Raw genomic sequence first — 60,773 nt, 5'->3', positions numbered from 1 at the left:
TCTTTGTCCTGTATGGTATTGGCAGACCTAGCTGTTCTCAATAAGTTATCCAATTCCTTAGTGTATTAATTGGTAGGGTCCAGTACCAGTCTTTCATAGACAGTAACATCCCCAAGGATTCTGTCCGCTTCCTTAGTGTATAGGGCAATGCTGTCCAACCTTTTGATATCATACATACAACATGTATGGTGGCCTGACTGTATTTGCTGCATAATGAAAGAAGATGTAAATCCATATCCAATATATATTACAGTTTGTTATTTGTACATGTACTGCACATTATACTGAAAGCAGCATTTGTTTATCCTGTTCCTTGGTTCTGACAATGTAGTAGACCCTGGCTTCTGCTATATTGTTTCAGGAGTCAGAACCAGAAGTTCAGGTAATGCAAACAGACAGCCACTGCTTTCATCGCAATTAGAATTACACATACAAATAACTTTAAAATCATTGCAAATGTTTAATCTATAATGTAATATTGCTAAGAATTACTCTTGTGACTTTTGTGACCCAAGGGTACTGTTGAAGGGAGCTGCGTGCCACCATGTTGCTTCTGGTCTCTATGATCCTTCCTGCTGCTCTGGGTTGTAGGTATGTGCAACAGAGCAAAAACTTTAATTTCTAACTTCCAAGTTTTGTTGCACATGTGCACTGTCCAGGGCAAAAATGATGCTTGTAGTGACCAGAAGCAAAATGGTGGCATGGGGCACCCTACAATAATACCCCACAAGTGCATTTTCCAGCAAGATTAGCAATTCTAATCACTGGGGAGCGCCAAACAATTTGGAACCCCTAGTAGTTAAGCCTTCTCTTTCCAACCATTGGAAAAGTTTAATTAATGTGTATTCACCTTTAATAAAGTACAGTAGATTTGGTCATTTTAGGTTTGAGTTATTAAAACAATTAAAGGGGACCTGTCACCCTAAGAAATAACTCCAAATTCTTTTCTATCATGTTAGTTGAGCAAAATAAACTTCATTTACACTACATGCATAGTATAAATCTTGTTTCCTTCAGTCTTGGAACTAATCAATCACAGCAAGCAGGCAGCTGCCATTTTGCTTTGCATCACCCCAAAATCTTGTTGAAGGACCAGATGCCCATACACATGCACTGGCTACATAATTAGGTGATGGGGATGGAGGGGAAAAGTGAGAAGTGCAGTGACAACTAGGAAGTGCTGAATGGAAGGCATGCCCCGCCTAAGGCATAGAGGCGGGGCAGGCAATATATGATTGACAGCTGGGATTTTTAAATGCCTTTATAATGGGTTTGGATGTGCTATTAAAAAAATAAATTTAGGTTTCATGTTTAACTTGAAAAGGACTTTTATTATTCAGCTTTTTATATCTGGGTGATAGACACAGACAATAATGTAACAGTATATTATGGGCCATGAACCACTTACTGTAATTTCTCAATACTTTCATTGTTATAATTCATGAGTATGTACTATATTGAATATATATTGGGCTGCTGTTTAATTTAATAACAGTCTGCATGTTACAAGAATGTTACGTGTGGCATCACAAATGTTGGAAAAATATTAATGGGACATTATAAGCATTTTACATCTGTTCGTGTATAACAGTCATCTTACAGGTATTGTCTTCACTGACATCAGGTGCGTCCTTCAAGACAGCTTGATTGTGCTCATTGTAGGATAAGTATTGTCCACTACCATCCGCACATTGAAACAAGTATGAACCATCCCCAGCAGCAAACTTGCTCATGTGAAATATATAGGGACAGATTGTACCTTCAATTTTATCAGGTAACTCTCCTTCCTGAGAAGAAATAAAAATGTTAAATGACAACAGGAACATTTATTCTTCCATGTTTCTTGCAGAAATTTCCAATATGAATTATCTACAAACGCTGGGCTTTTTCTGTGTGTGCTCTAGTCAAGAGGGTTCTTTTTATTTATTTTTTTACCTTCCCCTAAACCAACCAGATGTCTGGCAAGATTCACATGGATAAAAGGTTGTTCTTGAAGGACATGAGCAGTGGCATGCCAAGCAGTCTCTAGACCCCCCCATGCAAAATAATCTTCCAAGACAAGCTGGCGCAGTTCTATAGAGGTCAATAGGAATAGTTTCAAGCAATTATATGTATTATAGTATATATATCTATTATCAGCTAATTTGCATGCATATTACATAATACATTTCCATTTGTTTGCTAATCATTTGAATTAATAATGGTATCCACAGATACTAGATGGGATTGTGCTGCCCAACTGAGCAGAAATATATATTATCATATATTTATTTGCATCACTCTTACATGAATAAACATATCAAGCAAGGGGGTTAGAATAAATGCTGGTATTATCTTTGGGATTAGTATAACTGTTAAAATCAAGATCAAGGGACACTATTTGAAAAACAGCTTTGTTGGACTTAATTTTACTTGTTCTTACTACAAAAAAGTAGACTAATGATGAGCAAAATTTTTCACCATGCATTGACCGGCAGCGAAATTCCACATTTTGCCACCAGTGAATTTTTGCCACAAAAAAAACTTGGCACTCATTAACTCCAATGTATTGTATGCAAAATAAGTTGAGCGAAAAAATAGGCATTGACTTCAGTTCATCTTGTGTGGTAGAAACCCAGCAAATAAAATCCCAAAACCCCCCCAAAAAAATGTCAAGAAAAAGCTGCCGTGGTTCTACAGAAGTCAATAGGAATAGTCTCAAGCAATTATATTTATTATTATTATGTTTTTTAGCCTCACTGAGAAGGAATGGAACAACGTGCTTGCCACTAGTGTGGGACTATTTTTGTACATTTTTCAGTGAAGCAAAATTGGACAGATTTACTCACCGCTACTAGAGGTACTGTTTTATTATAACAGAGAAAAAGGAAATTATTATAAACAATTTTAATTATTTAATAAAAATGGAGTCTATTGGAGATAGCCTTCCTGTAATTTGAGGCTTTCTGCATAATGGGTATTCAATTATATTCCTATAAAGAAACTTTACAGCTTTCACTTCTCCCCCATCTAAAGAGGTAAACTCCCCGTCTGAATGAAATATGGTGTGTACGGCTGCTTTAAAACCTCTCTCTAAAGTAAGGACATTAGAAAATGAAAAATATCTGTGTATCCATTCACATCCATGTCTATAATAACTAGTGCATATGATTACACAAGTAATTTTACATATCAGTACATTCAGTACATTTATGCCTAAAAAATGAAAACCAGAGGATTTTATTTTTTTTTACAGAATAGACACAATACATGTTAAACACATCCTATTTGTTATGTTCATGTTTAGGAAAGGTGAATTTAGGTATATACTGCCCTAAATAAATGTAACAAAGGGTAGCTAGAATCTCAGCCATAAAATAAGGGAAGAGAGAATAAACCAGTTTAATACAATGTAGGCTTATCTTATATCAATACATGTCCTACTTCCATTATTGAATGGGTCTGCCTGCACCTGATAGGCTCTTTGTATTCAACTGTAATAGCAGCATCTGTTCTGTAGACACCAAAATGACACTGTAGAGAGTGCAGAGACGTGCAACTAAACTGGTAATGGGGATGGAAGATTTAAACTATGAGGTTAGACTGTCTGTCTCTGGAAAAGAGGCGCTTGCGATAGGACATGATTACTCTGTACAAGTACATTAGAGGGGATTATAGGCAGATAGGGGGTGTACTTTTTTCCCATAAAAATGATCAGTCCACCAGTAAGATTAAAGGAACAGAACTTTCATTTGAAGCAGCTAGGTGGTTTTTCACAGTAAGGGCAGTGAGGTTGTGGAATGTATCCAAGGCTATTGTGATACTTAGATACATAGGGGGCGATTCACTAAAGTGCGATAAAACCGTACGGTAAAAATTTTATCGCGTCTTAATTTTCGCGACTTTTCGCACGATTCACTATAAGCATACTTGCGCTATTTTACGCGCGATATTGCATGCGTTATTTAACTCGCGATGACTATTTTCAAGCAGTATTTGACGGTACATGCGCTAAATAACGCACACGAATAGTCGCCGCATATGAATAGTAGCTTAGAAATAGTGTATATAAATTGTCGCCACATATAAATGGTGTATATAAATATTAGCCACATATAAATGGTAGCATATAAATAGTAGATGCTTATAAATAGTAGCCATTAGTGATGAGCAAATGTGTTCTGGTTATCTTTGGTGAAAAATTAGCAAATCTTTCTAAAGATCCACGAAACGGCAAAAATGTTGTGCGGGCAAAAAAATTGTTGCCCACGACTATTATTTTTTGACGCCTGTGTAAATTTTTGGACGTGCGGTGAATTTTTGCGTGGCAAATTTTTTCGTGCGTTTTGCCATTGGCAGATTGTTTTGCGAAATGCATGAAAAAATTTGCCGCGGAAAAATTCACCGCACGTCCAAAAATTCGCTGCAAATCCATGCCTGGCAAAACATTTCATCACTTGTAGCTGCATATAAATAGTCGTGCACACCATGTTAGCCATACACGCCAATACTTGCAGAAAATTACTGTATTAAAAATGACCATTTCCCTGCAAACTGGCGGCTGCATCACTCTAGGGGAAACACATACTTGAATAAATAACACTGCAAAGTCGATATTTTATTGCCAAAAGCTCATTTACTGTACTTTTCTATAATTATTATACCTAGTAATGTATTTTGTGCAACTAAATATTTACCGCTACAGTACTGTATATTATCGCGACTAAATATTTACTGCTATAGTACTGTATATTATCGCGACTAAATATTTACCGCTATAGTACTGTATAATATCGCGACTAAATATTTACCGCTACAGTACTGTATATTATGGCGACTAAATATTTACCGCTATAGTACAGGTATAGGACCCATTATCCAGAATGCTCGGGACCAAGGGTATTCCGGATAAGGGGTCTTTCCGTAATTTGGATCTCCATACCTTAAGTCTACTAAAAAATTAATAAAACATTAATTAAACCCAATAGGATTGTTTTGCATCCAATAAGGATTGTTTATATCTTAGTTGGGATCAATTACAAGGTTCTGTTTTATTTCTACATAAAAAAAGGAAATCAGTTTTAAAATTCAGAATTATTTGCTTATAATGGAGTCTATGGGAGACGGGCTTTCCGTAATTCAGAGCTTTCTGGATAATGGGTTTCCGGATAAGGGGTCCGATACCTGTACTGTATATTATCACGACTAAATATTTACCGCTATAAAACTGTATATTATGGCAACTAAATATTTACCGCTATAGTACTGTATATTTGTTGAACTGAAGAAGCTGCTCGGATGAGTAGTGAAACATCTTCAATGATTACTAAACAAGTCCAGTTGCTTCAAATTTATTTATACTAGAAGTACTGTATATTAGTAGCGAAATTCCATACATGCCAAGACTTTAGTAAAATTGAGTAAAAAGACACATACTTGAATAAATAACACTGTAAGTCCATATTTTATTGCCAAAAACTCATTTACTGTACTTTTCTATAATTTTTCACCTGCCTGTAGTAGGTGTTAATTTTCGCATAGGCCAATGCGATATTTAGCGCGCCTAAGTGTTTGTGAATCATGCCATCGTATTCTTTTCAGCGCAGAAATTAACGCATGCGTTAAAACTAGCGCATGCGGTCGCGCGAAAAATAACGCATGTGATATGGCGACTTAACGCACGCGATAATACTATGGTGAATCGCGCGCTAATTATCGCATCTATTTTAACGCAAAAAAGCGTGCAATAAATTTTATCGCAATTTAGTGAATCAGGCCCATAGTGTTACTTAGTATTGATGTTGGTATATATGATTTATGTATGTGAGTGCATTCACATTTCCTCACTAGTGATGAGCAAATCTTTCCTGCTTTGCCAAAAAATTAGCAAAAGTGCGTTTCTTTTTTGATGCAACCCTGCCTATTGTGCCACGATCGAGCCCTTTTGGATGTGACCACACCACTTTTAAAGTGGTGGCACCTTTTTTGACGTTACCGTGTCTTTTTTTGACACCACAACAAATTTTCACTGAGAAATTGAGCAGAACTTTTGTAAGTTCTGCTCAATTAAGGGACTAAAGGCAGGGCCGGATTTGTGATTAGGGCACCCTGAGGCCACCCCCCCCCTCGTGCATGCGCATCACAACTCATACGGAGCATTGGGGAGAGGACGCACAAAAGTTTATGCGTATCCTCTCCCCATTGCTCTGTATGCGGGCAAAATTTTCTGGTGCGGAAGGGTGTCATGCCGCTCCTAAATTTCTGCCGTTCTAGGCCTGGGCCTTTGTGGCCTTGACACAAATCCGGGCCTGACTAAAGGTTTCAAAGGAACCACGCGCACAGCAAAACATTTTCAGCTTCTGTGTTTGTGACAAAAAGTCACATGATTTTAAGGATACAGATTCGGTTCAGCCAGGACCACAAATTCGTCTGAATCCAAATCCTGCTGAAAAAGGCAGCATCTTGGCCGAATCCCGAACCAAATCTTGGGTTAGGTGCATCCCTAGTATGAATGATGCAAAAGCTATGGGGCATTCACCACCTAAGAATACAGCACTGGTGAATGCAGGCAGCAGCACTCTATTCAACCATTTTTCAAGGCTTTTTTTGTGTCCATTTTGAGAGCTCAAATAGCTGTGCCTTTGGGTGAACACACAGGGCAGGGTGCACAATAAAGCATGGTGTTTTGCCTGTTTTTTTTTTTTTTTGCAATTTTCACTCTGCCCTGTGCATAGTAAATCTAATACATGAAGACATGCCTACAAAAAGCTTACATATACTACAGACAGACACAGATACCTGGAAGATAGCAGGGTTCCCTTTTGGCTATAACATTGCCTATTGGGCCCAAGCCAAAATGCATGTGCACAAACACAATAAAGTGCTTTTTTTAATGATGTTTTTAAAATGTCAAATATTATACTTGGTAATTATAAACATATACATACTCAGCATAATAAACATATACATATGTATTTTTAAAATCTGCCCTATACTGCTGATTAATTGTACATTCTGTGCACATCACATTATTATGTAAAAATGACTTAGTGGAGACACATAGCTGGTTAAGCCTCTTTTTGCACTTTGCATCAAACATTACACTCTAACCAACATACCAAAAGGGATGCCATTAATAGCAACTGTGACCGGAGTGACAGCTGACAACAGGGACATTGCTAATGTTTTTTTCTCAAATATGTAGAGGCTGATTTAGAAATGCTTGAACCTTCAGGTACTAAAACCCTGCAAGAGTTTACAAATTGCCATGTGGTTTCTTCATTCATATACCATGATTTTTAAGGGATTATTAAAGACATTTTTTGTTATATAATTTATCTTGAATTTTCTTTTTCCTTTTTTATACCTTGAAACCACAAAAGGGGGTTGTCTTTTTTCCTCGTTGTATTGTGAAGGACTTGCCTGCATCACAGTCTTACCATTAATCCAAGACTTCCATCCCCTTGAGAGCACAGTGTATATGTTTTCCTAAGTACACTCCTGAAAGTGATGGCTACAGACAGAGGTGAGTCTTCAGTGTTGTTGTACTTTGTAAAAGTATAGTCACAATAACCTGTAGAAGATTATATGATCAGCACTCCAAAGACACAGTTGGTTGTATGGGAAAGTTAATTGTGCTTAAACAGTTCTTTCGTTCAATGTATACATTGTACTCAAATAAAAATACCATGTGTGACCACCAGTCTATAAAGGTACAGTTATTCCACAATACAAGGACAGTATACACTTACCATATTATGGCACAGTAAATCCTAGTATGTTAAGGCGCAGTTATTCCACACAGCAAGACAAAGGAATCTTAGTACATAAAGGAACAGCATTCCCAGAACACGACGATACAGTTTTCAAGAGCATATAACACAAGCCTGAGTATATAATGGCACAATGGATCCCAGAATGTATAACACACTCCCCTCAATATATAATGATAAAGTGACCCCCAGTTTCACCAGCAACCAGATAGATAACCTGTTTGCTGACACATGCACACTGAACAAAATTTAAATACAAACATCCTGTCCTATTAACCTACCCCTAATGGGTGAGGAAAGGCACCCTTCTTTGTAGTCTGGCTGGTCGGGCCCTAATTCAATGCCCTGTTCTGGAATATATCCCTAGATATGTTCTGGGATTTTCCTGGAGAAACTAATAAAGGAAGGTGAGACATTTAGCTAAATTTACATTGACGGGATCATATCATCCTCAGAGCAATATTGGGCCTGGAAAGCGCTGTAATAAATAATGAAAGGGCAGAAGTATGGAGTATTAAAGGAAAAGGAAGGTAAAAACTAAGTAAGCTTTATCAGAAAGGTCTATGTAAATACAGCCATAAGCACTCACCGAAAAGCTGCACTGAGTCCTCTATCAAAAGAAACACAGGATTTCTTGTTTTCTTTTTTGTGAACATGTTCTTTGGGATCAGACTTCCTCTTTTTTAGGGCTCAGTTCAGCGCCGGATTTATCTTCCGGGCGCCCCTACACCACGCTCCTCCGAACTTCCAGACACCCACCCCCGGGCCTTTGTGGCCTCTCCACAAATCCAGGCCAAGTCTCTCCTCTCTCCCTCTCCCATTCCCTCTCCTGCTCCCCCCCCCCATAAGAATGCATAAGAGCTCATTCCCCCCCTCCCTTAGGAATGTGTGATCTGAGCTTCCAATGGCTATAACTGCAGCAGGAAGCTACCAGGACCAAGCTAAAATAGCAGCTGCTAGGGTTCTTTACTCAGGTATAGTAAAGCTTTCTGCAGAATAAATATAGCGTTCTAGGTGTCACTAATGTGGCAAATATATTGGCTAGAGATGAGCGAATTTTTTTGTCAGGCATGGATTCGTATCAAATTTCCGCATTTCGTCATTGGCGAATTGTTATGCGAAACGTCAGTGAAAATTTGCATGGAATTTTTTTTGTCACGCGTCAAATTGGGCGTGGTCACATAAAAAAAAGTCATCGGCGTAAAAAAACCATTGCACGACAAATTCGTTTCGCGAGTTTTTCACCGCAAATTTTCTTGCTGTTTCGTGAATTTTATGGCCAAGCGAAATGGGACAGATTCGCTCATTATTAATATTGGCAGTAAAATGCCAAAATGACTTTCCTTCTCCTTTAAAATTGCTGTGCACAATTCCTCACCCAGCTCTCCAGCCTTTGCCCGCATACTGGAAAGAAATTCCAGGCTCCCCTCCCCTTCTTAAGCCTGTTCTATGCTGAATCTCCTTTCTACTGCTGTTCTGTGTCCCAGCAGCATCCCCTCTCCCTCCCCCCCCCCCCCTCAGGGTTTCCTATTCTGGCTTGCCTGTAATTTTCAGTAAAGTGAAGGATTGGTTTAAAATATATGTATAACAAAATCATATTCATTAAAAAAAAAAAATATATATATATATATATCTGCAATAATTATAATGATTCAGGATGTTCTAATAAAGTTGGGGCCGACCTTTAGCCAAATAACTCTTTACATGACCCAGGCATCATCCACCGCATCCTCACGCTAGACTCTCTACCCAATAAAATGCGTGACACTATCATCTTTGGAATGATACTGGCCACAGCTTTATTAGCTTTATTAGTTTTCAACATTACAATCCAAACATAACAATTTAATGATATACAATGTCCATATTCACATTACATCATTTTAATATCAAACATGTTAAACCTTGTAAATATTGCGTAAACATATAAAACATATAACTTATAACAATATAACATGAACCCCTGTCAGTCTGCCCTTCCTTACCTGAAGCACTATCCTCCGGCCGTAAAGCATCCTAGCCCAGAGGATAGGCCGCCAAGCTGCACTTACAAAAGAGACTCCGCCATACCTGGAGCCCCCCGCCATCACCTTTTAATATCTTCCCCTGTAATGCCTCCGCAATAATGGCCACCCACCTTAGGGGTTAAACCATCCCACCAAGATAAACCACTCTTACCAGCCCAAATATTTTCCCGGCAGACTGACAAGGGCCCGCCATTCGCTGTGACAAATATCCTTCAAAGTCTGGCCTTTCACATTTTTTTTTTTTTTTGTATTTTATTCCCCCTAACTAGCAAGAAACTTGTGTACCCCAGCCCTCATTGGCCACATTTGTGGCAACTAAGAAAACAACCATTACAATCTTGTATACCGCCCCCATCTAGGGAGGGCGGGTGGGGACTTTGCTTTCTTACTTGCTACCACAAAATGGTGGCAAGCTAACCTCTCCTCACGCTAATATGGCCACCTACTCCTCCCCCCAGTATCACCCTTCCCATTCAATTAAACCCACCTATTGGGCTCCGTCATGGGCTGAGCCTGGGTCATGCTGCCCCTCCTCCAAGCTGGGCTGCTATCCGTGGCTTACTGCTTTGGAGTCAACAAAAAAGGGGAGAGATTTTAGTCTCAACAGTATTACTAGAGCCTTGTCTACACAGGCTGTGATATGGTGTGGTGTGATATTTTCTCCTAAAGGTAGCCATACATGTTAAGATTTTTAAAAGATCTTTTCATTTTTATAAGACCAAACTTATCCTGAAACAAGTACAATTTGTCCATCAACAAAAATTACCATTTCAAGCAATATTGTTTAGTTGAAGCTAGGAATATAGTGGACAGCTGCCTGCTTGGCCCTGCATACAACTGGACAATGAATACATTGCATTAACAATGAAAATCTTCAAACCTGCCCAACTGATTTTCTGACTGATGAGGGATTAAAAAATTGCTAGATGTACGATCACTTGATGCCCACTAACCTTATTATAATTTGACAGATTTGTCGGATTGCTCTGGAATTGGTCATTAGGGAGAGAAAACTCTTAACGTGTATGGCCAGCTTAAGTCTCAGACTCAGCACCATCAACCCGCAGGCAGTCTCTCGTGTGATTGAAAGATGGAGAGAAAATGGGAAGGTGGGAAGGGTGTCATTTCATTGCTTATTGGATTGGTCAGACACAAAATCCCTAATATGAATAACGTTCTGAAATGTACATAATAACAATAAATTGATTATAAAATATTAAATCCAATATATATTATCTAAGCTGTATAGAGCAGGAAAGCATTATTCATATTTTCCCTTACCTGGGTCAATTCCAGTTATTCCTTTAAAACATACTTCAGAGTCACTGGGATAGCTGGTCAGATGTTGTTCATTGATATTTTGAATTCCTACATTTTCTATTTTTCCATCAGGGTTCCAAGTTCCTTTGTCTGTGTGAAAAGAAGAAACAGATGGACATATGATGATAGCTAGCTAGCTAGATAGATGGATATATCGATGCTGCATACATTTTGTGACATTATATAAATGTACTTTATACTTGTCTTAAAGAGCAAGGAAAGGCTTCTACTAAAGCCCTTAAAGGAGAAGGAAAGGCTAAGTCACTTGGGGTGCCAAAATGTTAGGCACCCCCAAGTGATTTAGATCGCTCACCTCATACCCCGGGCTGGTGCCCCTGTATGGAGAAAACAGCACCAGCCTGGGGTAGCAGCGATCGCTTCCTCCTTCCTGTAGCGCCGCGCGTGCATGCGCAGTAGAGTGAAAAGCCGAACTTAAAAAACAAAGTCGGCTTTTCACTCTACTGCGCATGCGCCGGCCGACGGATTTCGCCTGGAGAAGAGAGAGGAAGGAGGAAGCGCTTCCTACAGCTACCCCGGGCTGGTGCTTTTTTCTCCTAACAGGGGCACCAGCCCAGGGTACAAGGTAAGCGATCTAAGTCACTTGGGGGTGCTTAACATTTTTGCACCCCCAAGTGACTTAGCCTTTCCTTCTCCTTTAATATATTGTAGAGCCCCCTTGCCTGTAGCAGATCGGCAACTTTTTTTTAAAAAAAAAATAATCCTCCCTTCTCCCAAAATGTGCCTTCTAACTTTCCTCTCTTTGCACTCTGTGGTGGCCGCCATGTTGGATTTCCCCCCGGCTCCCCCAGCATCGTCCCTGCAGCAACCCAAAACACCCCCACGCTTGCACTCTACCCACCCCATGGGTGTTAGACAATTAAATTGGGACTGTGTCACTGTTGCTAAAGGCAGTTGTAGTTTACAGATGGAGGGATGTGGCACATTGTGGTTTTAGGGAGAAAATAAATGTCCCTGCGGAAACCCAAAGACACCCCCCCCCGCTCGCACTCGCACCCCCGCCCCCGCGGCGACCTAACACCCCCAACCTGCAGCGCCACACTTTCAAATCCCCCACCACCCCCTTGCTCCCCACAGCGCTCGCCTGGTCGCTCGGCTCGTTCTGTGTCCTCTGATTAGGGGAGGGGAGCGCGCCTGCTTCTCTCACTGAAAACAGCAATGCGCATGTGCCGCCTACAGTGTCCCGGTCCCATAGTCCGTGCAGGAGCGATGCATTCTGGGAATCTCCTTTACCCAGCTCAGCGTTTTTTCTTCCTGTTTGGCTTCAGATCTTCTGAACAGGTGAAATATGGGGAGACTTAAGGGCACTATTGAGACAACTGAAGGTACGCCTGCATTTTGAGATTAACTCTTTATTAGCCTTTCCTTCTCCTTTAGGCAGGTGTTAATTCCAGGGCTCCCTTTGCATTCTGTGGCAACAGGCACTTTAACTTGAAATGCAACCTAGTGATTGTACATGCTCTGGCACATTCACTTTAAGAATGCCAAAAGTATCACCACATTTTCTGAATATGGATACATTTTTTGCACTGTATTATGGGTAAAAATCTGATTTTCACCAATATATTGCACTGCTTTTGTAAATGCACACTATATTGTTTTTCTTACCCTTTATTAAACAAGATTTATGCCTGTGCAAAAAAAAAAACAAAACAGTAATCAGTATATCATTCCTTTATAGTAATAGGTGATATTTAAACATGTAAATTATGTTTGGTCTGGGGAATCATAAAAATGGTTTTGGGGGGTCGTTTAGCAGTCCTGTTAAAGGGTGTGTATTGTAAAAAAGATAAATTAGATACAGTAAATTGATAATAGTTATTAGTGGCATATATAAAATATTTATTCAACTAGGAGTAATAGCAGGGGACAGTTACAAATTAACTGTAAATATACAGTTACAGAAAAAACATGTAATACTGACCTTCCTTCCATGTTTTCAGCCATTGTCACCTGTCAGACAAATACAAATTAATGGTTCTTAGATAAATATTAAATTATTTTATTACAAAATAGAAAAAAGGGTTAAAAACCCTTAATACAATAACATAGAAATTTCTTTTCACATACAAAAATAAATTCATGACTTGTATTTTTTAACTTTCCTGATCACTTCTGCCTCATTTCCAAGATCACTCAATTCTAAGAAAAAGTTTATTCTGAATCATAGCCACACATCCCTTTAAACTCTAGCTTTGTTCCTATTTCTGCTATCCAAGCCAAACATTATCATCTTAATAGGTTAAGACTTCAATCCCAGTTATCCCCTTTTATAAGCTTGCCCATTCTCCCCTATACATTCCTAGCATACTCACACTCCCAAAACACATGATTCGTATTTTCAGAATTGTTACATTCCTACTGCCTACATTTCTCACTATCGACTATTTTTCACCGGTGGGATGGCATTTCAGGAGATTAGTCACCTGCGACAACGGAGATTTGTCACGGGCGACTAATCTCCCCGTGTGCCAGAGCCCTTATAACGCTTCAAGTATTGCCAAATAAAGGAACACAATAAATGTTTAATAATGATTTGGTGTTGGTATTAGTGTACCCAACAATTTTGGATAAATATTTAACCTGATTTCATATTACTCCAGTGGTTGCTAATGGGATTAACCAGTTACAGTCAGTTTTTAGAAACCCATTATTAGCATAACTTTCAGGGAAGGAGATAAGAAAAACAAATATTTTGGGTCTCAGATAAATAAGTACCAACACATGTACAGTGACAGGCAAAGTATATACAGTGCTAGTTCCATTTTTCTTCAGGCATGTGTTCTGAAACAAAGTAAGGGCTTATAATAATCATGAAATAAGAGACAATTTTGTTAATTACCTTGTCTGCCAGGAAGAAATTTTATCAAGTGTTGCTTTACTGTTTGACTCCAACAGCTACACAGACAATAAGTCTGATCACTTGTTCAGTCTTTAATAGGAAATGAAGAAACTCCACCCTTCCATAAAAAAAAATACAAAAGTACATACCAATCATAGCAATCCATGTTTAGATTCACAATGTCTGTAATTAGGATCCCAAGTCCTTAAGATACTAAAAACAAAACACTGTAGTATTGCTGTTAACATGGATTTATGCATCTTAGTTACCTCTATTACATTTACTGAAAAAAAAAAATATATATATATATATTTTATATATATATATATATATATATATACACACACACACACATTTTTTTTTAAATAAGTTAAACAAAAGGTGCGGCAGAGTTATCCAGTCATACCTGACAGACTGTATACAGGCCACAATTAGAGCAGGTAATGCATTATCCACAGACAGACTTTGTACTGTGTTCTTCTTTATGGCATCCAGGGCCGGAACTGGGGGTAGGTAGAGTAGGCACCTGCCTAGGGCACAAGAATCTGGAGTGGGAGGGGGAAGAGTGCGCTTTTTTTTAATAGAAAGGCAGTGCGTCTGATTTAAGGTATATTTAAAGCTATACTACAGTCAGAATGTGACAATGTGTCTTGACATTTAACAGGGCCAGGCAATTAGAAACTATCTGGGGCTGGGTGGGGGTTATATGAATACCTGTGTTGGGGGGGTGGGCGCTACCGTGCTGGAAATGTTTGGTTGGGTTAGGTGTACTATGACTTGGTGGGTGGTGATCTGCTGGAAATGTTTGGTAGTGTGCTGTGACTGGGTGGGGGGGGGGGGGTGGTGTGCTTTGACTGGGTGGGGGGGTGCTGTGCTGGAAATTTTTGGTGGTGTTGGTGTGCTGTGAGTGGGTGGGGGGTTGCTGTGCTGGAAATGTTTGATGGTGTTGGTGTGCTGTGACTGGGTGGGGGGGTGCTGTGCTGGAAATGTTTGATGGTGTTGGTGTGCTGTGACTGGGTGGGGGGGTGCTGTGCTGGAAATGTTTGGTGGTGTTGGTGCGCTGTGACTGGGTGGGGGGGTGCTGTGCTGGAAATGTTTGGTGGTGCTGTGCCTGGGTGGGGGGGGGTGCTGTGCTGGAAACGTTTGGTGGTGCTGTGCCTGGGTGGGGGGGGGGTGCTGTGCTGGAAATGTTTGGTGGTGTTGGTGTGCTGTGACTGGGTAGGGGTGCTGTGCTGGAAATGTTTGGTGGTGCTGTGCCTGGGTGGGTGGGGGGGGGGGGTGCTGTGCTGGAAACGTTTGGTGGCGCTGTGCCTGGGTGGGGGGGGTGCTGAGCTGGAAGTGTTTGGTGGTGTTGGTGTGCTGTGACTGGGTAGGGGTGCTGTGCTGAAAATGTTTGGTGGTGCTGTGCCTGGGTGGGGGGGGGGGGGTGCTGTGCTGTGCTGGAAATGTTTGGGGTTAGGCCTTGAGAGGAACTGTTTAAAACTGATTGAAATGCAAGATACACATGTGATGTCTAGAAAAGAACATTATCTAGGGGCAAGAAACAGACCAGTAAATCATTTCAGAAACCTAAGGCTAATGGCACGTAAGGGAGATTGTTGAAACAGTTAAATCTGGGCTACCGTGGGTGACAAATTTTTCCTGAAATGCTTTTCCACCAGCAATAATGCGAGTCGTCAGTGGAAAAGCATATGTGAAGCTTAGTTTTCCGAAGTCATCCCAAGTTTCTGCATGAGGAAGCCTCAAAGCCAAAAGCCTTATGAGACCAAATGAGACTTCCACCTTATCTATGTAGCACAGCGGCTCAGTGGGTAACACTTCTGCCTCTCAGTCCTGGGCTTAATTCTGGCTGCAAGAAGTTTGTATGTTTTTTCCCCCGTGCCTGTCAGAATTTCCACTGGGTACACCACTTCCCTCCCACACTACAACAGGCAGGTTAATTGACTAATTTATATAATTGCGTGTGTGAATGTGATAGGGACCTTAGGTTGTAAGCTCCAGTGGCAAAGAGAAGGATTACCAACACTATGTCAGCAATCTTGCTGTTATCTTGCATACATATTATGCAATTATTACTTCATCATATCGCACATGAGGTCATAAAGGACAAATATATTCAATGCTACAAAACTGCTCAAATAGTCATCTCATACAGGGTTTAAGCCCCTTAAAGCAGAAAGGTGGGACTATTTACTGGGCCCAGTAAAATTGTGATCTTATTAAATTGTGTAATTTACATATAAACTTATATTGCATCAATTTATTTAACTTCCATGACTTGCCTAGAAAATTACAACTCAGGTATAAGGCAACGACAGGGCAGAGTATCTTGACAGGGGCAGGTAGGTGGGTAGGATTATGTTAGGGCAAACTGCACTAACTAACACTTACACTGACTTTATTAGCAAATGAATTCATTATTTAATGAGTTATTTTTACTAATATTTGACCGAGTACTGACTAGTTACTAGTGGGCCCTCTAAAGTTTGGTAACAAGACATTTTCCATAAACATATATTATAGCTGCTTATCAATTAAATTCCCACTGGGCCCCCAGCAGTTGCAGGGTCTTCTTGCTATTAAGTAAAATAATTTGTCAGTTTCATAGAAGCACCCCCCACATCCTTCAAGTTCAACCTTTTGTCCAAGATAAACCTACCTACTGTACCTGCTTGTTGACTGTTTGTATAGTGCACACAAAGGGCATTGCCAAAATGTTGGTACTATGAGCTTGTGTTCATGGGGCCCCCAAACAAATAACTTGTACAGGACCCCAAAGTTTCTGATCATTGCCCTGAATCAAAACTGCAGCTAAAGTATAATAGAACTGCATGTTTCATCACTTACTCCAATAAAACTGACTGATATAAGCTGTGCTAACATTCTAAATACAGACAAAATATTTTCTGCGCTCACCCATTATCTGCTAAGGACATTTAGAAATGTTGTGCATTACACTACCAAAACATGCCCTCCCCTTTGAACAAAACAGAGATTGTTTGTCTTTATATTGTAATATATTCAGGCTGGCCAACTATGTTAAATTCATCCATGATCTGGCCAATCCTACACTCACTTTAACCTTATTCATTAAGAATTCAACTGCTTCATTATACATTTTTCACAGGGACTGAGTTTTACATGCAACTTGCTTGTTTTCAAGGTTAAAACTCCCTAATGGTTGCCCTTTTATTGGCCTATTGGGATCACCTGACTGTAGCTGGGAAGTGATGAGCGAAATGGTGAAGAATTTGCAAAACTTGCCACGCATGACATTTTTTTGTTGCCCCAAATGTTTACCGTGCTGAAATTTTGCAGATGTTTCGTAAAAAATAACCCCCAATGATGAAACGTGGAAATTCACTGCAAGTCCCTGCCTGGAGAAAAGGGGAAAATTGTGGTCACCAATAAATTTTAAACCACAAAATTCATATAGACAGAGACAAGGGATCCTCTGCACTTATCCATTATCAATATGCTAATGACATTTTGTGCATTGAGCTACCAAAAATGCCTTCCCCTTTAAACAAAACAGGGATTGTTTATCCATATATTGCAATATATTCGAGCTGGCCAAAGTCAACCCTGGTCTGGCCAGTCCTACACTCACTTTCATCTGATTCACTAAGAATTCAATTACTTTATTATACACTGACATTTATATGTAATAGAAAATTATCGCCAAAGCACTCACGGCATTAATAGGTCAGAAACTTTTTTTATTCCGTCAACATCAGACTGCAATGAACATCAGCACATTTTGATCCTTTTGGGACCATCCTCAGGATGTGAAACAGGAAGTGATCACACTTATTAAATATCCTGCACACCAAATAAACTCACACCCATAGGTAAGTCCTAAAGTGCTATGTGCTACATAGAAATTAATTACAAAGCACACATTAGAAATTCATAACCCTAAGAAATATGATTATAAATGTTATAAATTAATATAATGTAGGGTTAAAATGTATATAAAACTATGCAAATCAATTCAAATCTCAAAGTGACACAGTACATAATATACAAAGTATTAAAATTGTGTATCGTTTGTAACCATAAGTGATATAAGTGCAAGTGCTCTGTATAAAAAGCTATGCTCTTGCCCCATCTACAGGCCATACAGGTTATTCAACAAAGTCAAACAAAAAAATAACCACCATCCCAAATATGGCATTCTACATCTGTGCATGCGTACCACTCTATCTAAATGGAAGGCAAAAAAAATCTAAATTAGTAATATAGATCATTTCGACATCTATTCCCACAAATTTTCACATATATCACAATACATTATAAAATGCCCCATCCACAAGTCATTGCTGTTCACATTGTATTCTTACCCGCCAGCAGGCTAGAAAATATCATCTATATGCGAGAGAGGATGCCCAAAATTAGAGGAGACAAGGAAATATTATTTAAACTCAATCTCCCGTCATCCCCATAATTTTATTAAACTTGCCCCACATCGGATAAAGTGGGAGAGTATGTGAGAATTATAGCATCTTATCTATCCCACATTATAAGATCAAATTAAGTGGGTTCAGTAACCAAAAATATAATGCAAGGCATATCACCACTTGGTCATTATGACCTAACTAACAGCAACTGACAAGGGAGATAACATGCCATATAAGACTTGCTCAGTGGGATGAGGCCATTTCATCTGTAGTTCATGGCAATGAGCATAGCATTAACATACAAGACATGAAACATTATAAAACAGTAAATCCAATGGATATAGAATTAAACGAATTCAATGCCCATCATTTTTTTTTTAAATAAAACATGAAAGAGAGTTCTTTTCATTAAGTCCTTAAAGGGCCAATGTGTCCAATGTCCAAATCCATCTAACCTCACACTGCAATAGTCTATCCCTAGTGGTGAAACATAGTGGTGGTGAAATAAAGTTGATCAACATACATTTCAGAGTAGGTAAACTGTGTCTATTAACCAGACAAATACACGTATACAACATACTCCGAGAAACATGTGAGTATACATTTTTTCCTAAACGTCTTTCCGGTCTGGGGATGGGGAAATATTTGTCCAGTCAAAAGAAAACCACAGGTACAACACCCACTACATCAGTAGCAACAAGGTTTCAAACCAGGTAACTAATGTCCTGAAGTCTTCCGGAAAGCATGTTTTTTTTCAAAACACATCAGTTAATAGAGCTTCTCCAGCAGAATCCTGCATTGAAATTTCACATGGGGATAGCCATATTCTTAATTTTCCAGGGTGCCACAACCATGTGACCTGTGCTCTGATAATCTTCAGTCACACTTTACTGCTGAGCTGCAAGTTTGAGTGATATCACTCCCCTCCCAGCAGCCGATCAGCAGAACAATGGGAAGCTAGCAATATAGCAGCTCCCAGTAGATATCAGAAATAAGCTCATGTATAACATATTTACAGTTTAAATAAAGGTGAACATCCCCTTTACATAAACTTTGAAACTCTCTGCATAAAAGAAAAGAGAACAAAAAAGGGGAAGATGTGGATTTAATATTCACTACTACCCTCTTTAAAAATGCTTTGACCACACGGAAGCATTATTAAGTTTGAAATCTGGCAAATAGTTCAATGACTGACGGCAGTCACCAACAGCAACATCCTGTTCCCCCACTGAAATGTAGACAAAACCAGTTTAAAGGGGATCTAAACATTTCTGACCTGCACTGCTCAACCACACTTTACAATCCTAGTGTTTCAAGATTACCAAACCTAGCAAACATAGATATTGTCAAGTATAAGGTATGGTGGGTGCTGTAGTCCAGCAACACCAGGGTTGTATTTGTAAATTAATATTGTATATTAATTCTGTTGCATTAAAATGCAAAGCAATCCTTCAGTGAGAATTGACCTAATCTGGGTAAATCTGGTTGGTTTGTTTTTTTGTTCCTGCAATTGGATTTGGAACAGTAGCAGTTTTTTTTTTAGCACTGAACAAGTCTGTCTTTTATCCCCATGTCTGATTACACTGTAAAGGTGGCCACACACGTGGTGATCTGCGATCTTTCGTGCGACCATCGGTCGCCACTAACCTTCAGGGCTGAAACAGCAGATAAGGAGGTAGAAACAATAGGATTTCTACCTCCTTCTGCCGATTCAGCCCTGACGGCAGATTTTGCTCAGGCGCCTTCTATGGCGCCCGATCAAAATCTTTTGACCTGCCCGATCGGCAAGTCGACCGATATGAGCAGCCTCCTGCGATACCGGTCGACTAGCCGACTTGCCATACACGCACCAAATATCGTACGAAACGAGGTTTCGTACGATATTATCGGTGCGTGTATGGCCAGCTTAATTCAGGGGTCCCCAACCTTTCTTACTTGTGAGCCACATTCAAAGTCAACACTTGCATCCATGGGCGTCCGCAGAAAATTTTCCAAGGGAGGGCAAGTAAGCTAGCATCATCCTGCAACAGACAAATATATATATATATATATATATATATTTATATATATATATATATATATAAATATATATATATATATTTTTTTTTTGCAGGATGATACTAGGGAAGGCTAAAGATGGCCCATACACAGACTGACCTACAGCTAATGTGACACTTAGTGGATTCGCTGCTGGCGTAAAAAGTTAACCTCCCAACTACCTCTTGCCGTTCCCACTGACTCCCAGGGATACTGTACAAAAGTGCGGGTGGGGGACTTTTTTTTTTTTACCCTAAAATGTTTAGTATGTAAAAGTATTCATACGTGCACTTCTGTTAGGGGATCTGCAAACATTTGTGTTTGTGATCAGTTAGCTTAAAGGGGTAGTTCGCATTCGAATTCACTTTTATTTTTAATGGTTTTTCAGTTATTTAGCTTTTTGTTCAGCAGCTCTCCATTTGGTATTTCAGCAGCTATCTGGTTGCTAGGGTCTTATTTACCCTAGCAACCAGGTAGTGGTTTAAACAAGAGATGGGAATATGAATAGTTAAGGGGCCTACTTGGAAAAATAAGTAATACAAAATTATAATAATAATAAAATTGTAGCCTCACAGAGCAATATTTTTTGGCCCCCATTTGAAATCTGTATAGAGGCAGAAGAGAAAGGCAAATTATTCAAAAAAATTAATTAGGAAGACCAATTGCAAAGTTGCAATTTAAACCACCCCTTTAGATGTGTTTATGTTAGTTTTATAGCAAGAAAGGCAGTGGGTACTGACTCCCTATTATATACAGTGAGACGCAGTCCTTATTTACAAAACCAGCACATTATATGCCATGAGGAGCAGTGGGTACTGATGGCAGATATTCAGGCCCTATAACACTGGCACGGATACACAACATTGGCCCCACTGTAACTTACTATAAATGAACAAAACAATGACAAAAAAAAAAATAGTAAGTGCAAAAAACAACAACAAATATATAAACACACAATGAGCTTTTTCAGAGGGAAAGAGTTAACTTACCCTCCATCTGTTAGGGTAGGGGATAGATTATAAATTATTATAGATGTCAGGTCAGGCAAAAAACAATTTAATGTCAGCTAGTGATTCTTTAGAACTGTATAGTGCCTGTGTATAGTACCTGTGGGATGAAAACTGCAGCAAAAGTTGAGAGTTGGTTCTTAGGTAAAGTTACAGCTGCAGATTCTTCTTTTCAGTCTTCATTTCTGTTTCCAGTTTGCAAAATCTCCCGATCCCTGTGTGCATCTGTGCTCTGATTGGTCAATTTTACTGTCTGTCAAGGAAGCTGTGCTCTGATTGGAGAATCCACAAGAAGAAAGATCCAATCGGAGCACAGCAAAACGGGCTTGAGGGGACAGAAACGGAGTAAGGTTGCCCCCTTCTGTGGACGCCCATGCTTGCATCATAAAAGTTCACGGAAGTGCCAAATAAGAGCTAAGATTGGCTATTAGGTTCAGCCAATACTACTATGGTATATATAAACTGTGATGTAGCCATTCAGGCTGAAGGGGACCCAAAGGCAGATGTTTACACAGCAGATAACAGATAAGATGTGTGAAATACAATGGGTTAAGTTCTCACACCGGAAGATAAACAGGGGTCAAATGCTATTCATGGCATTTTATGTAAAACAGAACATCTGTTGTCTATTTGTAGGTGCTCGGTCAATAGATACAAACTTTAAGGGGCTGATTTACTAACCCACGAATCCGACCCGAATTGGAAAAGTTCCGACTTGAAAACGAACATTTTGCGACTTTTTCGTATTTTTTGCGATTTTTTCGGCGTCTTTACGAATTTTTCGTTACCAATACGATTTTTGCGTAAAAACGCAAGTTTTTCGTAGCCATTACGAAAGTTGCGTAAAATCGCCCGATTTTTCCGTAGCGTTAAAACTTACGCGAAAAGTAGCGCCTTTTTCGTAGCGTTAAAACTTAAAAGGTGCGAAGTTTCGCGTAAGTTTTAACGCTACGAAAAAAGCGCAACTTTTTGCGCAAGTTTTAACGCTACGAAAAATCGCCAGATTTTACGCAACTTTCGTAATGGCTACGAAAAACTCGCGTTTTTACGCAAAAATCGTATTGGTAACGAAAAATTCGTAAAGACGCCGAAAAAATCGCAAAATACCGATCATTACGAAAAAAACGCAATCGGACTCATTTCGACCCGTTCGTGGGTTAGTAAATGTGCCCCTAACTGTAAATAATATAAATTATATTTTCACTTTCTTTTCTTTTGCTGTTTTTAAACCATAGCATCAAGCAAAATGTAACAGTATAGGGGTATAAGGGTGTGAAAACAATTTACTTATATTCTTTGTGAATAGTTATTATATATGCCAGTGCTGTCCAACTGGCGGCCCCCTCTCTGTGGCCCCCCCACCTGTCTGGCTGCTTTGATGGTTTACCTTTGAGTAAATTGTATCAGTGCTGAGATTAACTGCCCATGGTTCTCACCTTAGATTCAGGCTGTAATCCCCCTGTATTTTTTTAAAAGGGTAATCCCCTGTGTTGTTCACACCTTTTAATCCCTGCATTGTTCACCCCCTGCAGTGTTCACACCTCAGGCTTGGGTTTCTAATCACCCACATTGTTCACCTGTTCACACCTCAGACATTGTAGGTATTGCCTGGACTTTGCTGCCTGTGTGTATGGCACACACACAAGGAGCATAGGGTAGGCAGATTATGGCACATAGGCAGCATAGGGCAGGAAGGGTATGGCACAAACAGGTTGGGCAGACAGAGCATGGCACACACAGTCAGCATAGGGCAGGCAGAATATGCCACACACAGGCAGTTTATGGCAGGTAGAGTATGGCAAACTCAGGCAGCATAGGGCAGGTAGAGTATGGCACACACAGGCAGCATAGGGCAGGCAGAGTATGGCACACACAGGCAGCATAGGGCAGGCAGAGTATGGCACACACAGTCAGCATAGGGTAGGCAGAGTATGGCACACACAGGCAGCATATGGCAGGCAGAGTATGGACACACAGGCAGCATAGGGCAGGCAGAGTATGGCACACACAAGCAGCATAGGGCAGGCAGAGTATGGCACACACAGGCAGCAAAGGGTGCCGCTCTGAATGAAACAGTGAGATTTGTTGGATGACCCAAAGTGGGAGGGGCCAACGACACCCAATCAAATTTCACCCATTGACTTTAAATGGGGAAATTGAAACTGCTGCCAATCTTACAGCTTTGAGGCTACACTCCCCAAACTTGAATCACATAGTCATGGGGTCAGCCTGAATGAAAATATGATGATTGCTGGATGCCCAAAAGTTGGCATAGCTGTGAACACCTAATCAGATTTTACCTAATGACTTTCAATGGAAAAATTCAACCTGCTGCCATTCTCACAGTAATTCCAGGGTCCCCAAACTTTTCACAGTTGGTCACTAGGGGACTGTAGTTTTAGTTTTGACAAAGTTGGCGGAGCCACCAACAGCTAATCAGATTTCACCTACTGCCATTCTCACAGTATTAACACCAGGGTCACTAGGGGACTGCATTTTTTAGGTTTTCAAAAGTGGGTGGAGCCACCAACAGCCAATCAGACTTCACCTATTGAAATTTTTGGTCTAAATTTAAAATGCTACCTTCCTCAAACTATTTATGTCAGGGTTCACAAACTTTGCACAGTCAGTCACTGGCTGACAGTGTATTCAGGGTTAGAAAAAGTGGGCAGAGCCACCAACAGCCAATCCATTTCCACCCATTAAATTTCATTGGTTTATATTTAAACTGATGCCATTATTTAAATATTAATTCTAGGGTTGTTAAACTTTCCAAAGTTAGTCACTGGGTATTTGCCGTTTAAAGTTAGAAAAAGTGGGCGAAGCCAACACCAGCCAATCCCATTTCACCCTATTTACTTTCAATGGTGAAGTGTAAAATGCTGTCAGTCCCACAATTTTTATGTCTGAGTCCCCAAACAAAGTTGGTCAAAGTGGGTTGGGCCACTAACAGCCAATCCGATTTCATCCATTGAATTTTATTGGTTTAAATTTAAAATGCTGCAATTCTCACACTATTTATGCCAGAGTGCCCTCTGTTTGTCACTGGGTGACTTTGACTCAAGCAAAAATTTTATAGAGAAGCGGAGCACAGAAAGACTTAAAAATAAAAACATGTATTTATTTCATCAGTTAAAAACAGGTTAGAGCATATTCACCTCATGGCTTAACGCGTTTCGTGGTTGTACCACTTCCTCAGAAGCCCAAATTGTGACACCCTCTTTGGTTGCTTAAATAGATAGAAAACACACCCCTTCTAAATTGGCAATTTGCTGTTAACCCCTAAAGTGCAGAGAAAATATGTACATATATATACACCTGATGCAAACCCCTCATATATATAAAAACATAATGAACAACCACCAAGGGTATTAATCCATTGCTAAAACTAACCCCCATTTAACCACGCATTAGTTAAGTCAACTCAGAAAAAAAGGGGGGGAAGGAAAGCAAAACTGCACATCTGAGTATAAGAATGATATACATAGTAGTAGTAGTAGTAATAGTTGATTAATGTGATTGCTATGATTTACTACTACTATGTATATCATTCTTATACTCAGATGTGCAGTTTTGCTTTCCTTCCCCCCCTTTTTTTCTGGGTTGACTTAACTAATGCATGGTTAAATGGGGGTTAGTTTTAGCAATGGATTAATACTTACTAAATAACTGTGGTCCAAATTTAGAAAAAGTGGGTGGAGCCAACAACAGATCTGATTTCTTTCAGTGACTTCACGCTTTTGAAACCAACATGAAGTTTGTCCTCAAACTTCCCTTTCTAGTTCCTGTATTGTTACTGACCATGCATTTCACACATGCTGACTGGCAGCCTGCCACAAAGATTTGTTTTTTAAATGAAATTATCAAATGATTCCAAATAAATAATATTCTCTTAACCTGGTAATTATTTGTGGTTAATTAAAGTCATTAACATATTTATGCACTCACAACACCCCCCCCCCCTTAGAAACATGAATGTTTTTTTCTTTTTCTGCGGCTGACTGTTATTACTGCAGCTGACAAGAGAGTGTATTAAATTATTTGTATTTTTTGGTGTTTCAAACCATGTTTTTTTCCCTAAATCTCCTCACACTTTACAACACTATCCAATAATGTGTACATAACTATTTAATACTAAATATACTTCACTAATTATTTGGGAAAAAGCCCCATATTTAAACAAAAAGTTTTTATTTCTGAAAATAATAATTACCTCCACCAGGCTCCACCGCCTCTACATTCTCCTCACTCTGTTGCTCCTCTCCCTGCTACTCTGCCATCTCCTGCTCTGCATGTGCAGCTTGTCTTCCTTATGGGACAAACACTTTTTAGTATCACATTTTTAACTCTACAGCAAGAACATTTTTGTCCTAATACTTCCAAACTTAATTTTCTATGTCCCACTGCACCTGTATGACATAGTCTGGGTCTCTCCTCTTCATGTCACTCCACGTTGTGCCTGCTTTTGTGGCATTCAAACAGGCAAATGGTCATAATTGTTGGTCAGCAGAAAGCTCATATGCACATTCAACTGTGAGGGCACCAAGTCCAGGTATGTTGTCACTTTCACAGAAAGGCAATCAATAAAATGGCAGAGCAGGACATGTGACAAGGGAAAGGAGGCAACCAATGTTACATTTCTGAAAGACGTTAATGTGTGTAATTGTATTTCATTTGGGGAATACAAGAGTATAACAGAATTCGCCAGCTAGTTGTGCTACTGCAACTTTTCGCAATGTTAACACACCTGCATTCTTTTCCTGTGACAAACATTCGCATTTTGATCAATTAAGCGAAGTCGCTGCGAATTTACGCCTGTGAAGTTGCATGAAGTATGTCAAAGCTTTCCGAGGCAAAGCTTCACTTCTTAGTAAATGTGCCCCCTAAGGGCCAGTCTTGAAGCAGGGATAGCAGTGATAGCTGGGAAGACAGATGGAACAAGGGGAGCTGTAAGGAGGACTCAGCAGGCAGCAGGGGGAGGAGCTGGAAGAGGGAGGACTAAGTAGGCAGCAGGAGGAGCTGGGAGAGGGAGGACGGAGGGAGCGGGTGGTGCTGGAAGAGAGCGGACTCAGCGGAGAGAGGGGAGCTGACAAAGGGAGGACAGACACGGAGCGGCGGAGCTGGGAGAGAGAGGACGCAGCGGGTAGCAGGAGGAGGAAGCTGGAAGAGAGAGAATGCAGGAGTGGGTCATATTGCGAGGGGGGGTCCGTCCCCCCAACAGTCTGAGGGACCATGAACTGGCCCCTTGCTTAAGAAGTTTGAGAACCCCTGCTTTAACCCTTCATGTAGCAAAGCATATTTTTTACTCATGACACTTTCTTGCAGAAATTCCTCTGCATTCAGTTGTCCCCCACTGTGAATTACCTCATTCACACTCTATATGGAAACAATTGTACACAGGGTCACCCCTACATTGTTTGCCATGGGTGTAAACTCACACCCCACAGTCACACTCTCATTCGTCATATCTGGACATTTCTCAGCAAAATCACAATTAACATTTTCCATAGAAACAGTATTAACCTATTGGTTTGATTACTCCTCAATCAAAACTTTGGTGTTTCCCCACAACTCCCAGAATAGGAGAAAGTCTGTTCCAAGAACCATTTCCTCATTACGGTTACTGGAAACCACAAGGGAATGACCAACTGTCCCTTGTGTGGTTTCAAAAGTCACACTCACAGTTCTCTTCTCACAGTCCTCTTGCATCTTGGGGACCTCCTGCGGGGAAAGAACATATAGCAGCAGTTCTTGCAACACCACACAATATAACCCACAATGGAATCCCATTCACCTTCACTTCTACTAATTTTTCCCTTTAAGAGACACAGTGCACTCTGACCATGCACTTAACTCTCGTTATACCTCAGCTCCCAGGACCTTGCCTTTAATTAAAGAGCCCCAGTCTTTTACCCGACCAGCATACTGTTCCCTTTCCACCAACGCTTTAAGAACAGTCTTACCATTCCTGTAGGGCAAACTTTCTGGAACTGCTGTGAGGGAACTCTGGCCAACCTCTTCAGACCAGATTGTGAATCCAGCATAGCCACTTTCCTTGTCATCCAGATGAAGCGACCACCTTTGCCACTTACAAAGTCTCTGTCACTTCCTTTGCCATCTGTTGCAAACCCACACACCACAGTTGCCGAAACTTGTCATTAAACCGTTGCTACCAGTCCTACAGCTCCTGTAGCACCCTGCTACACTCACTTTTTTTCTTGTGGGGGACAGTGATGTGACCCCCCACACACCTTTGTTTTCCAGATAATCAGCAAACAGGCACTCACTGGCGCCTGTGTGTGCCATACTCTACGTGTGCCTACGCTGCCTGTGTGTGCCATACTCTACGTGTGCCTACGCTGCCTGTGTGTGCCATACACTACATGTGCCTATGCTGCCTGTGTGTGCCATACTCTACGTGTGCCTACGCTGCCTGTGTGTGCCATACTCTTCGTGTGCCTACGCTGCCTGTGTGTGCCATACTCTACGTGTGCATACGCTGCCTGTGTGTGCCATACTCTACCTGCTCTATGCTGCCTGTGTGTGCCATGCTCTGCCTGCAATACCCTGCCTGTGTGTGTCATACTCTGCCTGCCCTATACTGCCTCTGTGTAAGGCACACACAGGTAGCAGGCAGAATATGGCACATGCAGCATAGGGCACACACAGTTAGCATACAGTGACACAATGCTGGTACTGCTCCTACAGTCTGCACAATAATTATATATTAAAAAAAACTTTCTAATTGCAGTACCACCTCAGTATATGTTCTTTTTATAATGTGCAGGTTTATTTGTGGGTTTCTACTGCTCCTACAGTCTGAGGTGTGAACAGGTGAACAATGTGGGGCTCACAGTCTGAGCCTGAGATGTGAACAATGCAGAAGGTGAACAATGCAGAGATTAAAAGGTGTGAACAGTACAAGGGATTACATGTTTAAACACTACAGGGGGGATTAGAGCCTGAATCTAGGGTGTGAACCATGCAGTTAATCTCAGTACTGATACCATTTAAATCTTACACAAAGGTAAGCCATCAAAGCAGCCAGACAGGTGGGGGGCCAGTTGGACAACAATGTCTTAGGGCAATGCTCACCAGTAGTGATGAGCGAATCTGTCCCGTTTCGCTTTGCCAAAAGATTTGCATAAGGGCGAAAAATTTGCGACGGTGAAAATGTTGCACGTCAAAAAAAAATGTAGTCCATGACAATTCTTTTGACGTGGATGTCAATTCTTTTGACACACAACAATTCTTTTGACGCTGGCGACAATATCATGTCATCTATCAAAAACATAAGTTTATTGGGGCCACACTCCTTCCAACATAAACATAACAGGCCTTTGACCTGCAGCCCATGTGGAGGCAGGCTGGATATTGGGTTTCCGGATAAGGGGTCCAATACCTGTATACTTATATTTTACAACTGGGTTTACATGGTCCCCTATATACAGTAAGTTTGTATCTATGCTCATATTATTTAGGGAATTAAGTATCCACAACCAAAAAATATTGAGATTTTAGAAGCTCAGGGTTAGACCAGGCTGGCACTGGGAAAAAACCTGGTGGCCCTGGCCCCATGGCCCCACCAACCCCGTCCACTCCCTTCACCAACTGCAGCCGCTGGCACATCTCACCCCCCCCCCCCCCATCGTGGCTGTGAGGAGGAAGTGTAGCCGAAGCTAATGGTTTACTGTAATTTCTACAAATCAGCAGAATTTTCTCAGTATTACTAACCACCAAACTCCACGAATATCAAACATCCCTCTCTTTTAAGAATGCAAACTGTGTAAAATGGGCTTTATATCATTTGAATGCATATGGGTGTAAGATCTCAGAGAAGTGGCTGATAAAAGGACATATCCTTGTATTGTCATAAGATCTTACATAAATGGGGCAATGCTACAGTACAAAAAGCAAATGCCAAAGCCAGATGCATTAAGGTAAATCTAAACTGAAGCAAACATTATTTTCACTGAATTACAAATATTCCAAAATAAAAAAAGAAGTTGGTCTTGTCCTTGATATAGAGGTTATAGAGGTTATTTCAGAAACATATCCCAGCTGGTCCTATGCCTATATCCCTCTGCCCCTTTATACAAGCCCCACCATGTACCTAAAAAATGTATGTGCATGGATCAATGGAGTTAACTTCCCCTATGGCTTGAAATATTTCCCATTGTTCCTAAGTCATAGTACCTGTGTGGGATAGTATTCCCCACTGGCTCAGGGAACCCATTGTAAACGTCAGTGTAGTGATAGCCAGGGCCACCATCAAAAACTTTGAGGCCCCATACAAGTTATTTATATGGGGCCCTATGAACACAAGCATGCAGTAACAACATTTTGGCCACACCCCTTATGTGTGTAATATACACAGCTGATGTTACTCTACAGTAATAAAGGGGCTGTTCACCTTTGTAAGGTGAGTTAAGAAAAAATGAGCAGTTCAAAATATATTCACCTCAGAAGCATCCCTCTCCTGCTTCTTTACTCCTGCATGGAACCTGTGCAGGAGGGGGTAGGGTCACCGACCCCCATAAACACTACAGTTACTTTACTTCCTTATATGAAGTCATGCATAGTACTGGCAGTATTTCAATAAGATATCTCGTATTAGCTGTGACGCCTGTCAATCTGCTGTTCAGTGTGCCTTCTAACAGCGCAGGATGGAGAGCAGTCGATCTGCTGGAGCCACGGTGGGAGGGGAGCTGCCTGTGGGGGAGATGCTGGGTGATCTCAAGGGTGCAGAGAGGATCACTTATAATTTTACAAGTTCAGGGCACAGGGAGAGACAGTGCTGGGAGAACTTGAAGATGCATAGTTTTTGATCAAGCCGTTGCGTGATTAGTGATAGGGAAATTGGTGCCGAGCTGGGAATAAAGCAGGGAGGGGAGGTGGTAGCGATCAGTTCTACTGGGAGATCTGAGGGTCCAGGAAGGGAGGTGTGTGATCAGTGCTGGGGAAGCTGAGGCTGCAGAGGGGAAAATGTTACAAGTTTGGGTTGAAGGGTACAGAGGGGAAAAAGTGAGGGCTGCAGGGGTAGGGGGGTGGAACTGAGGTATGTGCAATCTATGTTGTGGAAATCTGAGGGTGCAGAGAGGAAAACTGTAGAAGTATGGGCGAGGAGGGCTGTGGTAATAGCTGTGTCCATCTGTGTGAATGGAAGGGCATGGAGGGGCTAATTTATAACATCACAATAGGAGGACAGTATTAATGTCCAATAGGGAACTAGTAAGGGCAAAGCCTGGATTTGATTATGTCAGGTTCAGAATAGGTCACTCCCATCCCTTCCGAAAACTGATTAGTGAGACAGGAGAAGGACTGATTTAACAGATATAAAAAGTAGCTTTTACAATGGCCTTTTTACTTTCCTTTATAAAAACTGGATATTCTAACACAATGATAGCATTGTTAGTGGTTTTACAAGATTTGGACATTGAAGGTGAACAATCCCTTTAAGGGCTCTGGCACACGGGGAAATTAGTCGCCCGCGACAAAACTCCATGTTCGCGGGCGACTAATCTCCCCGAGTTGTCATGACCCGCCATCCCACCGCCGAACATGTAAGTCGCCGGCGGGATGGCACACGCGGCGGCGCGATTTCCCGAAATCGCTGAAAAAGACTTGCGAGTCTTTTGTCGCGGGCGACTAATCTCCCCGTGTGCCAGAGCCCTAAGAGTTGCTTTAATTAATTAACAGTAAGTTTATTGGGGGTTAGTGAAGGTTTGCCCTAAGTTACCCTACCCTCCTTCCTGTCCTTGCTCTGGCTGTCATTGCTTTATGTGAAAACTATGTAAGTTTTTGCATAAATTACGTAAACTGTGTACTAGTCAGTAGTAGTTCATAAAAATAATGTGCTAATAAGTCAGTCTTTTAATTGGGGGTCAGTGGGGTTTATACATAAGTTACGCAAGTTTTCTTTATAGTAAGTTGTGTAAGTTACATAATTTGTTAAGCATGGAGCCTAATGAATTGCTGTGTGGCCAAATAACCAGTCATTCCACAGCTGATTTCATATAATTCAGTAGATATCTCCCAATAAGAACATCTGATGTTACTTTATAACGAAAAGTTCATAGAAAGTTAAAATTAATCATTAATGTGCTAATAAGTCAGTCTGTTCACTGGGGGGAAGTGAAATTAACCTTATGTTTGTAATTAGTAATCAGTGGAGTTTCTCCCTGCCTGCCCCTGTCAAGCTGCTCTGCATTGTCTTTTGCTTGATACACAAGTTATGTTAAGTTCTAGACAAGTTACGTAAGTTCCTTAACTTTCTAGGTAGTTTTTTGCACAAACTGTGTAATTTCTTTTTTTAAATAAACCTGACCCTAGGGCCAAAAGGCTTTAAAGGATAACTCCTTCGCCTCACGGCAAGGGAAGGTCCCTTTTCCCCCGGGTTCAGCGAAGATTCCACCAGGATTTCTTCAAGGCTGAAGTCTTGTTTTTTGAGGGAGGACTGGAACCTAATGGCCATACAGTCCTCTCCCAAGTCTCCCCTAAGGCCTATGGGTCTACTGCACCCTTAAAACCTAAATGAAAAAGTGACTTACAAAAGTAAATAAATAGTAAAAATGTTAAGAGTACCGTAATACCACCACCAAACATCAGCCAGGATTATAAACATTTACTTGGGCTTTTTTTATGCTGCTGCCCCTTTGGTCAGAGGATGAAGGTAGTCTGTCTCATAGAGAGGAGCAGCCAGAAACCCCTGACAAGAACAGATACTAAGCTTAATCTAACTTAATCTAGCTAGTGTAAAGGTGACCATACCAATGCTGAAAAAAGCTGCCGATGGACAGAGTTGGCAGCTTATCGGCCCTTGCATAGTGCTCTCAGATTGGCCTGACTGATATCTGTTTGGCATGTTTAAAAATCCAGTCTGAGCAAGAGGCACATCCATTCATCGATGCTATCCTCATCCAGATGGTCTGCATCCTGTCAATGTGATCCGATTGCTTAGTCTGAGGACCAAACGATTAGACTGATCTGATATCGCCCACCTCAAGATGTGTATATAGGGGAAAGATCTGCTCACCAAACTGACCTCACCAAACAAGCAGATATTTCAGTGTATGGCCAGCTTAATTCCAATGAGACCAATGTTCTATGTCACAAAGCTAGAAAAGGTACTCTGAGTTAAGATAGAGAACATATTTGTATTTAAATATACTCCATCGATTATTACTTGCACATTTCATTTGGCATAAAATAAGGGACCATTATATGCAAAAAGTAAAAATTGAAGTATATACAGGTATTTGCCTGCCACTGCAGGTGTATGTCTGTTAATCTCCACCCACACACCACAACCTTTCTACCGCTCATGTCACGCCCACTAAAATTACTTTACAAGGAGCTGGAAAGTGTACGGTTGCCATATTCACTTCCCCTTCTCACTGCTTCTCGGACACATTCCATTCTCTGCTAATTCAAAACAGGATCTGAGCTGTGTTGTATTTGTACTGGAGGCAGAGAAACAGAGATGAGCGGTGAAGCAAGCCAAGAATTCCGTATTTCTGGTAATTTCTGCATTCTACATTTTATCTCACTACTTTCTGAATCCTGTTTCTAAAAGCTAGGGGACAAGATTCTGTTTAATTCTACTTTATTCCTTTACAGTTTAACAAAATAAATGATGTTTTATATGAACACTCTGAGAGCAGCTCTAACAATATATATAGGTTGTATAGGAAACATGCACGATCTTTAAGGTTAGGGACAGGAACTGAGTCAATATAAGGAACGTCCCGGGGTTGTTAAGCAATATCTATGCATGTTTGTAACATTTTTATTATTAGCAATACTTGAATGCACAGCACTAACCACTCTTACAATACATTTAAAGAACAGGCTATTGCTAAAAACAGTGAAAGGGAACAAATAAATATTAAAAATTGTTTGAATTGCAGATATCAAGAGTTAAAGGACAAGGAAATTCAAAATCAGTTAAGCACACTATTCAATAGTACTACTATCGCTATGCAGAAACGCTATATTTCTGGCTTGCCTAGAGAAAGATTTACTGAGATACACTTACTACATACAACAGACTCTTTTTAGTGAACAGCGCTGCCATCTTTAATAGGGATGCCCACTTCCTTTACCTCACTACTCTTTATTGCACATGCGTCCCCAGCCAGGCTGTGTCTGTCAGCACCCCCCACCCCTCCTGAAGCACTTGCAGGCTGTGTCTTTGTGATCCCACGCCGCCGCCCCCCCCCGCTCCCCTCCCGTCCCCGCTACTGCACAGACTGAAGAAACTCTGTCGCGCGCGGGGAGACAGAGTTTCTTCAGCCTGTGCAGTAGCGGGGACGCAGCAAGCAGGTGCGGGGACGGGAGGGGAGGGGGGGGATTGGTGTGACTGTGCTGGTTGGTGTCTATGCAGGAGCGGGGGCTGAAGGGGGGCACCTGCTTGTGCTGCATAGGGTCGCCTACAGTCCTGGTCGTAGAGTCGTTACAAGAGCGATGCATTATGGGAATCCTCTTTACCCAGCTCAGCGTTTTTTGTTTACTTAATCCTATGCTCAATTTATAAATTCTCTCTTAACCAAGGTACCCTACTATACTGAACTGTTCAACCACAGTTTACTTTGTTGCTGGACTTCAAATCCCATCATACTTTAACATATTATGAAGGTTGAGACATGGTGAAAGCTGTAGTCCAGCAACACCAATTTCATGGCCTGAAGGAAACAAAATTGAAATAATTTATATAGTGTAAGTAAAGTTTATTTTGTTTAACTTTTTTTTTTTAGGGTGACAGGTCCTTTTTAATGTACAAGCCTAATGATTTAGCATAGTAGCAATGATCCAGATCTTCAAAGATGTCACAGGAGCTCCCCATCTTGGATTCTTTTAGAAATGTCAGTGGCACTCACAGTGTGCTCTGGGGAGCCGCTGAGAAGCTAATCTTAGGGGTCATCTTAAATTACCTGGTGTACCTATGGGTTACCCACAAAAATAGCAGGTTCCCTTTGGGTTGCAAATAGGATTTTCAGATGCAGGTATAGATGCAGGTCTTGTCTATATTCCTTATATTATATCAGCTATGTTATCTGTATTTTATTTCTTTAACCATGTTTTAAATGTTTTTTTTAACCCCGCCCACGTCTGATGATGTCACTTCTGGTTTGCAGCAACAGCACTTCATGTTTAATGTTGGTCAGTGGGTTGCGGATCGGCTTGTGGATAAGGCAAAAGCAGCTCAGGTCAGGTAGTAGGTTTAAGCAGGTTAAAATGTGGGTTGCAGGTTTGGGTCATGTCTGGGTCTCAAAAAATGGTTCTGCACAGGAGCTTTTCAAGAGAGATATAAATTGTTACAACAACTCACAGTTTTTGTTCAATAAACAGAACAGCCCACTTTCTGCCTCCCTTAGCATGGAGCTCCCCTCCTCCAGGGTATGATTGAATATACACAGCCTTTGTTATTCTCCTCATATACTGGGTCTTATAGATCATTCTTGGAAATCTGTACCATCCCTCTAGAGTTTTCTCAGACACCATATCTGTCACGAAAACCAAGTCCAGTTGCTTTAAATTTATTTATACTAGATATACTAGATGACCTGGATGAATGAAAATCTTCATAGACATATTCACAATACTATAAGTTTGCGCCAGCATGGTTTTATGTGTAACAGATCTTGCCAGACTAATTTAATTGCCATTTATGAGGAGGTGAGCAGGAACATTGATTCTGAAATGGCAGTGGATGTTATCTTTACAACAAGAAAACATCACCCAGCACACCCTTACCTCCTCCAACAATTCTTACTCGGTGCACAATGAAGTGTGAGACTATTTAATCATGTTCACTGCACTGGTTTGTATGCCTGACGAAGGGGTACGCGCCTGAAACGTTGCTGCCCCACTTGCATTACACTCGTTGTGCCGGTCAACTATTTTTTTAGTGGATGTTATCTAAATATATTTGGATGAAACATTTTCTATTTGAACCAGCATTTCTAGAGGAGTACGGCGGGGGTCTGTCTTTGGTCCTTTGCTTTTTACCTTGTTTATTAATTACCTGGAGGTGGGCATAGACAGTACTGTTTCTATTTTTGCTGACGATACTAAACTGTGCAACACTATAAGTTCCATGCAGGATGCTGCCGCTTTGCAGAGCAATTTGACAAAATTAGAAAACAGGGCAGCAAACTGGAAAATGATGTTCAATGTTGAAAAGTGCAAAGTTATTGGGGGGATCCTTAACTGAATCTAGGGGATTCTTGTAGATAACAAGTTGTCTGATTCCAGGCAGTGTCTTTCAGTGGCTACTAAAGCAAATAAAGGGCATTGACTCAAGGGATGAAAAAATAATCTTGCCTCTTTATAGGTCCCTGGTAAGGCCTCACCTTGAGTATGCAGTGCAGTTTTGGGCTCCAGTCCTTAAGAAGGAAATTAATGAGCTGGAGAGAGTGCAGAGACGTGCAACTAAACTGGATGCAACTAAAGGGGATGGAAGATTTAAGCTATGAGGTTAGACTATCGAGGTTGGGGTTGTTTTCTCTGGAAAAAAGGCGCATGCGAGGGGACATGATTACTCTGTACCAGTACATTAAAGGGGATTATAGGCAGATAGGAGGTTTTTTTTTTCCTACCCCATTAGATTAGAGGAACAGAACTTTCATTTGAAGCAGCGTAGGTGGTTTTTCACGGTGAGGGCAGTGAGGTTGTGGAATGCCCTTCCTAGTGATGTTGTAATGGCAGATTCTGTTAATGCCTTAAAGAGGGGCTTGGATGAGTTCTTGAACAACCATAGTAACCAAGGCTATTGTGATACTAAAACTAGTATTGATTGTGGTATATATGGTTTATATATGTGAGTGTATAGATAGGTCTGTATAAGTTTGTGTGTGCTGGGTTCACTTGGAAGGGTTGAACTTGATAGATGCTGGTCTTTTGTCATCAAAGTATGAGCTATAGTAACTGGACCTTTTGCACATTTATTCCCTGCTGGGATATTTCCTTATTACCATATGCATGAGGGGGGAGTGCCCCGGACATGTCATTGTTGACCCTCCCCCCGGGTTTAGGCTAGTTTTCTATCATATAGTAGTGGTACTTGCCAACACTCCATATCATGATAAAAATAGGGGCATGTGGTGATCCATATGAGGGCAATAAGATTGATACCAAACATGAGGGGTGTCTCATGTTCCAATCCCCCAGAAAACATCCTTCCTAACTGCTGATTATAGGCTGCCCTTGTTTATTATTCAGAAACATGTGATCTTCTCGTAAACAATATTTTATTTCTGAGGATGTGAACCCTATAGTAGAGGGGATATGGATCCTTTCATATAATTCATCTATTTTTCATAACTGCAACTCCAGATCAAGTTGCAGGGGTGGCAGCTAAATTCATCTATATTAGTCTCAAGTGACATTACAGTAGGTTAATCCTCTTATAAGAGGGGCTTTTGGTGTAGCAACAGTATCAATAGGTTGCTCAAGCCCTAGAAAATGAGGTAACATATAACTATGTACATTGTATTGAGGTATTGTAGAGAGTGATGCCAAAGATTCTAAGGAAGTCATTTACCCCACTTGAGTCTTGAGGTTGTCACTTACCCCTCAATTACCAATGGAGAAGGAGATAACTGAGCTCCTGGGGGTGGAGAAACACAGGGTTCTCATGGCTCATTGCTTGTGGGAAGAGTTTGTTTGGGTTTTTTGTTTTAATTTTGTGTAGTGTGGGTAAAAAAGCAAGGGAATCGGTAATTCTATTTTGTTAGCATAAGACTCACTGTAAAACAATGACCTTTTAGGTTTTCATTTCATTTGTTTTTTACTTCATTATTTCTGCAGTGCTTGGTAGTTGTCTATGAAGAAAACACATATTTCCTTATTCTGGTTCTTTCCATTATTGTAGTCATATCCTTTTTCTAACCACTGCTCTATATCTCTGAAAAGTTTGAAACCTGCTTAGCTAAGTGAGTTATTTTCATTGTGTAGAGAGAACAGGAAAACAAAGGTTTCAGTTTACTAATGTGCCATAGAGAGCAGTAATGACCCACTATTTCTTGTGCATGTCAGGTCACACGCAGGTCCCCATACTGAAGAAGCAGATTTGCCCCCCCCCTGTGGTTATGCCACTGATACATTGGTAATAATTGATTTATTAAAATAATTATTTGATAATTAAAATAAACTATTCATTTACAGTTGCCTTTTACAATAGTTTTATTGTGGCAACAAAAACGTCTGCAAGATTTATTGTAAAGCACCATGTTTTTTTGTGCTTTCCTTGCCCCTCTGGATTTTGCATAAGATTTATAAGCACATAGAGTGCAAGTGTTTCATCTTTCTCTCTCTTTTCTCTCTCTACCTCTCTCTAAATACAGATGTGGGGGGACATGAGAGAAATATGGTCACCCCTTTGTATACCCCTAGCTTGCCCATCATTCAGGCAGAAAAGCCAAGGGCATCAACCATATTAGAGAGCCCTGTACTTAACATTCAATATTGCAGGCATTAAATATTATCTGTCATTTGTATAGTGCTGACATATGGGCTTTAAATTTACTTAAGCTGCACTTCTTTCAGTGTCTGGTTTACAGTTGGATATCTAATTCTCATATACTAATCAGAACAATTGACAGGTGTATGTATGTATATATTGATTAATTCATATAGCACCACACCAAATACGTAAATCTATCCTTAGGTGTTAATACACAGTTGGGATTAGGTTTCTGCCCCAAAGATATATATGCTATATACAGTACATAGCAAGATTCTAGATATATTTAATTGCTGCAATAGTCACTCTGCTATGATTTGGGAAACAGTCCGTAGGTGCGACTGTAACGTTTGTTCCTGGTACCTACCCCCCTTCCCCCAGGTAGCTAGGCGGAACGACCTCACCTACCAGTTTGCTACCAGTCATCTAGGTAGGGTCATAGAATTGTATCTGGTGTTCCTCACACCCACCATTCTATAGTAGTTTCCAGCCTCTCTCTTTCTTGCTTTCTTTTCTAGCTTTTATGGTCCCATAATTTATTTCTGTCTTGCAGGAGGGGAGAACATAGACATCTGCAATGAAGAAGATGGGGTCCTCCTATTTACTGGTATGTTTTAAATCAGTGCAGGACAAGACTAATAAAACAGAGCACAAAATAACTTTCCATATTTTTTTAGATTTTGATTTGACTTTGGCAATCCTTTATAAATGGCAAGCACAAGAATCTAGTGCATAACTGTTTTAATAAATGATATAAGAAGTTGTTTCAAGACTTTTTTTTAACAGAAATCTAATAGAAGTTCTTAACCCAATAAACAGTAATATGATCTTTTTTTTTTTACACTGAAATTGCTTTATTGTACATTTTGGGCAGTTTTCAGGACCACACCAAAGCTGATCGGACAATATTGAAAACCAAACTCTCCAATGACATGATTTAGCACATACAGTATGTTTGCTCATCAGTCAGTATGGAGTGCAATTTGCCCTAGTGATCATATCCAACTCTCCATAAGTTGATACATCAGATGAGTAAAATTTGACTGTCCCCTGTGACCAAATTGATCTAATACCCAGCCTAGATGTCAAAGACCCCCTGCACATGTGTGGACATTATTACAGGCATCCAGCACAATACATCCATAGCAATTAGGTAGCTACCCAAACCTCTACCAAACAATTCTGCCCAAGAGTTGGGATGCACAAGAATTACCCAGGACAAGATTGAAACATAATGTGTGAAAATTCCTTGAAATTAAATCATTAATATTTCATAATAACATTATTTGTGCACAGTTCTGTAAACCAAGCCAGTCGTTTGTCATCAGTTCATTGTAAACTGATTTCCATGCATAACACAATGCTGCTATTTGCATCACTTACAGTACATTATTTATCTGTAAAAGGATTACTCTATGTTCAGTGCAAGGAGAAGTTTAGACATTATTGTTAGCTAAAATAAAAAAAATAAAAAAATCTGCGAAACAAGAAAACCAAAGGATGCTTACTGTAATAATGGATTAATAGCTACAGTAGTTCATTAAATTAAAAGTGAAAATGTGAGTGAAGATACTGAGTGATATTGTTAAATCATAATCTTGATTTATCTGGGCATTTGTTTTGTTAATTGGGCTGATTTATGCAAAAGTCTTTTGCTTTAATCTCAGCCTTCAAAAACCTGTTGAACTCGAAGGATACCTAGCCATATGATACTGTCAAATACTGTGCCTATACTGTATTATATAGATCCCATTTAAGAGGTAACTCAAGAGATACACATTTGATTCAGCAGTTCTCTAAATAGTAACACGTATGAAACTGTTTCATTTGCTTCATTTTGTGGTATTTTTGGTTGAGGAGAAAAGCAAAAGCAAATCTCTTTCAGACATTTAATTCCCTGCGATATCTTAAAAATACTGAACAAAAGTTGCAGTCCTGAACCATCCCGGATTGCTAGTTTTTTGTTTAGTGTAACCTAAAAATGTTATGTTTAGAAGAGTGAGTCACCCTTAAATATAAGTTTTCTAGGACTTGTAAGACATGTTAATACATTTTTAGGTTACACTAAACAAAAAACTAGCAATCCGGGATGGTTCAGGACTGCAACTTTTGTGGCCTGAAGGTCATGGGGAATAAAGCAGGAGGCTCAATCAGGGCTTTATTTTTCTTCTAGTGAATGAAGTACAAGAGGACGCGTGGAGAGAATCCAGGTCTATGAAAGCAGTCATTGTGAACACCTTTCAAGAATTTTTAGCAGCTTTCCCTGAGAATGACCTGGCAGAATTTATTAATGAATATGATCCAGGTACGGAAACTGTATACAGATATTTTATCTATCATCTGAAATGCTCAGCACCTGGGGTTTTCCATAGAGGGTCTTTCTGTCATTTGGATCATGATAAATTCAAACTTCCAGCTTTATTTTTTTTACAATCATGTAATCAAGGAGCAGTAGCGGCCAAGCAGTCCGGGCGCCCTAGGCAACCTGGTTGGCCACCTCACCCCCCCAACCCCCTGGTGTGTGCGTGCATACGGAGTTCCATCAAGCGGGGAGCGGGAAGTCATTGCCCCCACCACATAATGACAACTGGCGGGGGCAAGAGAAGGGAGCGTGGGCTAGGGAGGAGAGGTTCCTGCCTGGTGCCCCCCAATCATTGCACCTTAGGCTGGTGCCTCTTCTGCCTACCCCTAGTTCAGGCCCTGTCAAGGAATAAATGGACAGTGTTTTAAAGATCACTGGAAAGCAAGAATAAAGGGGTACAGTGAAAAGCATGCTTTGACCCTTAATTCTTATATCAGTTTTATAAGTGGTGTACATGACTTCCACCTGTACATATAATTCCATATGCATACTCTGGTTGAAAAGTGGTTTCTGATAATTTGATCCCTTGGGATAGCCAGAATTTGCTTCTTCCAAACAGAATGTGAATTAGCTGGGCAATCAGTCAGTTTTCTTCGGGTGGTAACTTTACCACTTGTTCTAGAACAAAACAGTAACTACATGATTAAGTTCTGATTTTTAAAAGGATCCATTAATGTCCTCCCTCCCCCAGTCCTTAAGCCCCTTAACAGTATGGGGGGGACAACCAATCAGTCCTTTGGCTGAGATATGGGAGTCTGACTAGCTCCAGATGCTCTTTTGGTCTGTGGCCAACAGCAATGCTGGTGAACTTTATTCAGTAACAATGAATTGTTGTTGTGGTTGATCACTCCAAGTATAATTATGGGAAAGCTGTTTCTTTGCAGTGAACCCTCTTCTTAATTACATGTAAGTTAGCTGCCACAACGATATGCTAATTGCATATTACAGAACAATTATTTTCCCATGCTTCTTCCACCAAATACTTCCTCTTTCAGTGCACCAGTAACTGCATAGCTTTATGTGTGTCCACATGGAAAGTACCACAAACTCAGCTCTTTTTGGTGTCTCAACAATACTATCAGATCCATGTGATTTTATCTCTGAACCCTTATTGCTATAAGTTTACTGAACCAGTTACATGGGTTATGTTTCTGCTGTAGCAGCGCTGTTGTCTCAGCACAAGACTTTGGTGTCCAGATATGTATTTACCATAAAACAAGAACCTTAAAAATTTCAGATCCCGTCTCCAGTATCTTTACGGATTTCTCTTAGTCATCACCAGTACTGCAATACAGTCAGGCCAGCGTTCAGGAATGTCTGTGGGCACAGATATAGAGCTGAAAAACAGGTCAGTGCACCTGCAGAATGACCCAAAGATCTTTCACTGCCTTTAGCCACAGTCACAAGTCAAATCTTTTCTGCAATCAGAAACATTACTAGAGGCCTTAAATGATTAGTAGATATAAACATTTGATATGCTCTGAAGCGCTTTTTTCATCTTTTAAGAACGAATATGTTTCAATATGAAAATATACAGAAGCACAAGTTATTATGATGGAATTTCTGTGGCATTTACCATCAAAGTTAATGGAGGAATGTACAGCATGTGCTGTACAGATCAAATGCAGATATGCTTCAAGGTAATATGATATTCTCTATCTTTTACTCTTACCCCCACCACAATAATTTTTTATTAATTTCCTTCATTCTCTGCCTTTTTTTGTCCCGCTTCTTCTATTGCCATCACATATTTTTCTCTCTCTTGTTTTTTCAACCTTCCCATTGTTTCTCCATATGTACTCTCTACAAAATATATTGCCTGTTCCAGTTTTGTGGGGTAACTTGAGGCATATGAACCAACCAGCAAAGAGTATGTAATTTTAATTGCACTAACTGTCCTCAAACACAGTCTATTTCATGCAGCACTGTAAGGCCTATGGCACACTCAAGAACTGATGATCTCACCACTGTCGACAGGCAGGTACCACTGAGAAACCCATTTTTGGCATTCCCATGCAGTGCCCACTTGTTACTGCTAGCATCTGCCAAAGGTACCTTGACTGCCCAGCACTAGGCAGATTAACCCCTAGATGCACAAGTTCCCCTGTATTGTGTTACTACTGCAGCATTTGTTTACTGATGTACCTGCTTTGTATTTAGTTTTTAGGATAAACAAGCACTCTCTTAATGTAAACAGGAGGAGAACATCTATGAGTTGCATTTTTGCATGGTAGGAGTTTCAAAATTAGTTGCATGCAGGGCCATACGCAGGAATACACATGTTGCATGGTACAAATATAAACAAGAAGCCCTGATTGAGTCTCCTACTTTATTCCCCCTGACCTTCAGGCCACATAGAGTTAATACATGTCCTACAAGTCCTAGAAAACTCATATTTAAGGGAGACTCACTCTCCTAGACATAACATTTTTAGGTCACACTAAACAAAAAAAAAAACTAGCAATCTGGGATGGTTCAGGACTGCAACTTTTGTTCAATATTTTTAAGATATTGCTGGGAATTAAATATCTTAAAGAGATTTGCTCTTGCTTTTCTCCCCAACCAAAAATACCACAACATGGTGTCAATTGTGGATTGTTCAAGCGCTCAGCCTGTCAGACCAGACACATCAATCCTCCAAATGGCTATACGCAAGCCAAAACAGTACTGAGTACACAAATGAGGAGAGCACCTCTTGCAGAATTCCTTAAAAATTCCTTAAAAAGGCTTTATTTATGACTACACACACAACATGTTTCAGGCTTTACTGAACTACTGAATCAAATGTGTATCTCTTGAGTTACTTCTTAAACTGGATTTTTCTTGCTGTTTCTGTTTTTCTTCTCAGTAGGCTGAATTCCCTTTGCAAATGTTGAAAGATACTGGGAACTGGGATTCACAGCACCATGCCTCCACCTAGTGGGCACAGAGGAGCACACTTCAGGGGAATTCCACTAGGAAAACAAATAACAGTTAACAGATAAACTTTATATAAAAGATGAATAAATCACGAACTTGTAAATGCAACACAGTTTAAACCCTGTGCTGGTATACCTGTGTGGTATATCAACCCCTGGCACAGTCCCACACTCCACTCCGGATGGAATCTGGCTGCTGTCACCTTTGTTTAAGCTTTAAATGGTATCAGTACTGAGATTAACTGGCCCCCTGCATTGTTCACACTTCAGAGTTAGACTGTAATCCCCCTGTATTGTTTACACCAGTAATCCCCTGTATTGTTCAGTTTTGAGCCCTGTATTGTTCACACATTTTAGTCCCAGCATTGTTCACCCCCTTCATTGTTCACAACTCTGACTCAGACTGTAAGCGCTCACATTGTTCACCTGTTTACACCTCAGACACTGTATGTACTGCCTTCTCTATGCTGCCTGTGTGTGCCAAACTTTGCCTTCTCTATGCTGCCTGTGTGTGCCATACTCTGCCTGCCCTATGCTGCCTGTGTGTGCCAAACTTTGCCTGCCCTACTCTGCCTGTGTGTGCCATACTATGCTTGCCCTATGCTGCCTGTGTGTGCCATACTATGCCTAACCTGTGCTGCTTGTGTGTGACATACTATGCATGCCATTTACTGCCTGTGCGTGCCATACTATGCCTGCCCTATTCTTCCTGTGTGCGCTATACTCTGCCTGCCCTATGCTGCCTGTGTGTGCCACACTCTGGTTTTGGAGTGATACAAAGCTTGCCTTAATAACAGCGTCCACAAAGTGGGGCACACTTCTTGCTGTGATTGTGATTTCCAGAACTGAATATTTTAATCATTTATATAGTGTAAGTACAGTTTATTTTGCTTGACAAACAATAAACAGTAGAAAATAATGTGGAATTACTTTTTATGGTGACAGGTCCCATGGAATAACTGGAAAGAATTTGAAAACTCCTGTTACATACTATAGACACTCCAACACATAAAGCAGTTTAGCTATTATAAAAGGGTTCACACTTTGATTGCAAAATGTCCTCCATATTACCAATCTACTGATATACTGATATAATTCCATTCTAGTTCTTGTGTTCTGGGCAAGTGTACTGCAAATCACAGACCCCCAATCTTAGAGTGTATGCAGTTTACTTTTGGTATTTGTGGAACCCTAGCTTGTTCACAAGTCCAGTCATTTCAGCCTTCCACTCAATTTCTCTTTTCTAAATAGATTCTATCTCCCACAAGAGTATATGTGTTATCACTAAAAGCACAGATTTGTGTTTTCTATTTTTTTCCTTTCAGAGCGGAGACAGTCCTGCTAGAATTGATGGAAACACAAGCAATATGATTTTCTATCAGAAAATTTTTTGCCAAGGTGATCCAGATGTCTTCTCATTTGAGTCATCACTAAAGAAAGGCTACTACCTTGCTCTCATTCAAGAAAACGGCAGACACAAACTGGGACTGAAGCAAAGCCAGGATGATGTTGATACCTCAAGAGCTTTTGACATTCATATGAAAAATGGCTCATAATTTTTAACAGTTGCGATCCTCCTGCTAAGAATATAGACCTTTAAGGATTTAATGGGCCTTGATTTTTGAAAGAAAGGCAAAGTAATTGCCTAAATTTCCAAGCATTCCTAGTAAATTACCCAACATGCCTTATGTTTGCCACCCTATGCATTACACCTGAGAAATGAGGCATACAGCACTTGTTGGCATATAGGATGGGAGGTAAAAGATGGCTTTGGTTGTGTAGCAGAATTGTTCTAAAGGCATTACACTTAACCCACTGGTATTGTACGTTATGCTTAAGGTTATAGGGCTGTGTAGAAATACAGCAGAATGTCTAGGTAAGCTGTCAATTTGCACAAGTTTAATTGGGATATTACTATTCAAATTCCTTGAACACTGCATCTCATTCATAAATGATTCCCAGCATCTCTAGCGTTAATGGAACTATAGGGCATTTCATCTATTGCAGAAGTACAGTTTCCAGCACCCCCTATACCAGATAAACTGATATGTAGAAAAACCATCCAAGTGACATTTTTGCAATGCTGACTAACCCTGACCTTGGAAGTAATGTAACGGCTGTGCAATCTAGCATTTCATAGTAAACAAGGAAATGTTGGTCATTTTAATTTACCAAAACCTTATTATAGAACAAGACCCTGAGACAAGGTTCTCAGCATAACTGATTCTTTATTCATTAATCAAAGACAGAGTCTTGTGAGAACTTTCAGCAAACAGAACAATAACTGAAATGTGTCACAAACTGCTTCCATTGAGACCCTGAAAGTCTCAGCCTTTTATAGATGATAGCATACCTTATCTCAGAAGTATATAACACCCCTTTTACAACTTTCCATGTACTCTGTGGTTATAGCTGTGCAAACAGAAAAGTGCATGTAGAGGCTTAGCTAGTCAGCAACTATTATGTCAGGCCCTTGTGATTTTATAAAATGGCATATTAGACTTATATTTTATACTTCACATATATAGCATATTTGTATACTTCAATCTCCTACCCCACCTGCCTTGGGTTGTCTTATAGGGGACATTGTGGGATTTTATTTGTCCCTTTATACAGAAACATTTAATTTATTGGTCGCACTGCACTACACCAGTACAGGTTATAGAAACAACTTTAAAAACCTCTGTATTGTGTGGTGAATGATACAAAAACACTATAATAAGACCATGACTTTAATTATCATGTGGACCCAGGCCTTCCAGAAACTACCAATCCTACAGATCAATATTCTTTAAAATGTGTTTATAGTGATTAAATGTCTAATAATTCCAATGGATACCCATCACTGTTAGTTAGCACTGCCCCCCCCCCCAGCCAATGGCAGAAGGGACATGCATAACCATGGTCTTAGCATTTCTCCAACTCTCTCCTGTTTTGTAATACAATACCCCATTTCCACCCTCCCAGCTGTGAGCTTTCTTTGCTGTGATGGTGGGTGGGATACCAGTGGAGCCCTAGGCAACCCAGCCAGCTATCTTGCCTTCCACCTTGCATGTGTGGTGATCATGCAGGAGGGTACGTGACAAGCAAGTGATGGGGGCACAGGATCGGACTACGGAATGTAGGCAGAAGGGGTATGTTCTTAACGCCCCTGCCCCTTCACTTTTCACCATAGGCACATGCCCCTTCTCTGGGAAGCACAACCCTTATCTATGCTTCGATTATCAGTGGTGCAGCAGTATTGCCACATTAACACTACACACTTGGTTAGACCAAGAATTAACAGCACTCACCACTTCTTGCTGGTGCAATCTTTTGCTTATTGAGACAGTTATGCCACATAGAACAACATATCACCTGATGAAGGGAGGTGTAGCCCCGCCCAAAAAACATTGCTCTGTGTGGCATAACTGGCTCAATAAACAAAGGATTGCAACAGCAAGAAGTGGTGAATGCTGTTACTTCTTTCTCTTCTGCCTACACCCAGTTCTGGCCCTGTGTGATACAATATGCTCCAATGACATGGGGAGCTATTAGATGTCAGGCCAAACTACTCCTGTCTGCTTAATGCTGGCTATGCATTAAGTGATGTAAAAAAACATACAATATACTGTACTTAAATAGGTAGTTCAATTAACTTTGCTTGTGATGTATACTTTCAGTGCCTCTACATTTCCCTCAGACATTATGGTAGATTAAATGCAAACATCTGTAATCACTCAACCATGCTAGGTTTTAAATAAGGGACCACGTCCCTGCTATATTTGTTCTGCCAAAGGCACAGAGATATAATTATTGGCCTTAATAGAGAAGGAAAGGTAAAACTAAGTAAGCGTTATCAGAAAGGTCTATGTAAATACAGCCAAAAACACTTACAGAACTGCTGCTCTGAGTCCTCAGTGAGAAGAAACACCACATTTCTCTGCTTTTACTCTGTATACATGATCTTCTGTGTCAGACTTCCTTCTCTCTGAAAAATCCTTCAGGGCACAGCAAGAGTTTGGTCAGTTTGCTCCTCTCTCCCCCTCCCATCTCTGCTGTGTAATATGAGCTGAGAGCTGTTCAGTGCCTGCAAGCTGCGTCTGTAAGTTAAGTCAGACCAAGCAGCTGCTATCCTAAACCAACAGAGGGAGCTTCAATGGCTGTTTACTCAAATATGGTAAAGCATTCTGCAGAATAAATATGTAGCGTTCTAGCTTGCACTATTGTGTTTAATCTATTGGCAAGAAAATGTCAAAATGCCTTTCCTTCTCCTTTAAAAAGTTACAACTGTTCCTTTTTTTTTTTTTGCTATTTTTATTAAACGTTATGCTATCACCTTCATTTCTATCTTTATGATGCTTTCCTACTGCTGCTTCCTCTTTTTACTCAACTGCTCCTAGATAAACTACCACTCCCATTTAAAATAACCAGTCAGGCAGAACAGTAACCCATATGCATTGCAGTACAGAGAGCTTGGGTTTGATTCCAACCAGGGAAATAAATGTAGGTTAACTGGCCACTGATGCAACTGACCATAGTGTGTTGTAGCAAAAACTAACTGTAAGGTCCACTGGGTCAGAGACTGATAAAGAATAATTGTCAAATGTCACATAAATATAAAATACTCCTCTCCCATGAATTACCTGCCCTAGTCTCCTTCTGCCCCCCACAGCATGCTTTTATGAACATGTCAAAGAAATGTGCCTTGAGAAAGTTCTGGAAATTGTTTCTGTACATTGGGTGTAGTGTCATACCAGTGGGTCCACTGGGGTGCAGATGATATTTGGCAGTACTATTGGACACCACAGGGGCACTGCAATCAGTGACAATCATCGGATGTGAGCAATGTGGTGAGGCCTACTTAGATATATTGCCATGGCATTTTATACATAATCATTCAAGATACTAAATTGGGAATATATAAAAAAAAACATTATTGCCTTGTTGAAGACTGGAATGGATATATCCTCCTGTGATGCTAGAAGAATATTATATATCAAACTATGGCTATTCTTTACCCTGGTTGGCAATGACACAGAGGGGCTGCCTTTATAGCAACTGATATGCCTGTATTGCACAATGGCATGAAATACTTCCATTGTCCTTGTTTTTCATAATGGTGTGTATATTGGTAATAAATTCATAATTATGTGGTGATTTTGAGAATGTTTTTCTTTGCTTAGCGATTGCCCACCAGTTGTAATTCAGCCAGTTTCAGGACAGGTTTAATAACCTAAATCTAATAATCTAAAGTCTCAGTGAGTACTTTTGTACTGGGTCCTTAATACTCTTTTTACAATACATTGCACCAACATCATTTGAACCATTACTTAACTTGGTTTAAGATGGGTTGTCCAATGATGTCAATGACAGGTAATAAGAGCAAAAAAGGTGTGCAATCCTATTTCTCTTTAGTCCCATAACCCAGATCTAATCCTTAGGAATGCCAACAAGGATGTTTTTACCCATTAATAAATACAATCACCATAAACATCATAATTTAATGTTCTTTATTTTATTACATTGTCAGAATCCGATCATTAGATACAGAAAATATGTAAAAATTAAAGGATTAAGTCAGAAGCAACTGTAGGTAGCCAGCATGTGTTATGAAGATCAGCCTGGTAAAACACTTGACTATGACAAATCTTGGGTGTGTTTTTTGTTGTAGTTTTGTTTTTTTGAAAGACAGGCTTGCAATAGAATAGCATCTACATTACAGCCAATTAAATTTATGGAATAAACCAGAAGCAACATTTATAAGAAGTCTGAATTAATTAAATGAAGTGTTTCACATGGTGGCTGCAAGATCGGGCCTCTAACAGAATGCACGCCATGAGGCAAAAAATGGCAATACCCACTAGTGCACTGCAATTCCTTGAATAGAAACTTACTTTAAGTGCTCTGGTGCCAGGAAAATCAGTTTACTTGCTCACACAGCTTTAATCCTGTGACAGTCAACATAAATGACCATCTTCCAGACAAAAGAATAAACTGTACTTCCCCTAAAATAACAAAAATGCACTACACTCCAGCTGGCAAATGATTTTAACTTTCAATTTACAGGCTTGACATGAATGATTTTTGTTACTGCCTGCCCTTTAAGATATAAATAAAATGCCAGTGGAGGAATACAATCATCTTGTGACCATTTACAGACTCCAAAGCATAGATACAGCTTTGCAAATGCCTACATCATGGTAGTTGAAGTAACAAAGGCCTGCAAATGTCAACGCAGACAAGGCAAAAAGGCTGGTGTTGGCCATCTTAATTTTTGCATCCCCGTGAACATAATCTGTTACCACCTGTCCAAGTCCCCTATAAAGCAAAAAAAAAAGAAAAAAAGAAAAGAAAATTAGTCATGCACTTATAAGTATAGTAATGAATAAATATTATATACGTTATTGTACTCTTATTTTCCTTTAGCTGCCAGCAATCCTTGCTCAGTACATGTGAAAGATAAATGAAGCATCTACAGTAAGTACAGAGTACACTTACTGACTTGTAAAACTAAATTAATAGGGAGTAACTGGCATAATGCAAACAATGTATCCAAAGTCTCCAATTATTTTCTTTACCAGTGTCCATGGAGAGTCAATGCTGCAGCCAATGAATAGTCCATGGCAGCCCCAGGGTATAAGTAAGCTGCTGGCAAAAGTCCCAACAACGCAACACTTAATGCTCTCTCACTGGTCCAGTGCATAGAAGCAGCTTTTGATCCCGCTAGAGAAAACAGAATATATACTTGAAAAAAAAAAAACACCTTACATTGCAAAAAAGAAGCGCATTTGCATTTTTTGGCAAACAGGGCCCCAGGAAGTTAAGTTTTTTAATTTTTTGACTTTGCGGGGGAAACAATACGATCTTGTAGAAAAAACGTGACAATTCGCATTACTTTTCTAACACAATCACTCTCTTATTCTTAGGTGCTAGCTTATTTAAAGGGGTGGTTCACCTTTAAGTTAACTTTTATTGGTCTTCATTGTTTACTGTTATAGTTTTTTTTAAATTGTCAAACCCATAAATATGCCTATTCTATGCATTTTACTTACTACTGTATTAACTGATATTTGACCAACGTACTATCCATATGCCTATATAACTATTTTAATTGGTATCCATTATCCAATGCAGCTGCAGAAGCAGCTGCACAAACTACAATTCCTATCATGCCTTTAATTTGCAATTTGGAAAGTGTCAGGGTCTGACAGCAGCATGCCTTTCTAATGGCATACAACTAATAGATCATCGTTGCCTTTCACTTCACAAATGTGTGTGCCCTGACAAAAATGTGCGTGCCCTGACAGGTATCGGATTAACCTGTCAGTGAACACATTTTCAGGGAACGGACAACAAGATTGGATTTACTCACCAGTGCAGAAAACAACCCATTTGCCATTAGGGGAAGAGTAAAGGCACATGGAGCATTTTGACACCTGTGCGGTTTTCCGTTACACACAAGTATCATGGTACTGACACGGACCCCTGCTGGTACAATCATTGGTCAGACGCATATCAATAAAAAAATGTATATTACCACATTTTTGAGCAATTGCATCCACAGGATCAGTGAGATTATTATTGCATTTTGAGGAGGCATTTTTGTAAGGGTTTTGCCTCTTGCATAGGGGAAGAAATGTGCTGTTGCCCTAAAAGTTTACACTATTAATAACTGGTGTTTTCTTCACACAATGAATAAGAGTATATTGATTAAAGTTATAAATGGGGACAGCCATGTATATTGCTTGAGCAAAGGTAAGTTATTCTTTACAGACAACAGCAAATGAATTTTGGCAACTGGATGGTGTTGTTACACTGAAATCAATAGAGAGTGCCAAAGGAAGTCAAAGGAGTGCCCTGTGCACAAACTAACTATGCTCTGGTGGTTTATAGCCTGTTTAAAAGAATATCAATAAACTCATAACAAAAGGGTAAAGTTCCGACTAAAATACTACATAAAATATCATGCATATTGTTTAGGAGAAACTGCAGTTTGGTTTTTACTTGGAAAAAACAGGTAGAAAGGCATTTAAAAAAAACATTTAAACTGAACTGGCAGTCATCTACCTGCTTTATATGTTAAGTTGGGGTATTTTAAAGGAGTGTGGTTTTCTTCTTTCTTTGTCTGTGAGCGGGAACCTGTATCAAACCTGCGAATTGTGCTCCTTGATTAGCGCTGATTTAAATGTCTTATTGATATCCAACTGCTTCAGAATTAGATTTTTGCTTCCACTGAAAATAAGCTTCCAAGTTGCTAAGCACTGTAAGATTCTGAAAACTTATTTTCACAGGATTTAAAACTTACCATGATGATTTGGGGAAGTATGTATTTGAGATGTCTGAACCATATGATGATCTTGAGTCAAACATGGTACCGGTCTAATGAGGAGAGACTTAAAGGCAGATGCTACAGAAAGAAAAAATCAGACACTCAGAATTCTAGAATAACATGAAAAGTACTGATAAAACCAATTGCTATACTTATATGCTACATACAACAGGTCAATGCATTCAATGTAAACACTGTTACGAAGTCTAAAACTGCAAGCCTGCTGGCAAGATAAAGCCCTCAAAGAGATTTAAGCTGATGCCCCACTGGAGCGAGTTAGTCGCACGTGATAAAACTCTGCTATCGTGGCCGACTAACCGCCCTGAAATGCCTTTCCACCAGTAACAATAGGCTTTCGCATTGCTTCGGTTTTCCGAAGTAAAAAATTCACGCTACCAGAGATCTACTGTGAGCGACTAAATCGATCCGTGGGGCATTAGCCTTATATAGTCCTCAGCCTCCGTGAAGGCTGTTTTTTTTTTTCATGACACCACTGTTTTATTATAATCGCAACCAGCACTTGTATATTGAATACTCAACCCATTAAATAGCTGGACAGCACTATATGTGAACCTTAAATCAGGAGTTAACATTTGCACACTTTACTGCATTTTACTAGTTAATAATAGACAAAACATTTTTGTTTTAGAAGGACAGGCATTCCCTTTCAACCTCAGTGTATGCAAGCGTGGTGCAGGTATGGAACCTGTCATCCAGAATGCTTGGGATCTGGGGCTTTCTGGATAAAAGATCTTTCCGTAATTTAGACCACAATACTAAAAAATGATTTAAACATAATTTAAGCCCCATAGAATTGGTTTGCCTCCATTAAGAATGAATTGTATCTTAGTTGGGATTCAGTACAAGGTTCTGTTTTATTATTACAGAGAAATAAGTAAATCATTTTTAAAAATTAAAATTATTTGCTTATAATGAAGCCTATGGGAGATGGGCTTTCAGTTATTCGAACAGACATGGGACCCCTTATCCAGAATGCTTGGCACCTGAGGTTTTCCAGATAAGGGGTCTTAAATTCCCTGACATAATGCTCAAGGGGCCAAGCAAAGAGAGCATCTAAAATCAAATCACTTCACTTGTCACATAATATTACTGGTACACTGGTACAGTACATGTGAGTGAAATTCTTGTGTGCAAGCTTCACAAGCAGCAGTGGAGTACAAAATATAGAATAAATAAGCACATGAGTAGGCATGTATAATGTATGTACAAAATATAAGAATGAGTGCACATGAATAGTGTCGTAGTGTTGCTCAAGTGTCTACGAAGTGTTAGTGGTCAGTGTTCAGCAGTCTGATGGCCTCATGGAAAAAGCTCAGCCTGCTGGTTCATTTTAGATGACCAGTTAGAAAAGAGTAAGGGCTCTGGCACACGGGGAGATTACTAATCTCCCCGTGTGCCAGAGCCCTAAAAGCTTTCAATAAGAGAGAACATTAAAACCAGGGATGTCAAAACTGCAACATCTCTCACATGTGTTGAACTGCAGTTCAGCAGCAGCTGGAGGTACCTAGATTGGACATTCCTTACAAATGGAAATCAAATATGAAGATAGGCAGGCACTCCGAATTATTTGTTGCAAAAAGTAGAAAGATGCAGCCAGTAGAAAATAATTAAGTTAAAAAAGTATAAATTTTATTTTATCCATATGTAAAAACAAATAGCCTTACGCGTTTCATACCAATAGGGTACTTAGTCATAGGCTCACAAATGCACTCTTTCAGCTGCCTAAAAATGGTACTGGCAAAATAAAAAAATCTGGTTATTTATTAAAATGCAATTCACCTTTAAAATTAAAGGGGCAGTAAACCCCTTGTAAAACCTCAGGGCTTGTGCAGAATACATTTTTTGTCTTTTTTTTTTATCAGGAAAGAAATCTATGGTTTGTTTAAGTTCTTGATCTAAACCGAGACACAAAAGCTACTCAATGTTTTGTACTTGCGAGGTAGATACCTAGATTATCAATTATGTTTAAGCCAAAATAGTCACAACAAAGGGTGAAGGGAGGGGGTTGTTTACTAGATCTCTATCTACCTCGTAAAGACCAAACATGGAGTAGCTTCAAATTCCCTGTTTACTTTAGGAAACAAAATAACATAGATTTTCTGTAATTAAAGCAATTGTAAAAAAGTATGTTCACCACAATCTCTACTCATTGAACAAGGGAGTATATATTAAATATGATGTAGACAGTAATATTCAGACAAAACTGAACCAGCAATAGTTTTTTATTTTGTGTAGTTTTATTTTTTTAAATGCATAGTATTTTGCTCATCTAGGGTCCAATTTATCCTAGAAACCAGGCAGTGGTGCATATGACTGCCTGGGAAATTGAACTGGGGAGGGCCTGAATGCAAAGATAAATATTAAACAATAGCAATACAATAGTAACTTCACTGAGCAACACATTTTTTGCTGCCTGGGTGACCCCTACAAACTACAAAACTACAAAGAGGCAGAAAAGGAAGGCAAATAATTAAAATAAATAATGAAAAATCTAATCAAAATGTTAATGACAATAGTAACAGCTATTACAGACTACAAGTTAACTTAAAGGTGAACTACTACTTTAAGAGATTTAGAATATAAAAAGGCACTAAATGGTTTATATAAATTATATATTTACGGCCATCTCGCTCTTCAGCTTTTACCGAAATATCTCAGACTTTCTATTATAACACTGCTGAGATCACTAATTGTTGTTACACAAGTTTCAGAATCCTTCAACTGAGAATACGAAATGTTTGTGGGACTACTACGTTAACAATTGTTGAGAATTTTAATTCAATAAAACATTGATAATAGAGGACGCCGCAAATAAGCATTTTGATTCCCTTAATGCAGCCCATACAGCTACTGTCGCTACTTACCTCTATTAGCCCTGCACAGGGAACTCACTCGCAATAGAGTTGCCATTCTGCCCCAATGCCCACCAAGGACACCTTCTGACCCGGAAGTATACTAGGAAAGGGAGGTGCTATCTAGTCTGTAAGTTAAAACTTCGTATCTTTTTCAGTGATGTAGGTAATGTGTTAACCAAAAAAATTAAGATACGCGGCGAACACTTCTCCTTTAACCCCTAACAAACCGCTGTGAGATTTCTAAAGAATTGATACAAAAGTTACAGTTGGCAGCATGTTTAGCCAATAGTAGCGGAGTTCTGCGTTTCAAGCCTCGAGGTAGTTGTGCGCAGTGTCGAAAAAGTGATTGACAGATTTCTCTGCAAATCCAAGCGCAGTATTGAGTTTACGCTTCCTCGAAACTGGGGTCTTGTTGCCGGTTGTGAAGGTCGTAGCGACTGTTAGCGTCGCTTTCATCGCAGCATGTCTGACTTTGATTCGAACCTGGATTTGTCTGGGACTGGAGCGAGTCCCGCCGAGGCTGCAGAACTGCAGAGGATGATCGCGGTGGAACAGCAGAAAGCCCAGTTCACTGCACAGGTGCGAGTCACTCACCCACGTGAGGCTTACACATGGGGCTTCTGTGGGGGGCTTACACTGTTGATGCGTTTTGCCACATATATATATATATATATATATATATATATATATATATATATATATATATATTATAGTATACAGTATACAGGGATGAGCACACCCTATAAAAGTCCAAATGCCCTTGGTGCAGGTCAAAAAACAAAAATATAATAGAAAGAGTGCCGCACACAATGGTGGTTTGTCCCTGAGGAAGAGCACAGATTGTGCTCGAAACGTTGGAATTTTTTCAATAAAACCACTTTTTCTTTTGTATCAAGTCCCTATGTGTGCGGCACTCTTTCTATTAAAAAACAGAAGGTGACCACAGTATCTGCCGATTACCAGAACAGACGGGTATACCGTTGGTTGACCGGGGGGGAAATAGGGTCCCGTGGTAGGAGAATCCATACTGCCCTGAACCCACATACTGAAAGGATTGACTCCTCTCCCTATACCAATACATCATCTGACTCTGACACACCTGACAGGACACGGGTTTTCCATAGGGGAAGACAATCTCGGGCCCCCAATTATCCAACACTCCGTACAGATTCACCCCAATCTCATTTTTTAGGACCAGACTCTCGCCCCCCATCAGGGGGCGCCCCAATAAGAGGCGAGGCGGGCACCAACATCCGTTCCGCAAGAAATTTGCGGCCACGGAACAAGTAGTCTTTAATTTAAGTACTCATAATTTGACTGAATCAGAACAGTCACTCCTTTCAAAAGGCTTGTCTTTTGTACCTACTTCTAGAACTAACACTCTGGATACAATGATTGATATCCATAGGTTTCAACGCAGCATGAAACTGCGGGACCATTTTCGTACCACCTCCTCCTCTATTGATCCGACACGGTTCAAAGCCCCTAGTCAGTTTGAACCCCCTAACACTCCCAAATCAATTACAGCTTTCACCAGATTACTTATTGATGAGACCTAAAAACATATACATTCTAGACCCACATATCCCAATCTTACTAGTAGCGAAAGGGAAGCCATCACTTCCTTGTCCCAAAACCCCAACATCACGATTCGCCCTGCAGACAAGGGGGGCTCTGTGGTAATCCAAGATTACTCGGATTACAGACAGGAAATCTTACAACAACTTGCAGATAAAACTATATATAAGAGACTTGATAGGGATCCTGGTCCTACTTTTAAAAAAACCATTGACAACTCACTGCGACTAGGTTTGGATGGTGGCTTCATTACCAATGATACCTTTAAGTTTCTAACCAAAGAATTCCCCAAATGTCCCATCTTTTACACTCTGCCAAAAATACACAAGAACTTAACTACACCACCAGGCCGTCCTATCGTGAGCGCATGTGATTCACTCCTACAACCACTATCCATCTATGTCGATTATTATCTACAGCCTATTGTACACAAAATGGATACTTATATCCGAGACACAGGGGACTTATTAGTGAAACTACAGGAACTTTACCCTTTGCCCAATAAACTGCTTCTGGCCACTATGGATGTCTCTTCACTATACACAGTCATTCCAATTACCGAAGGTGTGGCCGTTGTTCAAAAATTCCTACAAGATCACCCTAAAAAAGACAGACCACCTACAGAATTTTTGATAACCCTCCTTAACCACTGCTTGACATTGAATTACTTCAAATTTGAACTTGCATACTACCTACAGATCAGCGGCACCAGTATGGGCTCCAATGTTGCCCCCTCTTTTGCAAATGTATTTATGTCTAATTTTGAAAATTCTTATATTTTTCCTAATTATGGTAAACACATCTTCAGTCTATTCCGCTATATCGACGACCTATTGATCCTCTGGTCTGGGTCGCAGGAACAATTTTTGACCATGGTCCAAGAACTGAATGATCTCCCTACTACCATCAAGTTTACAGCACATGTAGACCCAGTGTCGGTTGCTTTTCTGGACCTAACAATCATACTGTCTGGTTCTACATTTATCACAACCACCTATAGGAAGGCCACGGACCGTAACACTTTATTACACCATTCCTCCTGTCACCCTCCGCACCTACTCAGAAGTATCCCATACTCACAAATGGTAAGAATGGTGCGTAACAATTCCGATCACACACTCCTACATCAGCAACTCGATGATCTAGTTCAACGCTTTCTACAAAGGGGCTATAACTTACGGGATCTCCTTCAAAGCAAAGAAAGAGCACTCAGCTTGCCTCGTGCACAGACTTTGGACACGAATAATCATTCTAAACCAAAGAATCAGAATGAAAGATTGACATTTATTACAGCATTTGCCCCCGACATTAAGCCACTCACAGACTCCATACTATACCATTGGTCTGTAGTACAAAAAGATCGATCACTTCCCCCTATTTTCAGAACCCCCCCACGCATCGCGTATCGAAGAGGAAGAAGCCTACGTGATCTACTTGTTAAAACGGACCCCGTCCACAGTTATTCTACAGTGACACCTACCTCATGGCTACCATCAGCCCGACTTGGGTGCTACAGATGCCCCAACTGCACCACCTGCAGCTCACTCATCACTGGTCCGGCGTTTAATCACCCACATACTGGGAAGGCCATACAAATACAACACAGATTGACATGCACCTCAAAGTATGTTATATACTTTATCAAATGCCCCTGTGGCCTCATGTACATTGGTAAGACCATTACCTCCTTTAGAGACCGGATGGCAAATCATAGATCAGCGATACGTACAGCTCTAGCCACAGGAGTGGCTGATACCCCTGTGGCCGCACACTTTCTAACAAACAACCATTCACTGGCTAGTCTACGTACCATGCTTATTGACTTTGTTCCCCCCCCTGTCAGGGGTGGGGACCGTGAGAAACTACTCTTACGCACAGAACTAAAATGGATGCACAGACTTAATACCATTAATCCACATGGCCTGAATGAAATGGTCTCATACTCCCCGTTTTATTTGAAATAACATTGACTTTTACCTCGACGTGCAGCCCTCCCAACATTTATTATCTCATATACTTTATCATCTCGCTTGTTAGCAACCTTCTGTATCATCTCCTCGGATTGCTACATTGTTGTGGGCATTTAACCTGACGTTTGGATACATTGTTATGAACCTTCAATCCGCCCTTTGTGAACTGTTTCAAAATCTTAGTGTTGCTTTATAAGTTGTCTCTTTGGTCTCTGACATTACTTGGCTCTATTTAACCCCTGTTTACAGCTCTTTAGCTTTTTGAATATGTTTTCCAGTGGCTCCTCTATCCTGCTTTTAGCATACTGCTTTTAATTCACATGTCACTTTTCTTTTACCAGCTTGTACCTTACTGTACCGTTCATTACATACTCATGTCCAGTACCTATATATTGCCCTATATTCTGCGCATGTCTTGCTATGGACTTATGTACAGTGTATGGCGGTTCACCCTTTGCCGGGCACGAACACCAACACCCTACCAGTCCACTTGTTCCATACCCTTTTCTGCCCTTAATAAACGATAAAAAATCTGTTATTGACCCCTTAAGCAGGTTCTACATTGGTCCCTGGATGGTATAAATATGTGCACTGTATTGACGTATTGGGTCCTACTAAATATCAAGGACTCCATGTTCATACATGACACTAGCTATCCTGGCCGTAATCCGCTATCCCTTTGAACTATAACTTTGTTCCGCGCCGATTAGCGCAACTTGAAAGGATGTATACAGCTCTCGGGCCCAGTATTAATTACCGTGACGGCTGTCACGTACTTCCTCATATGATTGCCCGCTCAACGTCGCACGGATGAGCGCAACACATTCGGGCTACTACTGCTCCTAGACGGTCCTGCCCGTGTATAACAAGCGCCACCGCTACCCTATTAAGTGACAAGCTCTACGGAGGTATTCCTCATGCCCCTCATCTGACTCGGCACAACATCACTCTAGGTACTAATAGTGAGAGTTACAGTTCAGTACAAGTGTGTACAAGCTCTTTTTATCTCATTTCTTTTATTTCATTTACTATACACTTTCTGCCACACTGGGTGTCCCATTTACCGTTTCACTTTTATGTTTCTATTTTTTACACTTGATTTTGTAACATGTTTTGTCCTATTCATTCATGTATCTTAAACACACCCAGTGGATGACGTCACACTGGTTTTTTGGCGCCATTGTTGGGTATAATTGGGGAATTTGTTTGTTTCACATCCACTTTGAGAAAGGCTGCTGTGCCAGCCGAAACGTTAGTCGTTTGCCAAATAAAATATTTTTTGTTTTCCTAAGTCCTGTGAGTGCGGATTTTATTTACTGGTCGTATCTCTGATGGTCTGCACCCAGGCACATGAAACCTTTTTTGATACGTGAGTGCCTGATCCTGAACTGTTTATATATATATATATATATCTATCCAAATTTAGATGTGATGCACTATTGTTTTTTATCCTTGAGAGAGGTCCTAATAAGGACCGGAACGATGGTTTTAACAATATATCTACAATAAAAAAATTTTGATGAAACATTGAAGGGTGTGCTGGCCACAGATGATTATTTTCTATATATATATATAATATATGTGTGTGTATGTGTGACCCTGAGCGTAAATGCTATACTTGAAATAAGGAAAAAACACATATATTGCAGCAAAAAAAAAGCTAGGTGCCATGTTTCTGCTGCAATATATGTTTTAAAGGCAATAGACAGCATGAAGAATATAAGAAAATAGTGTGCAGAAGATTAATGAAAAACAAATTGTTTCCACATTTGTGATTTCCTGATGTATTTGATTTCTTTCACGTTTCCCTCCAGGTGCATAATTTTATGGATGTGTGCTGGGACAAATGCATGGACAGACCTGGAAACAAGCTGGATTCGCGGACTGAGAACTGCTTAGTCAGCTGTGTAGACCGATTCATAGATACGACCTTGTCTGTCACCAATCGGTTTGCTCAGATTGTACAGAAGGGGGCACATTAACATATGTTCAGCTCAAGGACTTTTCTCTGTAGTTCTTATCCTGGATGCTGGAATTCCACTTCCTGGTTTAAAGAAGATTAACTTGACACAAGAGGATGAATAAACTCCAATCAAGGATACCCGTGGGGCAGATTTACTAAAACGCTTAAATTTTCTCATTTTCTTATTAAAAATTAGAATAAACTCATTTCCATGAATGCCTGTCATTTACTAAAAAGTCTGAACTGAAAAAGTCGCTCCGAAAACTTGACTTTTTCGTATTTTCGCACAAAAAAAAAAAAAAAAACAGCATAAAAAATCCAAGTTTTAAAGGAGAAGAGGATCCTTTTTTGGAAGGGACATTTATCATTGACTTCTTCATGATCTTAGCAAGTTTTAACTAGAAAATTGTCAGATTTGGATTTTTAGGCTTTTTGACGCAAAGTAAATGTTGAAAAAGTTGTGGATTTTTAGTTCGGGGACTTTTATTGCTAAAATCCAAATCTGAAACAAAAATCCGACCATTAGTAATTGGCCCCATAATGTTATTGATTGCTGATTATGTAAAACATTTATTGAAATATTACTTTTGTGAAGCTCCACACTGCCAATCATTAACTGTTGAGTAATGACTTCATTTGATCAAACAAGTGAAGTATTTACAGATAAATATGGAATTAAAGTTTATTATCTGCGTATTGGACATCAGTCTGTTATTAATAACATGACATTTTTTCCAGTTAAGGACAATTATACCATGTACAGAAAAAATTACCAGACTTGTGTCTCAAGCATTAAAAAAAAAAATATATATATATATACATTATGTTTTGAACATAATTCTGAATGGATTCTATGGGGCACATCATATGTCCTTACAAAATCCCATGTAAGTGACTAGAGATCAGTGACATTTCCCATTTTCATCTT

The 60,773-nt window shown here is 40.1% G+C and overlaps 3 protein-coding genes across 3 annotated transcripts; 2 read left to right on the top strand and 1 right to left on the bottom strand.

Moving 5' to 3' along the window:
* Positions 1 to 32,768: 32,768 nt before the first annotated feature.
* On the top strand, positions 32,769 to 48,286 carry LOC100496716 (interleukin-18). The gene is made up of 5 exons (XM_002942474.5): positions 32,769 to 32,921; positions 38,421 to 38,474; positions 40,041 to 40,172; positions 41,736 to 41,869; positions 44,473 to 48,286. The coding sequence occupies exons 1-5, from the start codon at positions 32,885 to 32,887 to the stop codon at positions 44,701 to 44,703; spliced, it is 588 nt and encodes a 195-aa protein (XP_002942520.2). The 5' UTR covers positions 32,769 to 32,884; the 3' UTR covers positions 44,704 to 48,286.
* Positions 48,287 to 48,625: 339 nt separating this feature from the next.
* On the bottom strand, positions 48,626 to 54,401 carry sdhd (succinate dehydrogenase complex subunit D, integral membrane protein; the record flags this gene model as incomplete). The annotated part of the gene is given in 4 exon segments (NM_204026.1): positions 48,626 to 49,447; positions 49,708 to 49,852; positions 51,435 to 51,536; positions 54,344 to 54,401. Coding segments are annotated over 4 exon segments (459 nt in total). The 3' UTR covers positions 48,626 to 49,281.
* Positions 54,402 to 54,792: 391 nt separating this feature from the next.
* timm8b (translocase of inner mitochondrial membrane 8 homolog B) lies at positions 54,793 to 60,061 on the top strand. Its single transcript, NM_001017099.2, is given in 2 exon segments — positions 54,793 to 54,913; positions 59,697 to 60,061. Coding segments are annotated over 2 exon segments (285 nt in total). The 5' UTR covers positions 54,793 to 54,796; the 3' UTR covers positions 59,865 to 60,061.
* The last annotated feature ends 712 nt before the right edge of the window (positions 60,062 to 60,773 follow it).

The sequence above is a fragment of the Xenopus tropicalis genome, chromosome 7, assembly GCF_000004195.4.
Source record: "Xenopus tropicalis strain Nigerian chromosome 7, UCB_Xtro_10.0, whole genome shotgun sequence".
In the NCBI taxonomy this organism is placed as follows: Eukaryota; Metazoa; Chordata; class Amphibia; order Anura; family Pipidae; genus Xenopus; species Xenopus tropicalis.
This window is presented reverse-complemented; position numbering and strand designations above follow the sequence as displayed.

What these genes read in the sequence shown, in the direction of transcription:
- LOC100496716 (XM_002942474.5), top strand. Translation starts at nt 32,885, where the DNA reads ATGAGCGGTGAAGCAAGCCAAGAATTCCGTATTTCTG. An exon ending in CCAAGAATTCCGTATTTCTG is followed by an intron (nt 32,922 to 38,420) that starts GTAATTTCTGCA and finishes TCTGTCTTGCAG; the next exon opens with GAGGGGAGAACATAGACATC. An exon ending in TGGGGTCCTCCTATTTACTG is followed by an intron (nt 38,475 to 40,040) that starts GTATGTTTTAAA and finishes TTTTTCTTCTAG; the next exon opens with TGAATGAAGTACAAGAGGAC.